General features: G+C 41.6%; 1 protein-coding gene across 1 annotated transcript; it reads right to left on the bottom strand.

Moving 5' to 3' along the window:
- Positions 1 to 36,978: 36,978 nt before the first annotated feature.
- Positions 36,979 to 43,826, bottom strand: FASLG (Fas ligand; the record flags this gene model as incomplete). The annotated part of the gene is made up of 4 exons (XM_079698179.1): positions 36,979 to 37,373; positions 38,591 to 38,647; positions 42,913 to 42,958; positions 43,536 to 43,826. The coding sequence occupies 4 exons, from the start codon at positions 43,824 to 43,826 to the stop codon at positions 36,979 to 36,981; spliced, it is 789 nt and encodes a 262-aa protein (XP_079554305.1).
- Between the last annotated feature and the right edge of the window lie 28,263 nt (positions 43,827 to 72,089).

Below are 72,089 nucleotides of genomic sequence, written 5' to 3'. Positions count from 1 at the left end.
CAACTTTAAGGGGCATTAGAACCACTTGGAAAGCTAGTTAAAATGCACAGTCCTGGGTCCCACAGGGATTTTGATGGAGTAGGTTGGGAGAGACGCCCAGAAGACCGTGCTTGAAACAAATACCACAGATGGTCCTTGGTCCATACTTTACAATAACCCATTCTAGAAACCCCACCACTCCACAGATATACACAAAACAGCTCCAAGTGGTCAGTGAATGATGGCTTGACAGTGAATGTTCAGCACAAATAGAGATTACTTTGCTTTTTCTCCTCCCACTCTTCCTTCTCACCACCTTTCTGCTTTCCCCTTTGTTTCCTTCCCCTCTGTCTTTGCATTCTCAGCTATGAATCATGGAAAAGCAGAAGAAAGGGTGAAGAAGAAAGGGTAAGCAGAAAAAAGGCCTCACTCCGCCTGATTTTCTGAGCACCAGACTGTCATTTGTTGGTGTCCTTCTTAAATTCAAGAATTGTCCATGAGTCCGGTACTGATGACACAACTTCCTTATCTTTCAGGTCCATGATTTCTCCTTTCTTTTTCCACTGCGAAAAGCTTTGGAATCTCCACAAGCCAATAAATTGAGAGGTAAAAGGAAAGGAAATTCCATCTAATACATTTTATTTATTATAATACTTGTTAGCAGCTCAGAGAAAGATTTACTGAAAGAATTGAAGCTAGAGAACAAAAATATCAGGAACAAATTTGTTCACTCATTCTTTTATTTATTCTAACATCTATCTTTTGCCAGGGCATAAGAAAATTAAATAAAATAGTTTTCATTGTTGTTAAAGAGCTGTTCAGGAAATAATTAAATATAAAGACATCAAAGAAAATCAAACAGAAGACTGAAAAATGCTTTCATAATATAACATCAACTTTGTTTCTCATTTTCTAAAGCTGATGGATCTCCCTTCATTACAAAGAATAACTTTACTTAAGTCACTCAATCAATCTTGGGTTGACTCATTAAGCTCCTGACAAAAACAAATGAAGATGAATACTTTCCCTATTTTCAATTCTTCTAAATCATTGGTCATTAACATGGTGTCCTTAGATCCCAAGGAGCCCGTAGATAGAATAAAGGGGATTCATGAACTTGGATGAGAAAAAAAATGTATCTTGATTTTCACTAACCTTGAACTGGTATTTAACATATCTTTCATGAATGTAGGAAATAAGCCACAGTAATATTAGCAGTATCTGTGACTATTAATAGAGATCACAGATTTTTCTTATCATATTACAGTTGTACAAATGTTGAAATAGTGTTTACATTCATCACTATATTAAACTACAGTAGTTTGTTGACCTGCTGATATATTGTGTTACTTATTATTAATGCATCACAATTTTTTGAACATATCAACCTGTACTTCAATATAATTGATTTCATTATAATCCTATGTACTTCATTTCATGTATATAAAACAGTATTTTAAAAAGAGGTCTATAGCATAAGAAAGTTAAGAACTCCAGCAATAAACTCTCAATACTCTAATTCTGTGTCAAATTAAATAATCTTTAAACAAAACATATTAGGTTAGGACTCCATACAGATTCCTTAAGTGAGCACAACTTAATAGATTCTGAAGGATCTTGAATGTAAGAGACATTTACGCAGGACATTTCTGCAGACATGCCCATTTCTTTATTCATTATCCTTTATAAAGAAACCCACTAAGTTAATTTCTCTTAGGAATTCAATACCAAAAAAAAAATACTCCAAATGGATTTTTATGATTCCCTTTATCAAATAAAAAGAACTAGGTCTCTGTTTTTTAGTTGTTCTTGTTTTGCTTAGGCTGCTAAGAAGATCAGAACCAAATTTAATATCTGATTTTACCGACAATATCATCCCAGTTTTGGTGTAAAATTACCTCCCTTCACTTAAAATAGTTTGCTATACTGTTTTAGCTGGCCTATGCTATAAGGTGTCTTTTTTTAATTATAAGTTGACATAAAACATTTTTTGAAGCAGGAAAGATGAGAATTATGAAAAATGGCTTCGAAGAAATATTTTAAGTCCTTCCATCTAGATATTTTCCGAGTTCTCTCTTATCCTGGGGAAAGGAAGATTTTTTAATAGGGACTTTACTTCCCTCATTTAACTTCTAGATGCATTCTGAGTCAGTGTTCGTGAGCTCTACAACCCCTAATCAACTGCCAGAAACGAAGGCGCTTATGTACCGGATGATGTAAGTTGTTATGTTATGGGGGCTCAGCAGGCCAGGCCCACCACAGAAAGATTCCACCAGTCTTGATAGAAATAAACTGCCCCCATGACATTCCAGTGATTCAGTTCTCCCAAGCATTAATGAGCTGTTATGCAAATACTCATGAACTGCAGAAAGACTCTGTCTTATAAGGAGTTACTCATGAAAGCAGCATCTGATTTTTTAAATCAATGTTAATTGCCACCCACCCACTATACTATTCCTCCCTCTCCCATCCTCACTCCCATCCCCCCATAGCCCAGGTTCACTCACCTACTCATGTAACCTCCCAGAGACTTCCCAAGCTTCCAGAAAAGTCAAAGGAATAAAGGTTCTGAGAGAGAAGTGTGAACCTATTTGGGTCACTTCAAATCAGGCATGAGATTCCTTGAGACTTCACTCTAAATGAAGCACCCATTCTCTCCACGCAGTAAATGTGGACCTTGGCCTGACTCACTGTTATTGAGAGGAAGAAACGAGTTTTCTTAGTGAGTTCCTGATAAAGAATAGAGAGCTGAGCGCTGTAACTTCAATTCTGCCCTTGACCGTCTGAAGACCCTAAACTATTTTAGGCATCAGTTTCCCAACAGATGCTAAATGACTGAGCTCTCCTTTGAAAGTACCCTGACCTCTTGAGAGGAAAAACCATAATCACAACCCACATAAGGGCTTGACTTATGGTAGCAAAGAGTAGGAATGATTTTCTGCTTAGGGAGTAGTAGTCAACTGAAAAAAAAAAAAAAAAATGGCTCTCAGGCATTCAGAACAGGGAAAAGAACATTAAATCCTTCAACAAAGAGATAATAAACAGCTACTGTGTGTCAAGCCCTAAAATAGAAATCAGGTATATTTCAGTAAATAAAACATGGACAACTTTTTGGTCACTTTTAGAAGGTTAAATATAACATCTACCCTGTGACTCAGTAATTCCCTTTCGAGGTACTTGCCCAAGAGAAACGAATACATATGAGCATAAAAATACTTGTACGAAAATGTTCGTAACAGCCTTATTCCAAAATCTGGAAACAACTCAATGCCATCAACAAGAAAATGGAGAAACAACTTTTAGTATCTTCATACAGTAGAATGTTAGTCAGCAATAGAAGGCGTGAACTGATATCTGCAGCAACATGAATGAATCTCATAGGCGTTATGTTAAAAGAAGGCCAAGAATAGGTAAAACTGAACTAAAATATATTACTAAAAAATAGTAATGTAGATCAGAAAATGGTTACCTTTGGTGAAGAACTAATGAGAGAGGAGCATGGAGGGAACTTTCATGGATAATGAAAAGACACCATCTTATTATGAGTGGTGGTTACATGGGCATACATAATTGTCAAAGTCATCAGACTGAACATTTAAAAGCTTTCCTCCTTGTTTTATGTAAATAAATAATCTATGATGAATTATTTCTTCTAGATCATCTGTCCATCTCAAAAAAAAAAAGAAAGAAGAAAAAAGAATAGGCATAGCCCTTGTGGTACAATAGGGAGAGACTGGCAATGCCTTAGCAAATAAGCAAATTGATAAGTACATGAACAGGATGCAGTAATGGTAAATAATAGAGGGACCTCATTAGTATGGCTGTGGAAGAGAAGACAGCCTAAGAGCCAAAGGGTGAAAAGAAACAGTCGTGTAAAGAGCCCACAAGAGAAGCATTTCAAGTAGAAGAAATGGTGTGTGCAAAGGCCCTGAGGTAAGAGAGGGTGGTGGTTCCAGGAAATGAAGGGGCCAGTTTGGCTGAAACATAGTGGCTGCTGGGGAAGCTAGCATGGGGAGGTAAGCAGGGGTCAGAAGATATCGGTCAGGAAGGCCATGGGCAAGAGTGGATTTTTAACTTTAGAGCATTGGAAAGTTATTGAAGGATTTAATACAGGTGAATGGTGTGATCTAATTTATGTTTTTAATTACCACTCTGATTGCTAGGGTGAAAATGGAGGAGCACATGAACTATGTAAACCAATTTCTCTCTTAAAAGCTATTAACCTGTTTCAGAATGAATTTTGTTCAATTAGATAGAGCAATTTTACTCTATCATATCAGTCTTCAAGGCTTGGGTGTCAAGTGTAAAAGAAGGATAGTTCTCTACTAAATGAAACGGGTTTGCTTTTTTTATCCTTTCATTTTATCCTTCAACCTGAAGGGAAAAGTATTCAAATACTCTTGACTACAGAATGAAGCTTGTCTATTGGGAAAATGCAGCCCCAGCTGTTGAGGTTGAAGCTTCAGGAGGGGGATACAAAGAGCAGCTATAAACAAAGAAGTTACCCCAATCAGCCAGTCCCACCTGCTGAATCAATGAGTCCCAGAATCAGTGAGTGTGCATGTGGGGAGAGGCACAGACTTCAAAGCCAGATTACCCTCTCAGGCATTCTGCAGCTATCTTTTAAAGGCTAGGTTAGCAGAAAATAAAAAAGCAATTTTCTCATCTCTTCTCCCCCGCACCTCGACCTTCAGCCTCATAAAGAGGAGACAGCTGAACCTGCAAAACTAACATGAAAAATACCCATCCTACCTGAAGCTAAGGAGCCCCAGAGACACAGTTATTTTAATCACCAAGGTCTCTGCAAACATTCTCAAGTTATCTGATTATGCACTACTTGGAACAATGAATAAGATTCCACCCCCATGGGGTTGCCTGATTAAACAAAAAGTAAAAGTTGACAAATAGAGGGAAAGAGTGACACACTCAGACACCTTCTATCTGCAGTGGAAATCAAGCTCAGCAAACGAGGTGGGGAAATACTTCATAATGGGAGCGATCAAAAGAAAAAGCTCCAGCAGTTTACTTTGTTTTCAGCCCGTCAGCTGAAGCAGGTGCCTTCTCACTCAGAAATCAGTAGAGCAGGGAATACCCATGGTGACCCCCGCCTCTTCCTCCCACTCGGAGAGACAACTTTTACTTGAGAAGAAACAAATTTCCCCCATATCTTGAAAGCGCTGAATTGTTTTAAAAACAACAAAATAAACACAGGTAAAAAAGAAGATGCAGTCGAATCGAGTTATAAGCAGGAAAATTTAAAAATTGACAAGTCAGAGAGAATGAGCTCTAATTATAGACATATTCGGAACCTGATTCCCATATCTCTGGCCAGGAGTACGTTTTTTTTTTTTTTCCCGATAAGCCACCAAGCAAGGATCTTCATTCACTCGACTATTTTATTGTCTGAGAGTAAATCATTCAGTGAGAATTAAGTCCTAGACACAGTACTTGGCACTCTTTTATCCCGAAAGCCAACTGCTGATTTACTGTTGAGATCTCCCCACCCCGCTTTCTCACCTCATATACAACTCTTTTTTAATGTAAATGTTTTGCCGAAGTAAAGGATCTGTACGTTAACTCTTGGTTCCAACAGACTCTTGGAAGAGCATTAAGTCTCTTCTAACTTAAAACATGACGTTTAAACTCAGTATTCTTAAATTCAAAGTATTTTGAATTTACCTAAAGGAGAAAATAAATGCCAAGTACTGCTTGTTTCGATTTAGAACCTAAGCATCTCCGTATGATTCTAAAACGAACACACCATCGTATTTTAAGTGTCTAGAGCAGCCAAACATTTAGGAAGCCTCCGTACCTCTTTCAGGAAAGGTGAAGCAGGCCAGAGACGGAGAAGGTCACGGAGGGGACTTAACCATCGGCTGATCTGGGAGGTAGATCCGGGCAGTCAAAGGCTTCTCACCCCCTCCCCTGCCCTTGAAACCTATATACTCCCACAGTTCCCACAGCTGGAACCGTTTTCGAGGACTCAGCCTTGAAAGGGTAAGGTGTTATTGAGACCATCTGGATTGAATACGTGACTGCACCTCATTAAGGACTCATAAACTCATAGCACCTGGCAGGGAGGCGCGAGAGCTACTCAGTTGCAGCCGTCCAAGACAAGCCTTGCAAGTTCCCTTGCTTATTAAATTAAACCTACCGCCTACCAACCTGGAGTGGTCTGCCTCTTTCCTCCGTCTCCCCTTTTCCAACGTGTAGGGGGCCTGTTTATAAACGAGCAGTTCATTAATAGCTCTCCTTGAAAAGAGGAGTTTCTCGAAAGTGCTTGAATTTGCATCCTTGGGAAGAATGGGAGCAGCCTGAGGGGCGATTTTGCTGTCACACTCATTTTCTTTCACTTTTAAAAATGTAATTATTTCTATTGAGGTATAATTGACATACAATATTATATTGGTTTCAGGTATACAACACAATGATTTGATACTTGTATGTATTGTGAAATGATCTCCATGAATTATCTATTTTATAACAGGGAATTTTGAACTTTGTGACCCCCTCACCTATTTCATCCATTCCCTATCCCCCCACCCCGCCCCCTCTGGCAACCACAAATCTGTTCTCTGTTTCCATTTGCTTGGGTTTTTTTGTTTTGGGGGGGTTTTTAAAGGAGGCCTGAGAAGTCCTCACTGAACTGAGAAAGTGATGGTCAACACTTTATTTAAAAGATAAAGGACAACATCTAAGTGCTAGTTTTTATGGAATCTTGGCGGGGGTGGCGGGGGGTCTTTGAAACCATAGCTGAATTGGCAGCACAGGAGGCAGGGAGCACCATGGTCAACGTTTGGAGCTATTTCTGCTCTGGAGGTCCCAAGCCTGGGTTCCCTGTAAAGTGTCCATGATTGTGGTCACTTCCTTCTCAGCCTGGCTGAGCAGCGAGGCAGACTCTGGGAAGTATCTGACAACCACACACGGCAAGTGACCCAAGGAGAAGCCCCTCAAGATAGGAAGCAGAGTGGAGAGGTCACTTACGACCCATTTGGACTGCTAAATCAAAACAAGTCTGAAGTCTGCCCTGACTCTGAACTTTCTAATATGTGAAAGAATTACAAACTGTTTTTTTTTTTTTTTTTTTTGCAGTGCGCGGGCCTCTCACTGTTGCGGCCTCTCCCGTTGTGGAGCACAGGCTCCGGACGCGCAGGCTCAGCGGCCATGGCTCACGGGCCCAGCCGCTCCACGGCATGTGGGATCTTCCCGGACCGGAGCATGAACCCGTGTCCCCTGCGTCGGCAGGCGGGCTCTCAACCACTGCGCCACCAGGGAAGCCCTGCAAACTGTATTTTAAAGGGACATTTGAGTCTGGGAATGCTGCTACTTGCTGGCAAACCATCCAGATATAGGGTGTCAGCATTAAGCAGAAGATGTTTTTTTGGTTCCTCCTATGTGTCAGGCACTGGGTCCACAGCAGTGAAAAGAAAAGGAACTCCCCTTTATGGAGTATACAGTCCAGTGGAGAAGACACAGTCTAAATACACAAACACAATTCAGAAAGTTCTAATGTGCAAATACTGGGGACTAGAGGAGCTAATAACTAGGGGGCCTAACAGTCTGAGGAATCAGAGAAGGCCTTCCGGAAGAAAGTGATGTTTAAGCTGAGCCCTAAATAGCAAATGGGAGTTAATTAAGCTGAGAGTGTATGTGTGTGAAGTTGAGGGGGAGGGAGTAACGGTTGATAATTTCCAGGTAAAGGGAGGCCTGGAGGCAGTGAGAAACTATCTGTCATATTTAAGGAATTGATAACCATCAGGTACTGCTTGGAGCAGAGAGCCTGGGAGATTCACCTGGGGCTGGAGGGTGATAGTCAGTGTAGCTACACAGGGAGCTGGAGACCAGAGCAGTAGGTAAGCCGTGTTAAGAATTTGAAGCTAAACTCTAAGTCAGTGAAAAGCCATAGTAAAGGAGTGAGGGGCACAACCAGGTGTGTGATTTTAAAAGAATGTTTCAATAGCAGGGTGATGAATGGCTTGCTGGAGTTCAAGAGTGCAGCAGAAGGACTTCCCTGGTGGCGCAGTGGTTAAGAATCCACCTGCCAATGCAGGGGACAGGGGTTCAAGCCCTGGTCCGGGAAGATCCCACATGCCACGGAGCAACTTAGCCTGTGCACCACAACTACTGAGCCTGTGCTCTAGAGCCCATGAGCCACAACTACTGAGCCCATGAGCCACAACTACTGAAACCTGCATGCCTAGAGCCCATGCTCCGCAACAAGAGAAGCCACTGCAATGAGAAACCCGTGCAACGCAATGAAGAGTAGCCCCCGCTCACCTCAACTAGAGGAAGCCCACGTGCAGCAACGAAGACCCAACTCAGCCAGAATTAAGTAAGTAAGTAAATAAATAAATAAATAAAAGAGTGCAGCAGAAGAGCAGGGGAAAAAGGACCAGGAGGGAAAGTATCTAAAGGGATGGAAAGCATATAGATGGTGGACTTGATAATGGGTTGGATGTAGGGGTGATGGAGAAGTAGTCATCAGAAATGACCCCAAGATCTCTGGCCTGGGCAAGAAGGGAGAGGGCAAGGCCGTCTACTGAAACTCAGGACAGGGAAAGTAGAGCAGGTGACAAGCAGGGGGAGGAGGGCCTGAGCTCAGTTAGAGGTGCATGAGAGACAGTAAAGTTTACTCTCTTTGTAGAAAACTACGTTGATCAAAGATTAAGGGGGCTCAGAAATCTGGGGACCTAATTTACAACAGTGAATCTGGGTACTTGGGTTAGTTAGACACAAACCTGATCCCCAAGATCAACACACCCACCCGACCCTTGTGGATTTCCAGCTGACGCAGCAACTCAGCTGGGTGTAGGGACCCATAGCATGCTGCACATCCTCTTTCCTGAGGATCATCGAAATGACCATAGTACAGGGACTCTGCACTGCTGAGATGACTGCAAGTGATCTTCAATGAGGTCAAAAACTAAAATCGAACCTAAAAAGGACTCTGTCCCACTGCCTGAGCTTCTCATGTTCAATACAGGTTATTTCCCTCCATGAAAGTCACATCATCTTGACAATCATTGTTTATTCTGTTCCAGAGGGCATCGCAGGCCATCTCAGCATGTTACCTTTCATTGGTCCCACTGTTCAGATCCACACAGGAAGACAGAGCAGCCACAGAAAATGGTATGGATACTTCACATTTTCTCTTGGGAGTGTTCACTGGCACAATTAAAGACCATGTCTATTGCATCAAAGAAATTCAGTTTCTAGAAAAAAAAATTTCCCAAATTTAAAATGAAAGTTCATTTATCAAATAAAAGAAGCAAAATTGTAATATTTGACCATGCTAGTTTTTCATTACTCACATAATTATACATACAGTTTTTCAGAAAAATGATTTCTAAGATTAAAATATTTACACCCAATTTCTATAATTAGTTTCTCTAAAGAAATGAAAGCATAAAAGTTACTATTTCAAAGATAAATGTTCAGTTTCTAGTAACTAGAGTTGCCACATCTATTCTGGCTGAGAAAAGGAAGTATAGATTAAACCTCATCTAGTTTTAACAGACTTTGTGTTTTAATAGCAGGTCAGTTCACTGGGATTTATTTAAAATAAAATTATCAAGGCAAATCATTAATTTTATTTGAAAATCAACACTTAGATTTTTTTTCCTGTGTGTTTCCAGAAGTATTATCTTATGCAACTATTCAAAGCATCTTCATGCATAAAACAAAACAAAACAAACAAAAAAACATGTCTATACTCTCAGCTGGGGAAAACCTATGTCATTTATATTTGCTGCTGTATATATTTAATAACTATTGATCACTATACACAAGGCACAGGGACACGCAAATGACCTGAATTATGTTTTCCTTGAGAAGGAAAAAATTGAAAACAATCATCAACCATGTTAAAGTGTTACAAAATTCCTCTAATCTAGCCATCTGAAAGGAGTATACTTATTTATGGCATATGTTACTTGGAATCTAATTGGGTTTTGTTTGTTTGTTTGTTTGTTTGTTTGTTTTTGTGGTACGCGGGCCTCTCACTGTTGTGGCCTCTCCCGTTGCGACGCACAGGCTCCGGACGCGCAGGCTCAGCGGCCATGGCTCACAGGCCCAGCCGCTCCGCGGCATGTGGGATCTTCCGAGACCGGGGCACAAACCCGTGTCCCCTGCATCGGCAGGCGGACTCAACCACTGTGCCAGCAGGGAGGCCCGAGAGATACTTTTAAAACACAAATCAGATCATATCACCCTATGATCAAAAGTCTACAATGGCCCCTATTTCACTCAGAGCATAAGCCAAAGTGCTTACAGAGTCCCACAAGGACCTACCTGAATAGTTCTTCGCCTACTCCCTTACCTCTCTGACCTCACTTCCTATGACTTTCTTTCCTCATCCTTTATTTCACTCTAGACACACTGACCTCCTTGTGGTCCCTGGAGTATTCCAGCCACTCTACTGCCTCAGGTCCTTTACACCAGCTGTTGCCTCTATCTGGCAACATGCATGCCCCCCAGATCTGCCTGGTTTACTCCCTTACTCCTGTCAAGTCTCTCCCCAAATGTCACTTTTTCAATGAGACTTGCTCTGACCACCCTATTTAATATTAAAACCTGCTTCCACCTCATAGTCCCATATTTCCCTGACCTCATTCTACATCTCCTTTTTCCTGAGCCCTTATAAACTTGTAGCATATAATATACTTATTTATTTAATTTACTATTTGTCTCCACCAGCTGCAATAAAAGCTCTATGAGGATAGAGGTCTTCTTTGTTTGTTCACCAATGTATCTCAAGTCTCTGGAATGATGCTCCCTCAAATATGCTGAATGAATGGATGAATGTGTTCAGGAACCCCCTCCATTCTAGAGCAGTAAGGAACTGTCTGCTGCATATGGCCCTAAATGAGAAAAGTCAAACCCAAAATAGACTTGACTGTTAATCAAAGTAAAAGTTCAAGTCTTAGGATTTCATTTTCCCTTTCCTTCTCCCACAGAGGTTGCCTATCACTCTCTTCATGTGGGTAACTATACAGGAAAGAATTTTCACTTTCCTGGAATATGGACTCCATTCACTTACCCTAGAACTGGGAAGGAATGGAAGACTGAAACTATGAATTCTTACCTACTCTCCCAAGCAAGGACCAATTCTCTTCCTTCAATAATCATTGAGCTCAACTCTGTGCCAGGAACTGGAAACATGTTGGTGAGAAGGACAGGAAAGGACCCTAATCTCCTGGACATTAAATTCTAGTGTAATTACATATCCATACCAAGGTCTGTGCCCAGAGGCCAGTTATAGAACTTATTTCCCTTGTTGGGGAGAGAAGAAAAACCTAGGTATTCTACGTTACATTCACCCCTTAGAACACGCAGCTCATAGTGTGGTCCCCAACTAGCAGCATCGGCTCACCTGGGAGCTTGTTAGAAATGCAGACTCACAGACCCCATCCCAGGCCTATGAACCAGAAACTTCATTTGAATAAGAGCCCCAGGTAATTCTTATGCACAGAAATGTTAGAGATGCACTGCCTTGGAGCTCTCCACTGACTTCGAGCCCATTGGTATCACGTGAATTGTGGCCAAGGGAAATTAGAGGCAGAGAAAGGCGAGAATTCAGTTCATTTTCCCTTTCGCTAATAAACAAAGACTATCACTTGATGCCATGGATGATAGTAGGAATTGTAGTAGAAGATTCTAGATTAATGTCCTGGATTATTTTAAAATCCACAGCACACAAAGCTGATCTGAAATAAATACATGGTAATCATTTGCTAACACTGAGCTTTCAAACATGTTCAAGAGGCAGTATTTAAAAGTCTTAAGTAAATATGTTTGAGTAGAGGTTCTGAAGCCAGACACCCTGATCTCTAAGCTGTCACTCTATCATTAGTTGTGTTTCCTGGGCCAATTTGCTTAGCTTCTCTTAAGTTTCAGTTTCCTCTTCTATAAATTAGAAGTAATAATAGTACTTACCTTCTACATTTATTATGAGGACTACATAAGATAATGCACATAACAAAGTAAGCATGCAACATACATACAAACTTTCAGTTATAAGATGAATAATTTCTAGAGATCTAATGTACAGTATGGTAACTATACTTAATAGTGTATTGTATACTTGGAACGAGTAGATCTAAAGTGTTCTCACCACAAAAAAAAAAAGGTAAAGAAGAGAAAAAAGAAAGAAGCATAATGCTAAGCATACAATAAGCACTCAATAAATTTTAGCTTTTATTATTATTTTGTTATTCTGATCAACGTTTATTCATTAAATATTTTAGGAATAAGATACAATAATAGAGACAATCAAAATGGAGTATGAAGAGCCTACTTAGATTAGCTGATCAAACAAGACCTCTCTAGGGAAAGAAGGTTTACATGGAAACCTGGAGGATAAGAAATAGCCAGTCACATTATGAGTCATAGAGTCAAGCCAGGCAAGGGAAGAGCAGTTCAAGATAGGTACAGATCATACGAGACTTCAGAGTCCAGAAGAGGGGGTTGGAACTTATTCATCATCAGTGGAAAGCTACTGAATCCTTTCAGACAAAGGAGTGAATTAAATAAACATAAATGTCTATTGGGGTGCCACTGGGGGCAAAGGTCCGGGAAATGTCCCTGGGACATATGAAGATGAATCAAACATGGGGTCAGCTTCTAAGGAACTGTCATTCTAATAGTCTGACTGGAGACTTAACGCCAAAGACTCCTCCTCTCATGTCCTCCTGCCCTTCCTTTTGCTCCTGAGCCTTCCTCGTTGATCACTTCCAGGGACCTGCTCACACTTAGCTCCTTTCTGGAACTTGTGCTGACCTCTGTCCCCTGCACCCCTGGTTCCTCCGTCTGATCTCTCAGAGCACCTGGCACACACCTGTGGAATAGAGCCGCTATCTCGTGTGGTTGTAATTAGCTGCATTCCTTTCTATATTTATTTAAGGCTAAATCTACGCTTTCCATTTCTGTAGTCTTACTACCTGTTATAATGCCGGCACGTTGGCACATGGTCGGTACGCAATAAATGTTACTGTGAATAAAAGAGCTAACATTTGTCTGCCATTTCTTTCTTTACTGCAAAAAAATGTGTGCCAAATTCAGCTTCTGTGTTTTAATGACAAACCAGAGCCCCCTAGACTGGGGGTTTTCTTGAGGAGAATTACCTCTTTTAGTGGTAATCCCCAGCAAGAGGAAAAATCTCAATTTGAAATGCATTTTACTAACATGTGGATGTATATTTTACTCACCTTGCAGGTTTTTTTTAAATTCAGCAGAGAATTATTGCCATAGAAACCATAGAAGAACATATCCACCACCAGTGTCTTGGTCTATTTTTTTTTAGTTTTTCCTCCCCATAGCCCTTTGGGGTGCTTCTCATCTTACAGAAGGGGAAACTGAAGCACAGGAAGAGCAGGCCACACAATGAATCAGTGATCAAACGCGCTCTTCCTGTGAGTGGGGTGCTTTGGAGGTATCTCTGAGGCGGCTACACTCATCCGTGACATCACTCTCACCTCTCTGCACTGCTTTTTCTCCTGTGTCCCCTCCCAGACTTAGCTTCAACTCTTCCCTTGTCCTGTCAGTCTGGGCCTGTGTCCCTGGTCAACCCCAGAAAACCTAACGACTCCCACTCCAGACTCCTCACCTGGACAAAACGTCCTATGCTGGCCCCCTATCCTGCCTCAGAGCTGCTCACGTCCTCCCTCGCGCCATTCCCTCCCTGCCACCCCTTCCCCTACCTGGTCACAAATACTCATTGGATCTTCCAGCTCTGCCTCCCTTACCCTTGAAGTCCTGCTCTTTGAAACAAATATAGAACCTCAAGTTGACAAAGAACTCAAGGGTCATCCAATCCCGCCTACTAAGGCACCTTCCAAAGTAATAGCAGCTAATCTGATCAACCAGTTTGTGTTCATGGGTGGTTAAAGGAAAAGAAAAAAAGACCAGTGCTGAGAGGAGCTAAAATTAAGTAAGATTTCAAGAATCAGGAGAAGTTAACTGCTGCATCTGCTTGGTCATGACCACCATGCTAGCACATTCACTGGAAGATTGCATCTCTACCAAAACTATTCTTGGGTCTAAAAAGATGACAGAGAAGAAATTCTCTTATTGATGAATCTGTTACATGAACTTTGATCCTTGCTGGAGAAGATCCAAATTTGCGCAACCTGAAGCTTATATAATATACAAAATGACAAATATAAAAGTAGGTCCAAAAGTGAGCATTTCTTTAGAATGAGAAGAGAAATCATAACAAATTGCACATTTTTAAAAGGGTGATAAATATCACAAATATCATAAAATCCAAAGCATCCCAGGGCCAGACCAATGAGGAGCCCTGGAGTTTATTCCACCAGGGTAAGTAACTCTGACTTTAATCCTGGAGTTCTTTTTCTTCTTTGTTTCCTGCCAACATCTTCTGAAAGGTTGTTTGTCTTCCTCTCCTCCATTTCCTCACCAATGAATCCCTTCCTAATCACAGGCACTTCATTCCAGTCCACACCACTCCACTGAAACTATCTTCTCAAATGTCCCCAGTGGCTCCTCGTCACCAAATCAGATGGCTTTTGCTCAGCCTTTGTGCTCCTGGTCTCTTTTTGGTGGTAGACTCTCATAACTGAAACCAAGTCCCCCTAAACCCGAATTCCCTTACTGAGTTTATGATTAATCTTTCTCTCCAAAACTTTATTCCCTTTCTTACACCCTCTGACCTCAATCCTGTGCTAACTGAATGCTAATCAACCGGAGTCAGATGACTAAGATTGCTGTTGTCCCTAACCTTGTTAATGTACTAAAGTTGCTGTTGTAGATTTCATCATTAACGTACAAACTCAAGTTGCTTCTCCAGGACAAGGTGAGCTCACAGACCCCTGAGCCATGGACCGCCTGGCCAGAGAATCATAAACCGGAGACATCCTGACTCCTGAAACTATGATTAAGAAATGTCACAGAAATGTCACAAGAGGATGATTAATCCCAGTTTCTTTGATTCTCCCCTTTAAAACATCCCTAACTCAAAGACCAAGATGGAATGGATCTGAGACTTGTCTTCCACTCCCTTGCTTGGCGCCCTACAAATAAACCCTTACTTTGCTGCAGATACTTGCTATCAGAGTTTGGCTTTCTGCACCGCAGACACACAAGTCCTTGCCCAGTTACACAACCATGCCTACCTCCTCAGAATTCTATCTGCCTTGGCGTGCACAAGGCTATATTGTCACAATTTCCCTACCATATGTGCTCATCTTTTTCTTCACTGGTTTTATTTCCTCCATCCATGCACCAAATTGGGTATAACCCAAGCTCAATCTCAGCCCTTGCTTTTGGCAGTCCACAAGCTCCCCCATAGCCTCTCAAAGCTTCAAACATACAAGTAATGCCCAGATATGTAACTCTGGCCCTGACACCTCTCCTGTGTGTCGGTCCTGCCAATTGGACATCTCCATAGGAAAGTCTCCCTGAACCTCAAACTCAACATGCTCAAAGCCAAACTAATTATACACACTTCAAAACTGGACTCTGTGCCCCCAAAACTCACTAGACTCTGAAATTCAATATTTCTAAAATTAAATACATCATCTTCCCTCATAACTAGCTGTTTATCAGAACTTCCCCCTTTCTGTTAAAAGTCTGAACTAAGTGGATGAGTGTCAAGTCATAATCTCAGCAAAGGAAATGACACTATCTTTCTCCTATCTTGTCTGCATAAAGTAATTCATTCTGGTTTGTTCCTCATGAGAACAGGAAGTTGCTCTGAAATGTTGGTTGGGAGAGAGAGCATCTGCAACCACTTCATGAAGTTTGGTTTACATGCAGTTCTGTGTCTGTCTCTACCTAGACTTAGAGCAGAGGCTCCAGGCCCCAGAAGAATGAAAGCATTTTTGTGGTCAGTGATGCTACTGTGATTCTGGCAGTTAAAAGGAACCATGGCATTTAAAAGATGAACACTGTATCACTATAAAAACAAACAAAGAAGCAAAAAAACACATGTCTTTATACTGTGGAGTTGGGACACAAGAGCAAAAATAACTGTTAACCCTCTTCTTAGTACCTCAAGGAATTAGAAAGTGTCATTAAAAAAAGGAACAGAATGGTGGAGTTCAGGCAGAAGAGTTCAAGGAGAAGAGAGAGGAAGAAGAAGAGGAGAGGAGAGGGAGTGGGGAGGAGGGAGAAGAGGAAAAGAGAGAACGCTAAAATAAAACAGGAACCTCCAACCTTTGCAGAATAAAATTGATTTTTCAGTGCCCTAGAGCAAATAAAATAAAATAAAATAAAATCTTCTCAACTGAATATTGAGGAAAGAGAAATAGAAAGTGACTAATCAATCTCAACGATTGACATACAGAATGGTTTCTAATGGAAATTGACCCGGAAGTCTGGAGAGATGTTTTGTTATAGAGGCAAAATCCAGACAAGCAAAGAAGCTGGAATGTAAAATCAAAAGAAGTAAAAGCGGGGCCTCCCTAGTGACACAGTGGTTAAGAATCTGTCTGCCAATGCAGGGAACACAGGTTCGAGCCCTGGTCCAGGAAGATCCCACATGCCGCAGAGCAACTAAGCCCCTGTGCCACAACTGCCGAGCCTGTGCTCTAGAGCTGACATGCCACAACTACTGAAGCCCACATGCCTAGAGCCCGTGCTCCGCAACAAGAGAAGACACCACAATGAGAAGCCTGTGCGCCACAATGAAAAGTAGCCGCCGCTTGCCACAACTAGAGAAAGCCCGCACACAGCAACAAAGACCCCACACAGCCAAAGATAAATAAATATTTTTTTTAAAAAGCAGCAAGAGCAATTTACCTTAAAAATCAAAATATTAAGACCTACCCTGGGAGAGAAAGTGTCTTATTCAGAAAAAAAAAAAAAATTACAGATTGGTATCTGGACTCTGGATAATCCAGAGTCCATGTGTATATTACAGCTCTAAGTGACTGGGTAGCATATACAGATAATTCTTATAGTAATATATATCCTCATGTATGTTTTAAATTAGATAATATCATCACAGAGCAAAATATCTTCAATACTCAGAACGAAGCATGTCCAAATGACAAATTGTCAGTATGTTAATAATTTCCAGGGTTCTGTCTCTGGTCTTTCTTTTATTTTATTCTTTTTCCCTTTGTGATCTTCTCCTCATTTTGAGAACTGCATATCTACATCCATACTGTGTATTTTCACGTGTGTGTCCCTCAGGGTTTTTGTTTCCATCGTATTGCCACATAACAAACTACCATACATTCAATGGTAAAGAAACATTGATTCTCAGTCTCATGAATCTGCAAATTGACTGCAGTTCAGCTGATCTAGAATGGGCTTGGCTAGGCAGCTCTGCTCCAAGCTGAGGGTTAGGCTCAGATCTGCTCCATACGTGTTTTGTTCTGCGACCCAGAACGAAGGGGGCTTTTATTTTCATGGCAGGCATTAGAAGCTCCTTCTCTGAGTGGAAATATACAATGCCTCTCATGGCTTAGGCTTTGAAAGGGCAGCTATCATTTTCATCCACATTCTGTCCGTCAAAACAAGCCATGCACCCAAGCACACCATCAAAGGCTCAGAGAAGAGCAGTTTTCTCATAGAGGCTGAGAAAGAGGAAGTGAATATTTGCTGAATGATATTTAATCTGCTAAACTTCTCAAACTCAGTGTCTCCAAATCTCTCATCCTCCTTGTTGTTCTCCTTTATCTAATGACTGGCACCATTAACCACCCAGTTAGAAAACCAAGAGTCGGACTTCCCTGGTGGCACAGTGGTTAAGAATCCGCCTGCCGGGCTTCCCTGGTGGCGCAGTGGTTGAGAGTCCGCCTGCCGATGCAGGCGACACGGATTCGTGCCCCGGTCCGGGAAGATCCCACATGCCGCAGAGCGGCTGGGCCTGTGAGCCATGGCCGCTGAGCCTGCGCATCCGGAGCCTGTGCTCCGCAACGGGAGAGGCCACAACAGTGAGAGGCCCGTGTACCGCAAAAAAAAAAAAAAAAAAGAAGAAGAATCCGCCTGCCAATGCAGGGGACAGGGGTTTGAGCCCTGGTCCGGGAAGATCCCACAAGCCGCGGAGCAGCGAAGTTCGTGAGCCACAACTACTGAGCCCACGTGTCACAACTACTGAATCCCGCACACCTAGAGCCCATGCTCCCCAGCAAGGGAAGCCACCACAATGAGAAGCCCACGCACCGCAACGAAGAGTAGCCCCCACTCGCCGCAACTAGAGAAAGCCCGCATGCAGCAACGAAGACCCAACTCAGCCAAAAATAAATAAATAAATAAATTCTTAAAAAAAAAAAAAGAAAACCAAGAGTCATTCTAACTTCTGCCTACCCTCAGTAACTGTTTATCAAATTTATTGATTCTCATTTTTACATTTTAAAATTATCTGTACTTAATTTAGGCCCGTAGTGAAAACTATAATGATTTTTCTGATTATTCCTACTGTCTCATTCCATAGCTGGTTGTTCTATTACCCTAAAATGAAAAATATTAGAGAAAGCAAGTAAACCTAGATGATTATTAAAAGCTCTTTTTTTAGAGAATTCCATCTAAGAAATGTGGAAGAAATGATAAATTTATAAATCCTAATGAGCTATTGACTCAAGGAAAGATCATCAATAGTTAAAGCCATTAGATCAGGGGTTCTCAACCTCAGCACTACTAACATTTCTCATCATCAGACTTCTTATTGTCTTTTTTCAATTAACTGACAGCACTCAGCCATCTAAGTTCATTGTCCTTATAATTTCACATCCCTTGGACTTCTCAAATGCTTGAGATACTGCACCTGCCAGCACATCCCCTTCACCTGTATCCCATCCCAGTTCCCAGCAAAAGTTTTAACAATTCTACTCACCACATGCCAGAGTCTATCAGAACACTAGCGATGGGATCCTTATTGCCAGGTTGTCAGTGGGCTGTCCAGCTCTAAAATCCCATTTTGTAGTCTGCTTTCTCAGACCAACTTCCTTAGGTTGGGTTCTCTGTGAATAGACACCAAGGGAGAGATCTGTGGAAGATCTATTTATTAGGGTTAGCTCTCAGGAACACCACATTTGTGGGATTGAAAGAAGCTGGACTAGACAAAGGGAGAAATCGAACTGCAATGAAGTTGCAACAAAGGCCACTACCTATCCCATGGGAAGCTCTAGAAGTAGGATGGCCCTTCAAAGTTGTTCTAAACTGTGGCAGTGACATTGTACCATCACATCAGCCAGTCACTGGATGCAGGCGCCTACAGGGAGGGTGTGAAACCTTGCACAAGGCAGCTGCCTTCAGCTGAGGGCAGTTTCCTTCAGCTGTGAACCCTCAGTGGCCAACATTCTCACTGTTGGGAAATGAGTGCCTCGGTCCTGAAGGGAAATGTGGGCAGTGCACTGCATTATCCACTACACATGTAAGCGTGCTCTAAGGTTTGGACAGAATCAGATTCAGCATGTTTTGGGGGGCGGGGGTGAAGAGCATATTACATCAGGACAGCTGAGGCACATAATACCTGCTTGTTCCACCCTAAAAACCTTTTATCTCATGCACTGGTTCTCTACAGTCAATTTTGCCCCCACCAGGGAACATTTGACAATGTCTGGAGACATTTTTGGTTGCCACAACTGGGAGGGTGGGAGTCGAGGTTGCTACTGGCCTCTGATACAGTGCTGCTAACCACCCAGTGGTAAACAACACAATACCATCCCCAACAAAGTTTTATCACGTTCAAAATGTCAATAGTGCTAAGGAGTGAGAAAGTCAGAGGACCTCCTGGGCAACATCAAAAAGACTCTAACCCCTGAAGCTGGAGGGCAGAAAAATCTGAGAATTGGGTCCCAGACTTAATTAGTATGTTGAAGAGCAGTTTAAAATCTCTGGCAAGTCCACTATGCCAGAGGAAGGACGCTGGTTAAGAAGGAATTGTACCTTGAGACTGGGAAATGGGACATTTGGGTCAATGCACTCAAAAGCCTTGAAACATCAGATTCCCTTGACCTTTCTGGGCCTGCAGAAGAGGCACACTCCTCTGTATTAAAGATTAACATTCTGCATTGTTTGAAGATGACACAGAAGCCTCTGCCTTGCAAGAAAAAAATACTTTCAAAAATCAAAATTTACTTCCACCTCCACCTCTTAGCCACCATCATCAACAACTAGGGTCATTCACAACATGGCATATTATGATGGGAAGACCAAACTCTACCACCATCACCCTTCAGCCAAGATAGTAAATCAAAACAATCTTGCATGCTAGGGGGTGGAATGGCAGGGGTGGTAGTCCTCATCATGTTTCCACTGAATTCACCAGTCTGACTCATAAAGAAACCATATGGAGCCTAGAGAATGACAATGGACTGCTACAAACTCCAACAATACTACCTCTAAGTGCAGCTGCCATGACAGATATGCTATCCTTGTTAGAGCACATTAGCATTGTCTCAGCTACAAAGTACATAACATTGATATGGTCAATGAATTCTTTTCCATCTTATTGGGACAACAGAGCAGAAACAGTTCACATTCCCATGGAAGAGACAATAGTATGCACTTATGGTTTTCCTCTAAGGCTATATTAACTCTCTCCCTCTGTCATAATATAGTCTAAAGAGACTTGGACCATCTGAACACACATTAGTGTATTCTACAGATGGCACCATATTAATCAGCCAAGATGAGCAAGAAATGGCAAGTATTTTGAAGGCCTTGGTAAGATACATGCACTCCAGAGGGTGGGAGATGTATCCCACGAAGATTCAGAGGCCTGTCTCATCAATAAAAAATTGTAGGGGTCTAGTGGCCTGGGGGATAATTTAAACAACTCCTTTACTAGGATCTTCATCTCCCCTTGCCCTTTTATCCTTCCACCACAATTCATGGAGACTTCCAGTCACCTCTGTTCTTTGTTTCATGAATGACACCAAAAGCTATGTATCCAAAACTGAATTCATAACTTTCCCCAGAGACCCTGGCTCCACTCTTGTACTGTATCTCTTGGTGAATGTCTCTACCACCCATCCAACTACCCTATATGCCCCAGCTTTATCTCTCCCTTTACCCCAAATGCAATAACTCACTGAGTCCTAAACATCTCTCAAGTCAGGCTTCTTATCATCTCCTCCACTGTTATTACTCTAATTCAGGCCTTCAGCATCTCTTTCCTGGTCTGACACTGGAGACAAACATTAGAGTGGAAAGAAAACCAGTTTTGGAAACCTGTTGGTCTATTGACCTAGGTTTTAATATTCATTTTACCCACTCTCTGCCTATATGAACTTGGACAAGTAAATTAACCTAACACTTAGTTTCTTCATCTATAAAAAGAGATAATAAATATCCACCTCATAGGTTGGTATGAGGATAAAATGAAACTAATGTGTAAATTGCCTGCCATAGAGGTCAGCATATTTTCCTAGAAGGGTACACTTCATAGTGTAAAGCAGTCATATTCCTCCCAAAATTAAATTATAATAAATTTTATGTAATTCCAATCAAAAGTCCAGTAGGATTTGGCAGGGAAGTGGGTGGGGGGAGAGGCATTGGAGGAGTTGATTATAAACTCTATATGAAGAGTATATATATATATATATATAAAGTGCCAACACAAAAAGTCATAAAAATGCAGTTATTAAAATACAGTGACTAGTCCAGAACAGAGAAGACTATCAAAGGAACAGAAGAGAAAGTTTAGAACTGTTAAAAAATAAAATTCAACTGAGTAAATTTGCTTTCTAATTAGCTTTATTCAACAACTCATGAATCGGGCAGCATACCATCTAATAAACAGAAGGATTCTCCAAGAAGCTGTACAAAATGGAAGGCTTTTACAGAAACAGCAGTACAAGGAGGTTATTAGCAAACCAAAAGAAAGTTTCAGGCAAGGTTAGCTCACTAGCACTGACCAAAAATTTCCAGAAATTCCACTCCTGGGAGAAGTGGAGACTGCAATTAAGTCTTGGTTTGCTGTTCTGGGGACAAGTGGTTCCACCTTGGGCCTAATGATTCTTTTTTCTTCCTTTTTATTTTTTTTAACAGAAACAAACCCAAGCATAAAGGGAGCTTTGTCTAAGATTGTGCTGTCCTTTCAAATAAGTGTGAAATTAAAAGATGGTATTGCTTATGTTATCCACTATCTATTTTGAAAAAGTTGTTTGCTACTTATCTCACACTATATAAAAGTAGATTTTTAAATACATTATGGAGCTAAAGCACAATGAAAGTTTTATATTCTAAGAAAATAGAGAAATATATACATATAAGCATAGGGTGAGGGAAGTCTAAGTGTGACAAGAGCTATACAGGAAACAATAGATTTGCTTTTAAAAATTAAATATTTCTGCATGGAAAAAGTTAACAGACAGATGACACAATGGGAAGAGATCTTTGTAATACATGTAACTGACAAAGAGTTACATTCATACCACATAAAGAGCTGCTATAAACAAGTACTAAAAAGAAAGCAGCTTAATTTTTAAGAATAAATTATATTAGGTAATTCACTGAAGAAGAACTACAAATGGAAGTAAATAAAACCAAAAATAAAAGAGTTTCAACTTCAAAAAAAATACATATATATATATATATGTTTTTTTTTTTTTTTTTTTGCGGTACGCAGGCCTCTCACTGTTGTGGCCTCTCCCGTTGCGGAGCACAGGCTCCGGACAGGCAGGCTCAGTGGCCATGGCTCACAGGCCCAGCTGCTCTGCGGCATGTGGGAATCTTCCCAGACCAGGGCACGAACCCGTGTCCCCTGCATCGGCAGGCAGACTCTCAACCACTGCGCCACCAGGGAGGCCCCCTTCAAAAATATTTTAATGCAAATTATGGAGACCTTTTTTTGCCTGCTGATGTTGTAAAAATTTTTACAAATTATCATATAAACAGGGCTTATAGTATAGAGAAAAGGCTTTCTCACCTGGTGTGGGTAGGAGTGAAAATCAGTACAACTTTTCACAGAGCAATTTGATAATGCTCATTGAAAGTCATAATATATAGCTTATGTCTAGACCTTCCAATTCTATTTTTCTATCCTAGACAAATACTAGCAGAAATACACAAACGTGTATATAAACATAGTCATTATAGCATTTTTTTTTGAAACAGCAAAACTTTGGGAACAAATTAAATGTTCCTTCATAGAGAAATGACTGAAGATGTGCTGACAGTCTATGCACCCAGCCATTAAAAAGAAAGAGGGGGCTTCCCTGGTGGCGCAGTGGTTGAGAGTCTGCCTGCTAATGCAGGGGACGCGGGTTCGAGCCCTGGTCTGGGAGGATCCCGCATGCCGCGGAGCAACTGGGCCTGTGAGCCACAACTACTGAGCCTGCGCTTCTGGAGCCTGTGCTCCGCAACAGGAGAGGCCGCGATAGTGAGAGGCCCACGCACCGCGATGAAGAGTGGCTCCAGCTTGCCAAAACTGGAGAAAGCCCTCGCACAGAAACGAAGACCCAACACAGCAAAAATAAACAAATAAATTACTAAACTCCTACCCCCAACATCTTCAAAAAAAAAAAAAAGTAGCCTATTTAAAAAAAAAAAAAAAAGAAAGAGGTAGGTCTGTATGTATGGAGGAAGAGATGTTCATATTATTCTATTCAATCATTTTTTCAACACACTTTTATTGAGTGCCAGAAGAAAAGTAGATATGGATCTAATTGGAAAAATACACAAAGGAAAAAAAGTCTAGGAAATCATTACAATAGGTGCTGTAAAGGAAACAGAGTAGAAAATAGTAGGTGTAATCCTTGATTCATCTCTTTTCAATGCACCCAACACCCAATCAACAGACCTGAAAATTCTACTACCAAAAGTAATAGATCAAAATTTTCCACTTCTCTCCAATTCTCCTTCTACTATGCTTTTCAGTGGCTTCCACTAGAACTAACAATAAAATCTAAAGCCCTCACTGCAGTTTAGAAAGCCCTATGTGATCTGAGTCTCTATTAATCTCTCTAGAATTATCTCTTGCTGTCCCCAGACTCCAGCTCTATGGTCTTTCATGCTATTCCTGCTACATGCCAAGCTCACTCCTGTTTTAGAGCCATCGCTTTTGATGGTGGTTTTCAACAAGCAGGGAGGGAGGAGCCACCACAGAAGGAAGTTTGGAAATGTTTGGGGGCTATATTTGGTTGTGTGAAAGGATTTCAATCTAAAATGGAACTGGAGGGTATGCAATGAAGAACCTCACCTATGCGCCCTCAAAGGAATGGAACTTAAGAACCGAGAGACTGATTTCCTATAAATGCCTGGTTTATGGAAGTCTTGTCTCCTGACCAATGAACATCTGCCAAGAATCTCTCTCCATCCTCAAGCCAAAAAACGTATTGCTTGGACTCTGCCTGAACTTCCCCCTCTTTGCACTGCTTGCTCATAAATACAGCCCACCCCAAACCCTCGACAGGCTTGCCTGTAACTTGCTACAGCACGTGTTTCCTGAATAGCAATTCCTCCACTATTCTCAAATAAACCCGATTTCTGGTAACTTGAGCTTGCCTCAGTTTACCTCTTTATTTAGGTTGACAGTCATCACAGTGACTAGTGGACCTACTGGCATTTAAGCTCTTAAGAAAGCTCAGCATATTGCTGGGTGCATTATGGTTTCAAAATACCATAAGCAATCCATAAAAAGTTGTTGCCTCTGCTTGCAATGCTCTTTAGCTTAAGCTCTGCATTCCTGGCTCTTGTTATTTTAAATGGTACCTCCTCAGAAAGGCCTTCCCTTTGATGTAGTTTTCTAGTCTCTCTTTACCTTATCACTTTATTTTAATTCTCTACATGGTGCTTATCTGATAAGTTATATATTTATTTGTTTGCTTGTCTGTTTATTTTCTCTACCACCCACACCCCCAATTAGGATGTAAGTTTAAAAGAAGCAAGGAACTTGTCTGTCGTGTTCACCACTCTATCCCCTAAACAATGCTTGACACCTAGTAGGTGCTTAATAAATGTTTGTTGAATGAATGAAGGGTATTGGTATTATAATGGGGTAGTATGACTTTGCTTTAGGTAAGAGTCCTTGGATCGTAAAAGCCTGGTCTTGAATCCTAGCTCTGTTACCCTGTGACTTTGGGAAAGTGACTTAACCTCTCTGAAACTAAATCAGCTTTTGGTCACTTTCAAAATGGACTTGTGGAGTTGTTGTGGGGATTAGTAAACATAAATGTCGGGGGCTTTGCATAATCCTCACAAAAAGGAGTCAATAAATTACAACTACTATGGCTATTTATGTACTTCATGGTTTGGCTTAGGGCAAGAATAAGTCCTGTGACAAGCATCCCATTATTTTTAAATAAAAAGTTGGGTATTCTTACCCAAGATGGGCATCCACCTTGTGATCCATAAGGTATGACAGTGTGGACTTGGCTGTAGAGCAGAAAAAAACATATTCATCTCCTCTTCAAATGTTCTTCCAGCTACCTGGCCACTGACTGTACTCCCACTTCCTTCCCAGAACAGAGCAGTCTTTCCGTGTTCTTCTGGAAAGTTGGAAAGAGCCAATTTGTCATCCTAAAGGAAGTATCAACCACCTCAGCCCCTGCATGGTGTTCTTCTCTTTGCCACCCTCCCAGACCCCTGCAGAAGCCACCGGAATTTCTTAGAAGCCAGAACACAACCCACCAAATGATGCAAAGAGGATGCTGAGGTTTGAGCTGTCTTCCTTTGTAGCTCACACTTTAGAGTTCTGTTTAAGCTCACACTTTAGAGTTCTGTTTAACACCTTCATGTCTCTTTCTCACCATCTGAGCCAAGGCTGTTTCCTCTTCTCAATGAAGACCCGGGGTGAGGAGAAAAAGATGCATTGCATGTTATCGGAATCCCCAGTTTCTTGAAGCTGCAGTCTTTAATCTATTACGAAGGTCTAGAATCTTAGTTCATTTACTTAAGGCCAGAGACCTTTGTAGCTTCCTGAATCTTCCACCTGCCTTCTCTTCCAATCAGGAACAACTTATAGAAGCTTCCCTTACAGAAAATGTGTACCAAGTTCCCTTCCACAGACTGGAAGTACTGCAGGTGTGCTGCTGCTAGGGTGGGGTGTGTGAGAAAACTGAGACCTAAACCAAGTGAAACTAAAAGATCCTTTGCCCAGAGAAACTTTTGAGACACAATTGATGCCTCTCCAACTCTCCAGTCTCCTTTGCAAAGGTTCCTGTCTTTCATATGGTGTCTTACTTGTGCGGACACTTTCAGAGTTCGATGACATCAAGGGTGCTTCTTACTAGTTCAGTCTTTGAAGTGGTTCACCCACAGAAAGCCAGAGCTACGACAGAAGAACCAAGAGGTTCTATCCCTTCTGTGATGAGCTGCCAGAGTAGGTGGATTTCCTTAGCAGCTCACATCTCCTGAGGCAACCCTGAGTTAAGCAGAGGGTTTTAGCTATAGATAAGTATAGCAAAGAGCTTAAAGTGTTATATCTCACCAGTCAAAAGTTTACACATCACTCTATTTCATTATATTTCAGGATTTAAAAAATAGGCATCATGCCTCTCTTTCGCTTTGTCACAGCTTACCCTTCCCCCTCCCCATATCCTCAAGTCCATTCTCAAGTAGGTCTGTGTCATTATTTCTTACCCCTATGTTCTTCATGACATTTTTTTTTCTTAAATTCCATACATATGTGTCAGCATACAGTATTTGTCTTTCTCTTTCTGACTTACTTCACTCTGTATGACAGACTCTAGGTCCATCCACCTCATTACAAATAGCTCAATTTCATTTCTTTTTATGGCTGAGTAATATTCCATTGTATATATGTGCCACATCTTCTTTACAGATGTATATGTATGACTGATTCACTTTGTTATAAAGCAGAAACTAATTGAAAAAAATAAATTAAAAAAAAAAATAGGCATCAAAATGGATCACACTAGGCTGTGAACATATTGAGCACAGACTATATTAGATATATTCAACTAACTTTTATAATCTGACACATGCCAACTGCTCTTATGTGTATTACGCCATATATTTTTTAAAAACAGTAAAAGCAAGAGGCATGTGAGAAAATGTTTTTATTTATTTATTTATTTTATTTATTTTTTATTTTTTATTTATTTTGCTTTATAACAAATTTAATCAGTTATACATATACATATGTTCCCATATCCCCTCCCTTTTGCGTCTCCCTCCCACCCTCCCTATCCCACCCCTCCAGGCGGTCACAAAGCACCGAGCTGATCTCCCTGTGCTATGCGGCTGCTTCCCACTAGCTATCTACCTTACGTTTGGTAGTGTATATATGTCCATGCCGCTCTTTCACTTTGTCACAGCTTACCCTTCCCCCTCCCCATATCCTCAAGTCCATTCTCTAGTAGGTCTGTGTCTTTATTCCTGTTTTACCCCTATGTTCTTCATGACATTTTTTTTCTTAAATTCCATATATATGTGTCAGCATACAGTATTTGTCTTTCTCTTTCTGACTTACTTCACTCTGTATGACAGACTCTAGGTCCATCCACCTCATTACAAATAGCTCAATTTCATTACTTTTTATGGCTGAGTAATATTCCATTGTATATATGTGCCACATCTTCTTTACCCATTCATCCGATGATGGACACTTAGGTTGTTTCCATCTCTGGGCTACTGTAAATAGGGCTGCTATGAACATTTTGGTACATGTCTCTTTTTGAATTATGGTTTTCTCAGGGTATATGCCCAGTAGTGGGATTGCTGGGTCATATGGTAGTTCTATTTGTAGTTTTTTTTTTTTTTTTTTTTTTTTTTTTTTTTTTTGGCATTACGTGGGCTTCTCACTGCTGTGGCCTCTCCCGTTGTGGAGCACAGGCTCTGGACGCGCAGGCCCAGCAGCCATGGCTCACGGGCCTAGCCGCTCCGCGGCATGTGGGATCTTCCCGGGCCGGGGCACGAACCCGTGTCCCCTGCATCGGCAGGCGGACTCTCAACCACTGCGCCACCAGGGAAGCCCCCTATTTGTAGTTTTTTAAGGAACCTCCATACCGTTCTCCATAGTGGCTGTACCAATTCACATTCCCACCAGCAGTGCAAGAGTGTTCCCTTTTTTCCACACCCTCTCCAGCATTTATTGTTTCTAGATTTTTTGATGATGGCCATTCTGACTGGTGTGAGATGATATCTCATTGTAGTTTTGATTTGCATTTCTCTAATGAGTAAAGATGTCGAGCATCCTTTCATGTGTTTGTTGGCAGTCTGTATATCTTCTGTGGAGAAATGTCTATTTAGGTCTTCTGCCCATTTTTGGATTGGGCTGTTTGTTTTTTTGTTATTGAGCTGCATGAGCTGCTTATAAATTTTGGAGATTAATCCTTTGTCAGTTGCTTCATTTGCAAATATTTTCTCCCATTCTGAGGGTTGTCTTTTGGTCTTGTTTATGGTTTCCTTTGCTGTGCAAAAGCTTTTAAGTTTCATTAGGTCCCATGTGTTTATTTTTGTCTTTATTTCCATTTCTCTAGGAGGTGGGTCAAAAAGGATCTTGCTGTGATTTATGTCATAGAGTGTTCTGCCTATGTTTTCCTCTAAGAGTTTGATAGTGTCTGGCCTTACATTTAGGTCTTTAATCCATTTTGAGCTTATTTTTGTGTATGGTGTTAGGGAGTGATCTAATCTCATACTTTTACATGTCCCTATCCAGTTTTCCCAGCACCACTTATTGAAGAGACTGTCCTTTCTCCACTGTACATTCCTGCCTCCTTTATCAAAGATAAGGTGACCATATGTCCGTGGGTTTATCTCTGGGCTTTCTATCCTGTTCCATTGATCTATCTTTCTGTTTTTGTGCCAGTACCATACTGTCTTGATTACTGTAGCTTTGTAGTATAGTCTGAAGTCAGGGAGCCTGATTCCTCCAGCTCCATTTTTCGTTCTCAAGATTGCTTTGGCTATTCGGGGTCTTTTGTGTTTCCATACAAATTGTGAAATTTTTTGCTCTAGTTCTGTGAAAAATGCCAGTGGTGAGAAAATGTTTTAAAGGCTATGAAAATGTAAGATATTATTTCATTTTTATACCTCAGAATGAGATTTACCTACATGTTGTTCCTTATTGATATTTTTATGTGTGATGGGATTCATACAAAATATAGTAGGATTATGAATAATCGATTTTGTAAGCACGTAAGGATTTTTTTAACAGTGACTTTATCACGAAAGTTGCTGAGAGATATGACAATTCCACTGACTTACCATCAGGAGTGATTTTCCAAGTCACAAAGTAGCCTCACTCTATTTGCCATTAATAATATTCCAAAAAAAATCATAGGAAAAGGAATTGGCATCCTTATTTTAGGGAGGAGACAACTGAATCTCAAGATATTCATGTCACTTACTTAAGGGCCCACATATATCTAGTTGAGCAGCAGAGGCTGTACTCAACCCAGGCTTTCTGACCCTAAGCTCAATCTCTTTCCTTCTCACCTTATTAAAACCAGGATGCTATTTGCTGGTAGAGGGACAATAAGGGCAATTCAGATGGAACACAGTAGAGAGAAGAAACAAAAGAAGAATCTAAGAGAAAGTCTCAACACTGAAAATCTGTGACCGCTATCTATAGAATTACATCAATATATACATATGTTATATATAATATAACAATAAATATAATGCAGAGTATTGGTAATAGGCAAAGTGAGACTCACACTGAAATGCAAGGAGCTAAGGAAACACTGAAAATTAATGGGATGAGGCTCATTTTCAGCGCCATTATATAAGATACAGTTCTAAGAAGTCTCTTTGCATGTGGAAAGAATGTAAGACATAGGGTTAGACAACTAGAGTTAAGTCCCATCCACCATTTCTTAGCCACATCACCTTGAGCAAGGCTCACAACTTTTCAGTGTTTCACTTGTTTTTGTGTATAAAATGAGGATAACAATCTACCTTACAGGGTTTAGTGAAAATTAAACAAGATAAGGTACATGAGAGAGCTTGACAAGCCATAAAATTCTATAGGCGTATTAAGCAGCAAAGACTTATGACAAATGTGTAGAGGATTTCAATTAAATCTAAGAAAGAACTATCTACAATGTAATATAGGCCAGTACAGAAATGGGTTCCCTCACAGTTCAGGGAGCCCTCTCTTCCGAACATTTTCAAATAGAGAATATGTTGGAAATGGGTTCCACTTGTTGGAAATATGGCAAAGAGGACTTCTACCTTAGAAGAGAGGTTGTCTTATATTATTTCTAAGATTACTTATAACCCAAGATCTGTGTTGAGTAATTTTTGGCAATGGGGGCAGTTTCAGGTTTACATATGGCAATCTTAACACACACAGTTTCCTTCCTTCTTAAGGCTGGTATAGAGAACTTCTATCCATGAGAAGAACTCAAGCAGAACTCTAAGGCTGGTTGGTCTCTGTGCCTTTGGCTATTAGTGAAGAGTTGGTCCTTGTTGGTACAAACCCAAGGATGTGCAGCAGGAAACAAGAGTTTTCTTCCTCCATCACAGACTGTGCCTCTTACATGACAGCGGCAAAACTATAATACAGTAAATGGCACCACCAGCCCCCCAATTGCTCAGACCAAAAATGAGAGAATCATCATTTCTCTCATGCCCCACATCCAATCCATCAGCAAATCCGTTTAACTCTAACATCAAAATGACTCTCAATACCCTGGTTAAAGCCATTGCCATCTCTCATCTGGAGTGCTGAAGCAGCCTTCTACTGGTCTCCCAACTCAGAGGCTGGTCTCCATAAACAACTAGAGTGTTCCTTTTAAATTGTAAATGAGGTCACATCACTCTCTGTTCTCTGTTCCCAGCCCTCTAACAACTTTCTATGACACTTAGAAGAAAATCCACACTCCTTTCCAAAGCTTCCAAGGTCCTACATCATCTGGCCTCTGGCTACCTTTCCAACCAGTTTTTATCAAGCTCATTCCACTCTAACCATATACCAAACATACCAACCACATCTTTGCATTTTCATTTCTCTACTTGATGTGCTCTAAGTGGTGTGCCCTCTCCACCTATCAAATAATCCCCTCCTTCTTCACCACTCTCTACCACCTTACCTTGCTTAAATTTTCTTCATTAACACTTACTACCATATGACTAATTAGGTATTTATTTGCTTCTTTTTTGTTGTCTATTTACCATCTCTCCATTAAAATATAACTCCATATGAGGCTTTATTTTTCATTGTATTCACAGTATCTAGGGTAGTTTCTGGTATATGGTGGATATTAAATAAACCATTTTTGAATGAATGAGCTTGTGCTTCCTTTCAAGTACTAGGGTTTTGGGTGGCACACTTAAGGAGGTAATTGTGGCAAATTTGGGGGATGATAGTGATGTCTAACACTCAATTTTAGGTATAACTTACACTGTGTGTGTAATGTAATCTCTATCCATTACCCGCAAACCATCAGTAAAATTTGTCTACACCCAGCAAGTTGTGGTAGTAGTGCCTTGAGGGAAATACAGGTATTCCACAATGGGAGTACCTTAGAGAACATCCACTGCCAGAAAACAGGTGAGAGCCAGGAAACCCGTTATCATGTGGACTGCCCAAAGAATGGAGATATTTCCTGAAATTTTCAGAAAACTTAGACAGAAGACAACTTTCAACAGAATGTGATTGAGGTTCATGTCATTTTACTGAGAAGGAGAAAAAAGGGTGGTTCTGTAGAGCTGAGGGAGCCTCTGAATGAGAGAGGAGAGACATGTGCATTGCACTTTTCTCTAAAGATGTATCAGTCAGAATGGTGAATAAATGTCTCCCAGCAAATGGAAAGCTTTAGCAAAAGGAAGAAAATCATCACTGAGGTGATGCTTTTCTACCCTCTGGGTGAATTGTAAGGAGCAAAAGATACCCACTTAGCTGTCTATATTTCCAAGGCTGGTTGGCTTCTAGATGAATCCCAAAGATTCCTGGCTACTCTCAATAGTTATATAATTTCTAAGTAAGGTCCATTTTTGAGTCTGAAAACCCTAAGGAACTGGCTTTAATTTGGCTCTCCTAGGATCACCTCATTCTGCCTCTGGATGATCCAAAACCTGGGGAAATAAACACACACACACACACACACACACACACAAAGTAAAAAATTTATCTCTACTGACATCACAACTTAACCAAACTCCTATGAAAAAATGTTATTTAACATGTGTAATTTAACATGTAATTTAACAGCACACTTTCTTAGATAAGGACCAGGGAATGTCTATGGCTTAACCTCCTTAAAGAAATCTTATAGTCTGGCTTTGAGGAACCAGGCTTCTCCACCCAGCTCAACCTCTTCCAATGATCTGTTGTTTCAAATTAGTCATCCTCACAGTGATGATTCCAGTAAAGCTTTTTTTCTGTTAAGCTGTGGTAAGTCAAAACCTACTTCAGAGAATACAAAGTCACCACTCTAGAGGAGGAAGGGGGCTAAGAAAAAAACATGGTTTTCTGTGTTTTCAGTTGTTTGAAAAGAAAGAAAACCTCAAACTACTAAACCAGAAGTGACCTTTTTTTTTAAGTGGTCTACTTTGGGTTTAGCATTTCATAAAGGAACAATGATTGACTCTACTTTTGATGAGCACATTCAAAAGGTTTTGGTGTTTTGACATTCCTTGTGTTCCTTCTTAAAGAAAAATAACTAAAGGAACTGTTAATATCTCTTCCCTGAAACCAGTACTTAAAGCTTAGTAAGCTACAACCCTGTCTTCAGAAAATCCTGAAGGCATCCTAGCAGAGCTCACACTTAGATAGATAAAAGTACCAGTAGTACCACAACTAGCTAATGGCGTCAGTCATCTCAGGATGCCCAGCTCCATTCCTACTCCTCTTTGCTCTAATACCATTGTCTAGGAGGGCCCACTGACCCAAAAAAATGGTCCAGCAAACTTCCTGTGACCATTAGAAGTGGTGTACTTGGATGGATGGAGTCATATGAAGAAGAAATGGATGAGGAGAATTTCATTGTGAGGGTTGGGAATACAGAGCATCAGCCAAAAGAAGGGTGACTACCTCTCTGACTTTCTCCAAAAGGTACCTGGTCAGAAACCTGACCACATAGAGAAGATTAATCAACAGAAGAGTTTCAAGGAGAGCAGGTGACACATTCCAACCTGGACTTTTAGTTTTGTTCATTAATTTATTCAACAAATATGTATTATGTATCTTCTAAATGACAGTTTCAGCTTTAATTACCTAGAATTTTTCCTCAACAGTCTCCCAAAAGCTCCTGGTAATGCCAACGACCAAACAGATCTTTCTTGTTTTCGAATTCTATAAATTAGGGTGCACTATTTTTTTTCATCTGTAGCCTCAAACCCCATTGAATAATCTAGTCAAAGCTGGATAAACAAGCACACACGTCCTTGAGGCAACACAACTATAGATTCACTACTCTGAAAAACATACCCATTGAAAAACTTTTGCCTTATAATGAAAGTTATTTAGTCAACAAATATTTATTGAGCACCTAATATGTGCCAGGCACTGGGTTAGGTAATGTGAATACAGTGGCAAACTAGGCAGAAAAGGTCTTGCTTTTGGAATTTTTTTTCTAGCAGAAAAAAAAAAAAAAAAAAAACAGATATTTTTAAGTGGTTAAATAAATAACAGGCAGATTCCTGGCTTAAAAAATGGATCCCATGTGTGTGGAGAAAACCTTCTCAGATGTTTGTCTCTATGGGGAAAATGAGAAATGAAGCCATTTCTGGAGGAAGAAGAAGGCTAAAGAAAGGTTTGGGGTTTTTTTTTTTTTTTGGTTTAGTTTGGTTTGGTTTATCTTTCAGTGACAGGGGATACTTGAATATATGTACATGCTGGTGGAAATTATTTCATAGAGCTAGTTTGAAGATTTAGAAGAAAGAAGAAAATGTTTAAACAGGTAAAGTAGGGAAGAGGAAATTAGTGCACACAGAAGGTCCTCTTCCTCTACTGTATCAGATGGAAGAAAGAGATCATTCAGATACAAGTGGGTTTGTGTTTTGGTGGTAAAAGTGAGGTTCCATGGTGGGAGGAGGGGATGAGGTTGGTTTATAAAAGGAAAAGACATGATGTAGTTGTCTCAAACAGTGAGGAAAAAACATGCTTACCAGGGAACTGAAGAAAAAGTGCTGGGCTGTGTTGAATGCCTACTTGAAATCTGCGATCACTAATGTAAAGCAGTGGTTCTCAGCCAGGAGTGATTTTTGTCTCCCCACCTACAGCCTGGGGACATTTGGCAATATTTGGTGGTATTTTTAGTTATCACACATGGGGGCAGGGGCATGCTACTGGCATCTAGTCGGTAGAGGGCAGGGTTACTGCTAAATATACGACAATGCACGGGCAGGACAGCCCTCACAACGAAGATTTGTCCAGCTCATAACGTCAATAGAACCGAGGTTGGAAAACCCTGATGTAAAGTGATGCCATATTTATGTATAGATCATCTCGGAAAAGCTACAGAAGGAGACAGTGATCCTCCTTGTGGGCAGAGATGGAGCCACAGGACAGGATGAGAAGAGGACTTATTTTCATCCTATATCTTTGTGTACCTTTTAAAATTTGTGCTATGTGCATGTATTACCTATTCAAATCTATCAAAAGACAGAAATAATTCACTGATAAATAGTTGATTTGGCCTTCCCTGGTGGTGCAGTGGTTGAGAGTCTGCCTGGCAATGCAGGGGACATGGGTTTGAGCCCTGGTCTGGGAAGATCCCACATGCCACGGAGCAACTAAGCCCGTGCGCCACAACTACTGAGCCTGCGCTCTAGAGCCCGTGAGCCACAACTACTGAGCCCGTGTGCCACAATTACTGAAGCCCGCGCGCCTAGAGCTCGTGCTCCACAACAAGAGAAGCCACTGCAATGAGAAGCCCACGCACCGCAACGAAGAGTAGCCCCCGCTCGCCGCAACTAGAGAAAGCCCGTGCACAGCAACAAAGACCCAACGCGGACAAAAATAAATAAATAAATTTATAAAAAAAAATTTGATTGGATGACTTAAGCAGATGATAAATAAAAATAAAAATAGTCAATCGGTTTGTGTCATTTTTCTCCAGCAACATCCGGCTGCTAGGATGCCAGCATAAAGAGAATGGGATTTTTACAAGAGGAAAACAGGGACGGTAACTGAGTATTTTGGAATTCAGGGTCTTTCCAAGGTACTGACCGTAATGACAGATTGTGGAACCTAAGCTGGATAGAGAAAAGAGTGAAGATAGAGAAGGAGCTGATGGATATATAAGAAAATGATAGCATTTATTAAGTAGATGTCACAACACAGTAAATATATATATACATATTTTTAGGAGAGAAAGTGTTGGACCAACTGAGTTGGAAAAAGGACATGATGTTGTGAAAATAAGGTGTCTGAAATCAAATTCCAGAGGAGATGTTGTTATTTTTAATGATGACAAAAGTCTAGGGAGAAGTCATGGTAATGAGCATTTGGAGAAAATAGGAAAAGGTTATTGTGAGACCAAGGTGAGAAGGCAAGAAACCAGGTGTTTGAATGGATCCCTCAGATCAGTGGCTTCTTCTGGAGAATGAAGTGCCTCCCATAGAGTGGCTTATTAATAATGGCAGACACTATTATTTGACATTCTATGATGTGTTAGATACTATAAGTACATATCAGTCTTTTTGTCCAAAAATGTCAAGTGATCTACCCAGTGATTGCATAGTTAGTAAGTAGAGGAACAAAGATTCAAATTCAGGTTTTTTAGTCCAAAGTCTGTGCCCTTTCCACTATGCCACATCCCTGCCCCCAGGAAAAGACAAATTGTCATCAGATCTATGGGAAGTTGGGTGAGCTTAACACTGGCAATAATATTGGTAATGGAAACTCTGGATAGTGGGAGATGGAGGGGAAAGAGAATATAGTTAGGAGAGGAGAGCCTGGCGAAGATGCAAAGATGCAAAGATTTGCCTCACAGCTCTTCTCACCCCAGTAAATTCTTCTTAAAGTGGGCTTAAGTCATAATGAATGAGGAGGCCATGGAAGAAAGAAATAATGAGGAAAAACTCCAGATCTTAGTGATTTCCAAAAAGGACACTCATAATGTTTATCTGTATTCTAAAATAGTTTTTGTTACATGTATTCTGTTCATTAAAAATGCACAAAAATATATAAATATTAGTTATATTATGGGAAAACAGCTTTAATAACTGACAAAGAGTTTTGAGGACTATTAGAGTTGGTTGCCCAAAAAGCATTCAAAATCTACCACCAAATGCAACCGATATTTTCCTAACATGTCCTTCCCAATCTCCACGTTCTCTCTACTTACGTAACTCTTCTAGTCACGCGCGCACACGCACACACACACACACACACACACACACACACACCTACAATTGCACTGGAAATATACATGCTGTATAGGGAATGGACTGAGTCCTCAAAAGATCTCCCTTGCTTCTCTGTTAGCATCACCTGATGGCTCAGGCTATGCATTTAGAAGTAAAGATGCTGCCAGTGGGACACTGGCCTTTTAGTCTCTTTAGCTTATGTAAGCCTAGTCTTCTTTTCCCACCCCTTATACATTCATGTTGCATCCATATACATGAAAGACAGCCTCCCCTGAGGTAGATAGTAGACCCACCCCAAGAGGTGAGTTAAAAGGTGTCATCTTCAGTGTACCAAAGTGTGCTAGGCCACTTAAGATGAGTGTAGAACACCCTGATAGCTGCTTTTCCTTGTCTCTGCATGTTTACCTGGCAGCCCAGAGTTTCATGTTCATTGCTACTAGTCCTCCTCCTGTCTGGCTTGTGGACCTTAGGTGAGATGAGGAACTGTAGAACTGCTGAACCCTGTGGTCTCAAGATCCTCTTGGTTCATGTCTTCTCTCTTGACCTCAAGTGGACTTAAGAAGACCCTCGGGCTTCCCTGGTGGCGCAGTGGTTAAGAGTCCGCCTGCCGATGCAGGGGACACAGGTTCATGCCCCGGTCTGGGAGGATCCCACATGCCGCGGAGCGGCTGGGCCCATGAGCCATGGCCGCTGAGCCTGCGCGTCCGGAGCCTGTGCTCCGCAATGGGAGAGACCACAACAGTGAGAGGCCCGTGTACCACAAAAAAAAAAAAAAAAAAAAAAAAAAGAAGACCCTCATTCAAGACAACATTCTCAGTGCCTATAACAAGTAACCATAATGGAGAGAATCCCAAAGTGTTTTTCTTAGAGCTTATATAAGCCAAAAAATGTCTTAGATTCCTCAAAATTGACCAGAGAGAGCTCAGATACATTGACATATAAATGGTCAGCATTGGTGAGATTGAACACAGCTCCCAGGTAGCTGCTGCGGGCCCACATCTGGCCAGTAGTGCAGTAGTTCATCATCTTCCCCTCCATGAGCACCAGGTCCTGGGGGTACCTAAAGTTCCTCGTGTAGACCTTGTGGTTCAGGGGCTGGTTGTTGCAGGACTGACCCCGGAAGTACACTTTGGAATACACAAAATACAGCCCAGTTTCATTGATCACAAGGCTGCCCTTCTTATACTTCACCCCAGAGACCAGGGCAATTCCATAAGTGTCTTCCCATTCCAGAGGGATGGATCTTGAGTTGGACTTGCCTGAAACCAAACCAGAGAGGAGCTTTCAGCCAGGAATGCTCATGTATCAACAAACCAAGCTTCCAAGGCAAAATTGTGGACCATTCCTTGAGCAAATGCTTTTTACCCCAAATGACATAGCCCATATTGAACCAGGTGACGGATCAGGCCTGACCTGTTACTGAATTTCTTCACACATTTATCAAATTGACGTCTTCAATTTTATCATCCACACAACTGGGACAGTAGCATATACCCCTAATCAACTGCAGTGAGAAATGATTGGGATGATTTTAGCTCTCTGGAACAAAGGTTCAGAACTAGTACCAAAACTACTAGGGTTTGAGGTCCCTTCATGAGGTGAAAAGTCAAATCCAAGGAACTCTGAAGTTCTAAAGTTGGGAAGGACCTTAGGGATCATCTAGTCCAATCTTTACCTGAACTAAGGATTCTTCAGTGTGGGTGAAAATCCCCTTTCATTTGTATCCCCACAGCATTATGTACATTCTTAAGCAGAGAATGCTGGAATTATTGCTTATGCACCTGTCTTTCCCTGTTAGATTATAAGTTCCTTGAAGGCAGGAGCCATGTGTGGTTCATCTCCATGTCCCCCAGGCTTGGCACACAGCATGTGCTCAAGAAATGTCTGTTTATCTAAATTGGATCATTGTACAGCCTCTGCTGAAATAATTTCAGGGACAGCAGCATACCACTTTCCATGATACTTATCCACTTTTCAGATATTTGTGGACTTTACACTGGGAATGCCCATACCACCTTGCAATCAAATCATTTCACTCCACTACACGACCACTAGTGCCTGGACTGGGCCTCCCCTCTCCTTTTTCTACTCATGGACAAAGCAGAGTAAAGCTCTTACAGAAAACTGGGGAAACACGTACTAAAATAATTCATCATTCCCCATCTCCCCAGCTCTCACCGCTTGGATCTGTGCCCCAAATTCCCTAAGGGTCACTGGAGTGAGTAAAAAGAGTGAGCTCCTTATGGGCAGGGATCACGTCATAAGCAGCTCCATTTCTCCAGTTTAGAACAGGGCCTTGCCCAGAGTAGGGGCTCAATGTGTGTGTGAGGTTGACCTGACTAGAAAGAAAACCCTTGGGTTTCAAATACTGTCACTGGAAAATATCAACTACTGCAGAGCACAGTCGTCACGGAGACCAACCAGCTCTTCTGCTTTCTGCCAAAGGCTTTCCCAAGCCCATCTTCCAGATACAGACCTGTTAAATGAGCTGCCTTTCTCAGCTCCGTTTTCTCAGAGGATGGATTGGGGTGACCTGTTTCATAGAGAGATGAAAGATATATGTAAAAAATGGCACAACAACTATTCTTTTTGTGGGACTCTAAGCAGGGCATTTAAATAAAAGAGGTTTTATAAGCATAAATGACAACAGTCTAACATAGCCAACTCGAAATTCAAGTCCAAATTGTAGGAATTACAACAGCTTGTATTTCAGAAACAGAGAGGTAAAAAGGAACTAAATTAAAATAGACACATGCATAAATTATAATGTTACAATAAAATAATAGAAAGGTTAGTTTATAAAGATGTGCCATATAAGTTATTGCATTTATAACTGGCCACAACTCTTTGAGGTACAGATTACTGTCCCATCTTATAGATGGCAAAATGAGCTTAAAAGTTGGGTGACTTGTATACGTATAACTGAATCACTTTGCTGTACACCTGAAACTAACACAACGTTGTTAATCAACTATACTCCAATATAAAATAAAAAGTTATTTCCTGGTAAAAAAAAAACAAGTTGGGTGACTTGTACAAGAATTCCAAGAAAAACAAGTTGGGTGACTTGTCCAAGAAGACCTGTTTACTCAGTGTCAGAGTGGGACTGACACTCAGGTCTCCTGAGTCCAGATCCAAGGCTCTTTCCTCTCTGGCTCAGCTGCCCTTAGGACTCTGCAGGACAAAGGCTGAAGAAGACTGCTAATCTCCAGGCCCCTAGGTCTTCCCCAATGGCATTCTACAATCTGCCCCAAATAAATTATCCTAAGATCTCAAACACCTTGAATGCTCCTCATTGAACGTGTAATTGTGTACGTGTCCCCCACCATGTGATCTCTGCCTATCTGTCCAGCCTTTTCTTGCTTACTCACCCACACTAGACATAGCTGCACAACAGTTCTGAACACACCCAGCTTCCCTGCCTCTATGCCTTTGCCCATGCTGTTCCTTCTGCCTGGGATACCCTCCCAAACGGATCTCTGTGCTAAATTCCTATCAACCCTGCAAATACCATCTAAAATACCTCTTTTCTAATACCTCTTCCCAAGCCTTTCTAATCAAATATGCTTGTTCCCGCCTTTGAAACCTAGAAGCACTCTGTCTTCACCTCTCTTGTCAGTTTTGACTCCCCTTTTTCTGTGGTAACTGTATAATTCATCTTACTCCCCAAATAAATGGCAAATTCCTTACTATATGTTTAATCCACCAGAGTAATTAACTCAGTTTCTACCCCAAGGCATGTGATCAGTACATGTTTGCTAAATTAAACTGAAAGATTTAAAATAGACAACAGTTCTCAAAATAGGTACTGTTTCTCTGACTTTAGATATTTCAGTGGAATAGCTCTACCACTTAACTAATGAATTTAGCTAAGACATTCAAGAAATTTTCATAGAAAGGCACTCATCCACATCAGGCTCTTCATGATTAGCCTATAAAACTCTGTATGGCGTGAGAATGCTCCAATCAGCTGAAAATATGATGTAAGCAATTATTACCTCTGTAGCCACCCAAGACCACCCACCATGAATGAGGTGAGGTGTTAGTGAACAGGAAAGGCAAAACTGAGTCTCTTCTATATTCCTACACCACAAACCATCTGTGTAGCTGATCTGGCATTCAGCCATGAACTGACAGGAAATGGAACAGAGAATCACATGTTGTATATCCCTCGCAGTGTTAGTCTCATAGAAGGTACTCAATAAAGATATCTGCCGGATAAATGCTGGAATAAATAAAGTAGAAGTATATCCTTTATTTTGGTGATGACTGTATCCTGCTCCAGGGCCTTTGCACATGCCATTCTCAGGGCTGGAATGATGTTCCCAGCCTCCTACCTACCCACACACATACACATATCCACATTAACAACACCTCCTTAGAGGGGACTTTCCAGACCACTCAATCTTAGGTCACACTTAGTACAACTTAAAAGTATGTTGTCTGTTTGCTTGCTTTTGTTTATCTTCTCTAGCATGCTAAGAGCTCCATGAGGGCAAGCCACTTGTCTCTCGTTCGGTCATCACCCAACACCCAGCCTGGCACACAGGAAACACTCCAAGAACATTTGTGAAGGAATAAAAGATTTAATGAGTTAACTGTGGAAAAATGAAAGTGAACCAAATAAGAAAGTTTAAATAACCTACAATAGTACCTTCCAGAGAAAAATCACAGTTAACCTGTTGGAGTATAAATCCTTCTAGATGTTTACTAAGAATATAAAAATAAGCATATGTCAATATTAAACTAAACACACTGCTTTACTTGTCTTTTATCCAACAATATAGAATGCACAGTCTCTATGGCATTAAATGTCCTTCTAACATATAGCTTTTAGTTGTTGCATATTATGCTCTCATCTGAATACACTGTAATATATTTAACTAATTTCCTATTAAGAAGCATTTAACTTTCTTCTGACTGGTTTATTATAAATCGCCTTATAAGGAAGTGATGAACATCCTTATTATAAATTTTCAGGCACATTTTGATTATTTTCTTAAATAATAAAGCCTTAGTGATGAGATTACAAGGTAAATTAACATTTTTAATCCTGTGATATCTTTTTCCCAACTGCTCTTTAGAAAAAGTGTATCAATTTACATGACCACTGACTCTCAACTGTTGAAGCAGACCCTTTTCTCTCACATTTTTGCCAACATGGATTTATTTTTTTAACTTCACTAATTTGATGGATAAACCTGGGTGTCCCCCTTTTTAAATTTGCATCTCTTAGCTCATTAGTAAAGTTGCTAATTTGATTTCTGTGTGATAATTCACCAATTTCTGGTCCATCTGGGTTGATCTAGGAAAGATACTTGATACTTGTTTAGTGGGACAAGTGGACCTGACTCATCTGTTCACTTGATTTTTAATTACTAAAATGACTCCAGAAAGTGAGTGAAAGATGAGTAATTAGGTACCCATTTTACCAGCTACATTTCACTGATTTTCAAAGCTATCTTATTTTAGAAATCCTCCAGAGGCTTTATTTTTCTAACAAATGTTTTTACTCTGCTTGGGTACATCTGGAATTTCTAACTCTTTAGGGACTCAGACCCAGAACTAGAAACCAGAGGATGCTATGGATGGCTCCTACAAGAGCCTACCTGCTAGGGCAATAGGGTGACTTGGGTTTCTCAGGCATATCCTGAGAAACTGGAACAGGCTCCCCTTACTGGGTAGCCAGTGGTGTCTTCTGTTTTCTTCCCAATTTCTAAGGATGAGATTTAACTATTGTCTTTGCAGAGGCATCTTGCTTGTCATCTTTATTCTCATTCCATGGCCATCAGAAAGAGACAGGAGTTTCCCTATGTCATGAGGCACCAGAGAATGTACTGGGAAGCACTATAAGTGACAAGGCATTAGGAGCCTATGTTCCTTCTCACCCCAGTATCACACCAGTAGTGTTGGGCACATCACCTAATCTATCTGGTGTTTTGTTTCTCTTCTGAAAAATGAGATGACTGGACCAGATGTTCTCTAAGCTCCCTTCCAACTCTTACCAAATCTAAAGTTCAGTGAATCTTAGTTTAATGAGTTGCAGTATTCTAAATCTATCTGTCCACAGTTTCCAAAACTATGTCCTGAAACTTTAGAAGGTCAATGTTCAACATTTTCATCTTCTTCCTGTCCTGGATCTCATACAAAGGTTTTTCCTTTATTATCAAAGGTAGCTCACGATTGCCTTTGTGAGTGAAGTGGGACTACCCTTTGAATAATGGCAAAAGTCTTCCTCCAAGCTTTCCAGTGGCTGCAAAAGAACCATCCTAATGTGGATGATTGGTTGCCCACTTTCTAAAAGCTTAAATATATCCTATGAAAAAATGTAAAATAAGGTCTGACTCTTAAGTAATCTCTTATAGAGATTAAATAGGAGAGCATGGGTCTTTCCCAGCAGCAGCTATCTCTGCCTTTACCTCCTCTTCTCTCCCGAGAAGTTATAGCCACAGCCCTGTGCATGGGAACCAGGAGGCCTGAGGAAGGGGACAGGCCTGGAGCCAACTGCTAAGGGGCAAAGGTCCAGGGTTGTATATATGTGTTGCTCTTTCCAAATTCAAGCAGAAATTATTTTTACTTTTGTGTGATACTCAGCTGCACTAATTTTGAACAATTAAATTCACTTCATATTTTAGGGCAGCTCAAAGAACCAAAATGACCAGATTCAGAATTGGTTAGGATTCCTCTTCCATAGTATACATATGCCCAAGAATGAGATGGAATTCAAGGCATTCCCTCAACATGGTTCAGCGCTAAGGACTATCTTTCTAACTCATGTACACGCATGAAAGGACTCACCTATTTGCTTCCCCAAAGATGATTCTGTATGCCTTTGGCTGGTGGACTGGTGAAACAAGAAGAGAAAAGGTATATAATAAATATGAAGTTCTTTAAGCAAAGGAGGCAGAATTGTCAAATAAACTAAGCACTGGAAAGGGAATCTAAACACCTTAGAACCTCTGCTAACTCAGACTCCGGCCAAGTTGTGCCTCTCCATGCCTCAGTTTTGTGATTTGGAATAGTTCCAATATTTTTAAGGATTTTCAAGGAAATTTAGTTTGTCCATTTGAACAAATTCACTTGTAAGCAAGAGTCCAAGTTCCTTTTCTTTCTTGAATCACTGAGTATAAGGTAGGTAGCAGCCAACTGAGAAAAGAAGAACTCTAGTTACCAGTCCTAATTTGGCTCTGATCCATACCAACATAGATAATATTCCTTTCACTCATTTGAGCCCCCATTTCTCTGCATATAGAACAGGATGGCTAGAGTGATTCATTTCTAAGACAGGAAAAAAGGATTGCAAAGTACTTTGCAAGCAAGACTGTGGTCCACATGGATCACTGTCACCTTCCTCCCTCCACTACAGCAGGGCTGTCTCACACCCATGCCTTCAGGACACAGCAGTCCACAGGGCAGCTTACCTCTCTGAGTTCAGCCAGTTCCTTCTGCAGGTGGAAGAGCTGAAATAGTCCCATCCCCAATCCAACCAGGGCCACCAGAACCATGAAAAACATCACAAGGAGACACAGGCCTGTGTTGTGGTCCCTCCTCTTCTTCAGAGGTGGTGGTAGTGGCGGTGGCCTCCTTTGCCCGGGCCTTCCTGGCACAGAGGGCGGACAGGGGAAGACTGACCCTGGAGAAGCCCAGGGAGAGCTGGCACTGCTGTCCACCCAGAAAATCTGGGGGTACGGGTAATTCAAGGGCTGCTGCATGGCAGCCAGTGCCTCGGGCCAGCCCCCAGCCAAGGGTTTTCCTCCTTCTCAATCCTGGGGAGTCCTGGGTGTCAAGGACGGGACTCCTGTTTCTGACTGCTCGAGAGAAAGGAGCTGGCTCTCTCTTTATAGTTTCCAGAACCCAGGGAAACACCTCTCTTTTGTTCTTTCTTTCCCTCTTTCTGCTTCTCAAAGAGACACCCACTCGCTTTGCATCTGAAGCTGAGAAGCCTCAAGAAGCTCAGAGCAAACCCGGGGCAGTTTCCGCCCACAATCTTCTGATAAAAGCTTTCAAAACCCCAATTGCTGCTGCCTTGCTGACTGAAAGGCTGGTAGGGCGGGTTCGTCTCCTCAGGCCCTGCGAGAGCAGGTAGCAGCAGCACAGCCCTCTCGACTTCGGCCATGGCCCAGCTATGGGGAGAGTGGCCAGTGAGGCACACTCAGGCACTGAGGGGCGAGAGCATGGAGTAGTGGCCAGAGAAGCCGCTTCTATGTCTCACCTTTTGCAGGAGGGAATCGTCCCCAGGCTGCCATCCCTTCCCCACACCCAAATACTATTCACCCCGACATAGCAAAGCAACATAATTTACAGGTTACAAACCTGCTCCACCTACTTTGTAGAGGTCAGATCAGAGGTTACAAACCCGTCGCCCATATGCCTTACGGAGCCCACAGACCTGCTTTGCTTGTGCCTTACAGTGTTCTTTCTTTCTACTGATTGTCCCCTTTAAAAATTGGGATATTCCATATATTTTAAAATTTATGTTATCTTTATATTATGTTTTAAACCGCTAGACTATTGGACCATCTGGAGACCCTCTCTGCACACCCAACCAGCTGGGCAGCAGCTGCTCTTGGGGATGGGACACAGATGTTCCAGGCTGCCCAGCCTGCACACCCTCCACTGTATTTCTCACGCACCTCACTGTGTGAAACGGCTTTCCTGGTCCCTGTAGGCCTTTCTGTTTGCATATCTGTTATGGTTGTCAGATGGCGCCCAGCTTAAATTTGGATCTCAAATAATAACTAGTTTTTAGGATAAGTACATCTTAAACATTGCATGGAATATAGTAAAAATTACTCGTTTTTTACCTGAAGTTCAAATTTCACTGGTTATCCTAATTTTTTTTTTTTTAACTAAAGATGGGACTCTACTTAAACTTATTTCACATTTTCTCTGGCTTCAAATACCATTTACAGTAATTTCCAAGTGCACAGCTCCACATAAATCATATAAACCTCTCATAAATCCCTATTTTCCATTTTATTAAAGGGTTCTGCCTTTGAAGTTTCATCAGTTGTTATATCATGTTTTGGCATTTCTATGGCTATCATTCTGGCTCTCCACCTGAACCAAACCAACACCAAACTTATCTCCCTGCCCCATTCCGCCCACCCCCATTCCCAATACAACCTGTTTCACCTGAGGTCACTCTTTCTGGTGACAAATTCCACTCCACCTCTTCCCCTCCTCCAGCACTGCACTAGTCACCCAGGACTGTCGATTTTACCTGAGCCATGCTTGTCACATGAGCACGCTCCCTCCCTACAGTCATTGCCTGAGGTCAGACTTTTATTATCTCACCTGGGGTGGGATGGGGAGGGTGGGAGGGAGGGAGATGCATGAGGGAGGGGATGTGGGAACAGATGTATATGTATGACTGATTCACTTTGTTATAAAGCAGAAACTAATAAAAAAAAAAAAAAAAGAAATATTGCAGTGATACTCTAACTGGTTTCCAGGCCAACAGCCTTTCCCAAGCCCAAGTCACCCTGCATAATGCTGCAAGAATGATATTTTTAAAAACAAATTCAGTTATCTCACTTCCTCGCCTAAAACCTTCTGTCGGAAAGGCTGATTCTGGGAGTGGCCCAAATGCCTTAGTGTGGCACACAAGGGAGGCTGTTGAAATCAGACTCCAACAGCTGGCACTGCCCCCTCTCCAGGCACTTCTGCCCACATCCCAGTCTCCATGCATGAAACAGGGAGACAGATGAAATCAGAATGACGGCACAATGTTCTCACCCTCTTTTACAGATGGGCAGAGGTAACGTGCTTTAGAGCTCACATACAGCTTTCTTCATAGTCATGAAAAATGATGTTTATGATTAATAATCAGAAAATATAATTTTAAGAATTCCACCATATGTACAACCAAAAACACAACCCTTAAAGTATCCTGAAATAACTCTTAATAACAATTGAATAGAATCTTTTTTTTTTTTTTCGCGGTACGCGGGCCTCTCACTGTTGTGGCCTCTCCTGTTGCGGAGCACAGGCTCCGGATGCGCAGGCTCAGCGGCCATGGCTCACGGGCCTAGATGCTCCGCGGCATGTGGGATCTTCCCAGACCGGGGCACGAACCCATGTCCCCTGCATCGGCAGGCGGACTCTCAACCACTGCACCACCAGGGAAGCCGTAGAATCATATTTTTTAAACTATAAAAATTTTCCTGAAAACGACAAATATTCAGATAAATGGAAAAAATACACCATATCCTGGATGGGGAGGATAGAAAGAAAGTGTCACATGATGGTTAGGGTGTGTGCTTCTGGAGTTAAACTGCCTGGGCTCAAATCCCAGTTCTTCCATTTATTAGCTATGTGAACTGGACAGGTCACTTTCCCTCCTCTGTGCCACAGTTTTCTCATCTATAAAAAAGGTCATGATCACAATAGTACCTGTTTCATAGGGCATTATGAAAATCAAATGAGTCAAAACATTTGACACACTTAAAATAGTCCTCAACATCAAAGTAAGCACTCAAAAAATGTTGCTGTTCTTGTTGTTGTAAATACAGTGTATCTTCCCACAAATGATTCATCTGTAGACTTAATGTAATTTACTTTCTTTCACTAAGGATAAAAGAAGGTAGAGGGGGTGGAGATGGGGGAAAGATGTTGCAGGGAAAAGTACAAGTCAATGTCTGACATCAGTATCTAAGTGGTTGAATCCCTTGACACCATGATGATCTTACCTTATGTCCTCATCTCTACTTGGTATTACCCACTTTTCTAATTTTTACCAAGTGCTATGGATATAAAGTCATATCATACTGACTATTAATTTTTTTTCTGATTTCTTGTGAGGTTGAACATCTTGTCATATTTTTGTTATACAAATGTTTTCTCTTTTGTGTATATTTCCTGTTTTGTACACCATACCCATTTTTCAATTGGGTTTCTTATCTGTTTGTGTTTATTCACAGGATTTCCTTGTACTTTATATTCTAGATATTAATCTATTGTTACTTTTAGACATGGAAAATATCTCACACCATCGCAGATTTCATGTATAGGCTTTAACTTATCTGGAGTTCATCTTTGTTTGTGGTATAAAAGAGTTCATCTTTGTTTTTCTCCATGTATGAACCAGTTTTCCCAACACAATCTATATTTTCCCCAACTGAATTACAGTGGTATATATTTATCATATATGAAGTTTATACATGTAGTCGGGTCTTTTTCTGGGTTCTTATCTCTGTTTCATTGATTTATTTCTCTATTCCAGTACTAGGGTCACACAGTTTTCACAATTACGGCTTTCTAAAATGTCTTGAGAGCTAGAATAGTAAAATTTTCCCTCTTTGATCTTCTTTTTCAAAATTGACATAACTGGGCTTCCCTGGTGGTGCAGTGGTTGAGAGTCCGCCTGCCGATGCAGGGGACACGGGTTCGTGCCCCAGTCCGGGAGGATCCCACATGCCGTGGAGTGGCTGGGCCAGTGAGCCGTGGCCACTGAGCCTGCGCGTCCAGAGCCTGTGCTCCGCCACGGGAGAGGCCACAACAGTGGGAGGCCCGCATAACGCAAAAAAAAAAAAAAATTGACATAACTATTTGAGTATATTTAATCTCTCCTATATGTATTAGGAAAAGAAAAACTATCATGGTCTTAAAATGTTCTACTGGACTATTAACAGTAATTGCACTAATTTAGGGGAAGTGTTTTCTTTACAATGTTTTTGCCCTATCCACAGTTTTCCATGTGTTCTTTATGACTTTTAAAATTTTTCTTCAGGATGGTCTTATCCATCCTTTCTTAGATTAATTGCTTGATACTTTGTAATTTTGTTGTGATTATAAATGTAATTTTCTGTAGCATTTTTAGGTTCTGTGGTAAGTAACCGCTAAGATGACCCCAATGACACCCCACCACTTGGTATTCACGCCCTTTCATAATTCCCTCCTCTTGAGTGTGGGCTGGACCTACTGACTCACTTCTAACTAATAGAATACAGCAGAAGTGTTGGGATAGCACTTCCCAGATTAAGTTATAAAAAGACTGCAGCTTCTGCATTGCAGATGGCTGACTTCTCATTGTATCCTCACGTGGCGGGAAGAGAGAGGAAGCAAGCTCTCTCCTGGCTCTTATAAGGGTAATAATCCCATTCATGAGGGCCCACCTTCGTGATGTCATCTAATCCTAGTTATTTTCAAAAAGCCCCACCTCCTAATACCATCACATTGGGACACAGAATTTTAAGTTATGAATTTGGGAGGGACACAAACATTCAGTTCCATAACACCCACCTAAACCAACCTTGAATTCCTGACCACAGAAATTTTAAGATAAATATTTTTTATTTTAAGCCATTACATTTTGGGGTCATTTTTTATGCAGCAATAGATAACTAATACAGATGACTATAACTGGTTTAAATAAATGTTCTTCACTTTGTAACAAATAATCTTGAATCTTACAAACTTGTGGAACTCTCTTTTTATTTCTGATAGTGTGTCTATTGATTTCTGGGTTTTTTTTCTATATAGATATACATTATCAGTGGACAAAATGAGAAGTTTTAATCTTCCCTTCCAAACCTTATGCCTCATTCTTTTACTTTTGTTTTTGTATTGTCTCAAACCTCGAGAAGAACTATATAAAACAGTAACTGGGATTGTGGGTATCTATGTCTTGTCCCACTAGTCAAGAGGAAAGGTAAGCTATTGGAACCTAAGAAGGAGAGAATTGTGTGGAGAAGACAGCCTAAACAGGAATTGTGACTTCCAGTCAGGAATTGCAGCCAGCCCTAGATGAACCTGGAGAATAAATACCCTGTCCTACCACCTTCCCCCTTCCCTCCTGCTGGGGCTTCACACTAGGCAAACTCAACTCAAAGCCAGAAGGTGAGGATGTCCATTGATGTAGTCCATACAGGGTAAATTCACAGGAGAGAGAGCAAAATATAGTCCCATTCCCCACCATCACCTTCATCATGTTCGTACTGCCTAGAATTTTAATTCTGGCTTGTGATAGAGTCTTATGGTTCCTTTTTACCAATATTTAAATGGTAATTTAGTTGGATATATATTTCCAAATCTGATGTTCTTTATCTCTCTTTTTTTCAAAATTTTGCAAATATTTCTCTTTGTCTTCTCACATCCAGATTAGTGAGAAGTCTATGGTCAAACCAACTCCTATTCTTTTTAGGCATTTTTCTTTTTCCTCTCCAGAAAGTTTCAGAATATTCCCTTTGCATTATTAATTTCACTAAAATGAATATATATCACTTGGTTTATTCCAATATAGCCTATGTGGTACTTTACAAGCCTTTTCAGACTAAGGTCTTTTACATTTCTTTAATTTGGGGAAATTGTTTAAATATTTCTTTCTCTACATTTATTTTGTTTTCTTCTGAAACTCCTATTACAAGGATGCTGACATTTCAATTTCTACTCTCCTCACCTCTAAGCTTTTCTTTCAAAATACTTTTATACTTTTTTGATGCTTTGCAGCATTCAGAAATCTTCCAGCTCAGTAATACATTCTTCAGCTGTATCGTTTCCACAACTTAACATATCCATTAAGATTTTTATTTCAACTATTACATTTTTCAAGCCCAATATTTCCAATTAGTTCTTCTTTGAATTGTTTTTCTTGACTAATGTTATCAGTATTTCACCTTTATATTTTTTGAGGGTATTTCTCCTGCTTATTTTAAACATATTTTCTCTGGTCTGTTCATTTTCTCTGCCTGGTGTATTTTGTTCAGTATGTTGTCTTTCTTGTAGAGCAGTGTGTTCCTGGTGTGTCTGATCACTTTTCCTTGTGAGCTTGTACTCACTCTCCTGGGAATGTCATCTATCATGGAGGATAACGTGCAGCATGTATGTGGGAGTTGGAGGTCGGGAGAGGTGAAGGTGGCTAAAGCCCAGGGATCCAGGAGTACCTTGTGCCCTTCCTGGAGAGCTTAGGGAGTTGGCAGGTGGTCACTCCTTTGGACGAAGAGCCTCTGGCATTGTACTCTGGGGTCAATCATCCCCTATTTGTCACCTACCTACCTTACCAAGTAAAATTACCCGAGTTTCTGCCTGGCATTGCTCTTTTTCAAGAGATTTCTTCCTCAGTTGAAGTCACCTGCCTATACCTGCTGTTAACTCTTCCCCATCTCAGCCAGATTCCAGCACTATCTTGATATTCCACCCCCCTCCCAGTGCTGCTGGGCAATCACTGCTGTTTATCTGCCTCAAAATGACAACCAAGCAAGATAGGAAAGAGAAACACACAGAACCATAAACCTCTGGCCCAACCTATCTTCCTATGCCATCTAACCCTCTTCTCCCGTGTGCTGCTGTAAACATATACCCACATGTACACTGAGAGCCAACCACCACCCTTTTCCCCTCACGAGTTTCTCATGCTTATGTCAGTTTCTCAGGCCCATCAAGACACATCCTCTTTCTTGGAGTTGTTTCAAGGGACAGAGTCAGAAACTCACGTTCATATGTCAACTTGTCAGGCCTGCTATGTTCTTTGCATCCGTTGCCTCTAGCATTACTGTGGGGATTAATTAAATGAGTTAATTCTCGTGAGGCACTTTAGGAGAGTGTTTGGAATATAGTACATGCTCTATACCTGTTAGCTGCAATTATTATTTATCATCATCATTATTAATATATATAATAAATCTATGAAAATGAGTATATTATCTTCATAGATGAGTAATTGGATTCAGAGGAGAAAAGTAACCCTGGTAAGAGTTTGAACCAGGGTTCAGTCACATCCAAGTCCATTGGATCTCCAAAGAGTGTGCTCTTCCTACTGTTCTTTTTATAGATGGCCCTTTTCTACTCCCACCTCACAAGATCTGATTGGCTCAGGAAAATTTGCAAGATGTTGAAGGTTTTTTAATTCACTTTACTAGGTAGATAACCACAACTTTCTTTGTGCTTCAATTTGATCTCTTGTCTCCAAGAGAAAGGCAACTTTGATGTTCTTTTCTAGTATAAAAGAATGGGTTGGGGAATAAGCTATGAAGTGGAACTCTTGTTTCTCCATGCCAGAGCAAATAGAAGGGGGAAAATCAGGAAGCTGTGGATGACAGTAGCAATGGGGCTAAAATTATCCTTCAGCCCTGCCACCCCATGCAACATTATTATTGGATGTCAAGACCACTCTCATTCTTTCCCTGTCCTTTGTGTATCAGTTGGAGTCTGGTCAGGAAAACAGAAGCCACTCTAAGTATGCAAAGTGGGGAAAGGATTAATACAGGAATTAAGACTGGACAAGCAGAGGTCGGGAAGGACACTTTTAGGAAAATTTGAAGTGCAAAACCTATGCTACAACCAATAGTTTCAGCTTCCAGCAACACTGAAGTTGGTGAGTCTTAGGAGGACAGCAGAAAGCTGTAGGAAAACCCCACACTACCTCTGTTGTCCCCACACCACACCACACATCAGTAGCTGCTGTGACAACTAATGGCTTCTCCTTTACCACCTTCCAAATCTCATGCAATTGTTTCTCATTGGTGGAATCTAATTGGGATCCCACTTGCAATGGAGTGTAGGAATTGTAATTTCTAGGCTTTATGCTCCTGGGAACAGAAAAGAGGGTAAAAAGACAAGGATAGTACTGAGTATTAACAACTTACATGTGGTACACTCTGTCTATCTTGTTCAACATCACTGGGTAAAAACTCAACAAACATATACTGGCTGAATTAATCAGTGCAGGAGGGTCCCAGGTGCTCCACCTCCTGATGATACTCTGCACGTGCTATTGGCCTTATGGTAGAAGCATGGCAACATTGTATTTCTTCACCTTCCACTGAGGTGGGCCATGTCACTTCTTCAGTTGTCACTGAAGCAAATGTAAATCTGATCATGTCAATTTGCTGTTTAAAAGTATCACTTCAGTGGCTGCCTATTGCCTTTAGAATAAAATCTGAACTCTTTATCATGACTTCCAAGCCCTTGCATTATCTGGGTTCTTCCTAACTCTCCAACTTAGCTCTTTCTACTTTCTTCTTCTCTCACCACACTAAGGCCACACTGACCTTTCAGTTCATCAAATATGGCCAGTTCTTTCCTACCTCAGGACCTTTGCCTGCGATGCTGCCTGGAAAGTTATTTGCCCAACTTATATTTGACCAGGTGCTAGAACGCTTCAATCCTAAACTAAATATCACTCCTCAAAGAGGCCTTCACTTGTCACTCCATCTAAATTAGATAATTACTATTTTCTTAATAATACTCTGGGGTTTTTTTTCCTCTTCTGGTACTTATAACAATATCATAGGTATAGATATAAAATCCTGTCTATACTTTGCACTTGATTGTATACCCAGCCCAGCACAGTGCCTGACAACTAATATGCACTCAATAAATAAATGTTGAAACTCTTTGTAGACTTCTCATAAAGTAATTTTACAGAACGCTCAAGTTACAATGTACTTCCTCAATTTCTCTTCAATTGTTGGCTTTTAAACCCTGAGACAAGTCAGAAGGCATTTGAAAGGAAACACAGACTTACTCCTAAAGTCATCTACTACCATTAATAATCCAACTGGATCCCAAGCATCCTTTGGTCTTTCCTGCCTCCAGATGACCTTCTTCATACCCAAAGTATGTCCCAAGAAGCCAGGGAGATACTCTGTCCTCCCTCCTGGCTCAAATATTTTAATACCATTCAGTGCATTACTATTTCTCTCAGGAGGTTCATCATGTTCTCCTGCAGTTAGAACCCGGGTGGCTGACCTTGACATGGTAAGTTAGGTATGGCCTTGCAGATTGACCATCTTTTATTCTCAGTCCTTGTATGCGAGCATGATAATACATTGTGCACAACAGGGAACGGTGTCAGGGGTCATACACTGGTTACCTAAATTTTGTCAGTGACTAATTGTTTTAATTTCTCAAAGAGAAATGGCTAAACATGAATTCCAAGCCTAGAATAGTGCCTTGTATTAGAGGCATTCAATAAATATCTATTGATTATATGAATATAGATGGAGAAACTGACACTTAAATAGGTTAAGTGACTTGCCTAAAGTCACACAGACTGTTGGTGTTTGAGCCAAAATTCTAATCCAAAAAGGACACAATGTGAGAGGGATTATGAAACAAGAATGCTCAAGACTACACTGTGAGCAGTGTTCCCAAGTATATAGGGCTGGGAACCCACTGCCTATAGGGCAGTAAGCAGGCAGGATAGAGACAATAACTATTAAGAATGGAAACGTCTGAAGAAATATAAAGATCAGAGCAGAAATAAGTGAAATAGAGACTGAAAAAACAAAAGAAAGATTAATTAAACTAAGAGCTGGTTCTTTGAAAAGATAAATAAAATTTATAAACCTTTAGCCAGACATCAAGAAAAAAAGAGAGAGGGTCCAAATCAATAAAATCAGAAATAATAAAGGAGACGTTACAACCAATACCACAGAAATACAAAGGATCATAAGAGATTACTACAAACAGTTAGACACCAATAAAATGGACAATCTCCCAAGATGGAACCAGGAAGAAATAAAAATATGAACAGATCAACTACCAGTAATAAAACTGAATTAGGAATTTTTAAAAAAAACTGGATGTGATGGCTTCACAGATTAAATTTACCAAACGTTTAGAGAAGAGTTAATGCTGATCCTTCTCAAACTATTCCAAAACGTTGCAGAGGAAGGAATGCTTTTTAACTCATTCTATGAGGCCAACATCACCCTAATACCAAAACTAGACAAACATATCACAAAAAAAAGAATATTACAGGCCAATATCACTGATGAACATAGATGCAAAAATCCTCAACAAAATTCAATACCTCAAAACAAATTCAATAATACATTAAAAGAATCATACACCATGATCAAGTGGGATTAATCCCAGGGATGCAAGGATGGTCCAATATCCACAAACCAATCAATGTGATATACCACATTAACATATTAAACAATAAAAATCACATAACCATCTCAATAGATGCAGATAAAGCTTTTGATAAAATTCAACATCTATTTATGATAAAAACTCTCACAAAGTAGGTATAGAGGGAACATACCTGAACATAATAAAGGCCATGTATGACAAGCCCACGACCAAAATCACACTCAACAGTGAAATGCTGAAAGCATTTCCTTTAAGATTAGGAACAAGACAAGGATGCCCACTCTCACCACTTTTATTCAACATACTACTGGAAGTCCTAGGCACAGCAATCAGACAAGAAAAAGAAATAAAAGGAATCCAAATTGGAAAGGAAGAAGTAAAACTGCTACTGTTTGCAGATGACATGATACTAGATACCACCAAAAAACTACTAGAACTCATCACTGAATTTGGTAAAATTAATATACAGAAATCTGTTGAATTTCTATATACTAACAACAAACTATCAAAAAGAGAAATTAAGAAAACAATCCCGGGCTTCCCTGGTGGCGCAGTGGTTGAGAGTCCGCCTGCCGATGCAGGGGACACGGGTTCGTGCCCCGGTCTGGGAAGATCCCACGTGCCGCGGAGCGGCTGGGCCCGTGAGCCATGGCCGCTGGGCCTGTGCGTCCGGAGCCTGTGCTCCGCAACGGGAGAGGCCACAACAGTGAGAGGCCCACATAACGCAAAAAAAAAAAAAAAAAAAAAAAAAAAAAAAAAAAAGAAAACAATCCCATTTACAACCACATCAAAATAATAAAATAAATCTAAGGAGAAAAAAGAACTGTACTCAGAAAACTATAAGACACTGATAAAAGAAACTGAAGGCAAGACAAACAGATGGAAAGATATCTCATGTTCATAGATTGGAAGAATTAATATTGTTAAAAAGAACATACTACCCAATGCAATCTACAGATTCAGCGCAATTCCTATCAAAATATCAATGGGATTTTTCACAGAACTAGAACAAATAACTCTAAAATTTTTATGGAAACACAAAAGACCCTAAACAGCCAAAATGATCTTAAGAAAGAACAAAGCTGGAGGTATCGTGCTCCCTGATTTCAAACTATACCTCAAAGTTAGAGTAATCAAAACAGAATGTACTGGCACAAAAATAGACACATAATTAAATGGAACAAGATAGAGATCCCAGAAATGAAGCCACACTATTATGGGTAATCAATCTATGACAAAGGAGGCAAGAATATATGATAGAGAAAAGACAGCCTCTTCAATGAATGATGTTGGGAAAACTGTACAGCTACATGCAAAAGAATCAAACTGGACTACTCTCTCACATCATGCACACAAATAAATTCAAAATGGATTAAAGACTTAAAAATAAGACCTGAAACCATAAAACATCTAGAAAAAAACATAAAGCACTAAGCTCTTTGGCATCAGTCTTAGTAATATATTTTTGGATGTGTCCCCTCATGCAAGGGAAAAAAAGCAAAAATAAACAAACAGGACTACACCAAACTAAAAAGCTTTTGCACAGTGAAAGGAACTATTGACAAAACAAAAAGTCAACCTACTAAATGAGAGTGAAGGGGAGAAGATATTTTCAAACAATATATCCAATAAGGGGATAATATGCAAAATATATTATTTAAAAAACTCATACAACTCAACATCAAAAATACAAACAACCCAACTGAAAATGGACAGAGGATCTGAACAAACATTTTTCCAAAGAATACATACAGATGGCCAAGAGACACATGAAAATATGCTCAACATCACTAATCATCAGGGAAATGCAAATCAAAACCACAATGAGATATCATCTCACACTTGTCAAAATGGCTATTATCAAAAAGACAGCAATGGAGAGATATACCATGTTCTTGGATTGGAAGAATCAACATTGTGAAAATGACTATACTACTCACAGCAATCTACAGATTCAATGCAATCCCTATCAAACTACCAATGGCATTTTTCACAGAACTAGAACAAATAATTGCACAATTTGTATGGAAACACAAAAGATCTCAGATAGCCAAAGCAATATTGAGAAAGAAAAACAGCTGGAGAAATCAGGCTCCCAGACTTCAGACTATACTACAAAGCTACAGTAATCAAGACAGTATGAAACTGGCACAAAAGCAGAAATATAAATCAATGAAACAGGATAGAAAGCCCAGAGATAAACCCATGCATATATGGTCACTTTATTTTTGATAAAGGAGGCAAGAATATACAATGGAGAAAAGACAGCCTCTTCAATAAGTGGTGTTGGGAAAACTGGACAGCTACATGTAAAAGAATGAAATTAGAACACTCCCTAACAGCATATACAAAAATAAACTCAAAGTGGATTAAAGACCTAACTGTAAGGCCAGACACTATAAAACTCTTAGAGGAAAACATAGGCAGAACACTCTATGACATACATCACAGCAAGATCCTTTTTTACCCACCTCCTAGAGAAATGGAAATAAAAACAAAAATAAACAAATGGGACCTAATGAAACTTAAAAGCTTTTTACAGCAAAAAGCAAACCATAAACAAGATGAAAAGACAACCCTCAGAATGGGAGAAAATATTTGCAAATGAAGCAACTGACAAAGGATTAATCTCCAAAATTTACAAGCAACTCATGCAGCTCAATATCAAAAAAACAAACAACCCAATCCAAAATGGGCAGAAGACTTAAATAGGCATTTCCCCAAAGAAGATATACAGATTGCCAACAAACACATGAAAGAATGCTCAACATCACTAATCACTAGAGAAATGCAAATCAAAATTACAATAAGGTATCACCTCACACGGGTAGGAATGGCCATCATCAAAAAATTTACAAACAATAAATGCTGGAGAGGGTGTGAAGAAAAGGGAACCCTCTTGCACTGTTGGTGGGAATGTAAATTGATACAGCCACTATGGAGAACAGTATGGAGGTTCCTTAAAAAACTACAAATAGAAGTACCATATGACCCAGCAATCCCACTACTGGGCATATATCCTGAGAAAACCGTAATTCAAAAAGAGTCATGTACCACAATGTTCATTGCAGCTCTGTTTACAATGGCCAGGACATGGAAGCAACCGAAGTGTCCATCAACAGATGAATGGATAAAGAAGATGTGGCACATATATACAATGGAATATTACTCAGCCATAGAGAGGAACGAAATTGAGTTATTTGTAGTGAGGTGGATGGACTTAGAGTCTGTCATACAGAGTGAAGTAAGTCAGAGAAAAACAAATGCTGTATGTTAACACATATATATGAAATCTAAAAAAAAAAAAAAAAGGTTCTGAAGAACCTAGGGGCAGGACAGGAATAAAGATGCAGACATAGAGAATGGACTTGAGGACATGGGGAGGGGGAAGGGTAAGCTGGGACAAAGTGAGAGAGTGGCATGGACATATATACACTACCGAATGTAAAATAGATAGCTAATGGGAAGCAGCCACATAGCACAGGGAGATCAGCTTGGTGCTTTGTGACCACCTAAAGGGGTGGGAAAGGGAGGGTGGGAGGGAGACCCAAGAGGGAGGAGTTATGGGGATATATGTGTATGTATAACTGATTCACTTTGTTATAAAGCAGAAACTAACATACCATTGTAGAGCAATTACACTCCAATAATGATGTTAAAAAAATAAATAAATATTAAAAAATAAAAATAAAGCTTGGAAGAAAAATAAAGCAGATATAATTAAATATGTAAAAAAAAGACAACAAATAACAAGTTCTTGCAAGGATGTGGAGAAAAGGGAACCCCCCACCATGCACTGCGGACAGAAATGTAAATTGGTGCACCTCCTATGGAAACCAGTATGGAGGCTCCTTAAAAAGTTAAAAATAGAACTACCAAATGATCCAGCAATTCCACTCCTGGGTATTTATCTGAAGAAAAGGAAAAGACTAATTTGCAAAGATATATGCACCCCTATGTTCATTGCAGCTTTATTTACAATAGCCAAGATATGGAAACAACCTAAGTGCCCAGCAAGAGATGAATGGATAAAGAAGATGTATATAATGGAATATTACTCAGCCATAAAAAAGAATGAAATCTTGCCATCTGTGACAACATGGATGAACCTGGAGGGTATTGTGATAAGTGAAATAAGTCAGGGAAAGACAAATGCTGTCTGATTTTACTTATTATGTGGAATCTAAAAAACAAAGCAAATGAACAAACATAACAAAACAGAAACAGAGTCATAGATACAGAGAACAAAACAGGTGGTCTCCAGAGAAGAAGTCAGTTGGGGGCTATGGGGGAAGAAATAGGTGAGGGAAATTAAGAAGTACAAACTCAGTTGCAAAATAAATGAGTCACAGGTATGAAATGCACGGTGTGGAGAATATAGTCAAGAATTATGCAATAATTGTATGGTGACATATTGTAACTAGACTTACCATGGCGATCACTTTGGTATGTATAGAAATACTGAATAACAGGCACTATCATAATGTTGTAGGTCAATTATACTTTAAAAACAAACCAACTCATAGAAAAAGAGATCAGATTTCTGGTTACCAGAGGCAGGGGACGTTGGGAGTGGAATTGGATGAAGGCAGTCAAAAGGTACAAACTTCTAGTTATAAATAAGTCTGAGGGATGTGATGTACAACATGATAAATATAATGAACACTGCCATATGTTATATATGAAAGTTAAGAGAGTAAATCCTAAGAGTTCTCATGGCAAGGAAAAGAGCTTTTCTATCTCTTTAATTTTGCATCTATATGAGATGACAGATGTTCACTAAACTTACTGTGATAATCATTTCATGGGGTGTGTAAGTCAAATCATTATGCTGTACACCTTAAACATATAAAGTGCTGTATGTCAATTATAATTCAATAAAACTGGAAGAAAAAACGCCTGGAAAGGCCTGGGCCTTGTGGGCTCTTTTATGAGCCCCTTATTGATGTCTGAAATGCTTCTTTGCAAAAACATGTGTCATGGTGGGTTTGTGGGAAAGTCACATGCACTAAGGACTTACGTAAATGTCAAAGTCGTTGTTTTTGTCACCCACTGTTTCCTTTGAGTGTCTATCAGATGTGAGTCAGGTCTATGCAGCTGGATGCTTCCAAAGCCTTCCATCCTCAGGGTCTCATGAGAAGAAACTTTTGAGCACACAGCCTCTGATCCTGGGATGTGGTTCACTGTCTGTTACTGACCTTGAGAGAGCCCCAGCCCAGTGAGTGAAGAGCCCTAGGCCTTGTACCAGTTCGTTATTTGACAAATGAAGTGCTCCCCGCTGAGCTTTATTTGCAAACTAGCTGCAGTGCTGTCTTACCAACCTAAAACCTTACAGGGTTCTAGAATCTCAGTGCCGGAATAGGGAAGAGATCACGCTGTCGTGTCCCTGATTTTACAGATTCGGACCTGGGCTCCAGAGAGGTGAGAGGATTCTCCCAGGGCCACAGCCAGTGTATGGAAGAGTTGGGAAGAAAACCTGCCCCGTCTCCTAGTGTTTCTCCACCACAACTTTCACATGTGGAAATGAAACACAGTAAACATTTGTTTCTGCTCAATTCCATCCATACATGTCTTGAGCACCTAATAGGTGCCACGCAGCATGGAATGTACAAGGACACAGCCATGGTCACACACAACTCCTTTAGGAGCTCTTAGTTTGGTGGGTCCTGTCCCTGGTGTCGTCTTCACATCCCCTGAAATTCATCCAGTCTTTTCTGTCCCACCCTTGTCAATCACTAACTAATGTTCTGTTGGGATGGGTGGGAAGGAAAGAAACATTTACTTAGCAACTACACTGAGCTAGGAACGCTATACATTACCTTATTTGACTCTCAAGTGGCCTTCCATGATTCTTATCTCCATTTTGCAAGTGATTTGGAGAAGCTGAAGAACCCATGAGGAGGCTGAGCTTGGGTTTGAATTCAGGTCTTCCCACCAGACCACACTGTCCCTCTAGCTTTTACTTCACCTCACAGCTGTCTCCTCGTCCCTGAAAATTCTCATGTGCCTTTAGAACTCCTTCGACAAATAAGTTCCCCTCCCCAAACACATGAAAATCCCTACTTATCATTCTAGGGAAACTGAATCCCACGTGGAAGCTTCTCATTCTCGCTTTCGAACCCCTACGCTCCCAGCCCACACTCTTCCATGCCTCCTGGGTTTATAAGGTCTACCTGCCTCTGAAAGCACACTCTCAACTCCTAGCTCTATTTACCTCCCTAAATGCACTGTATTCTAGAACTGAGACCTGGACTGAGCTACTCAGACTCTACCCTCTACCTTCCCTACCCACCACCACAGGACAGGCAGCCCAGTATTGTCACTTCCTCTATCAACAGAAGAGGTAACGGGAGCCCAGCAAGGCTGTGTCCTTCCACAGCAGGAACCCCTGGACCCCTACACCGCTACTCCTCAGGGTGTCTGCTCCCAGACCTCCCTGCCCCACCCTGTGGGGAGGGGTCCCATGTCATGTTGCATGTGATTTTTTTTCCATCTCCTGGGGATCTCTCTATCATTCCAGCCCATTTCTTCATTCCCTCTATCCACAGTTAACTCTATTTTACCTTAGTCTAGCAGCCTGGGTTAGCCCAATATCCCCGAGTTATGCCTGGTGAACTCTTCCTTCCCAAGTCAGCTCAGACATCACCTCCTCTGTGAAGCCTTCCCAGGTACAGCAAATCCCTCCTTCTTCAAGGCTCCTGTAGCCCATTTATTACAGCACTTCACATACCAAGTCATTAGAAATCTCTTCTATTTCCTAAACTCAAGCATCTTAACTCCTGGGACACTTTCATGTCAACTTCGCAATCTGTAATCTCTAGCCCAGAGGCTGGTACACAGAAATGTTCAATAAATATCCCGAGCATTGCTTGTCTAGATAGACCCTGTGGGGTAGAACTAGAACCAAACAGTGGAAGGTTCTGCTCCACTAGACTCCGAATTCCTCAGAGGCAGGGGGGAAAATCTTCTTCCATCCGTGGGTCCCAACTGCGTTTACAGTCACAGTGCTGCAAACAGAGCACGAGCCACCCTGGGCTGGGGTCAGTTCCCAGTTCAGGAGATGCCTAAGCTCAGGATAATGATACATCGGCAGAGATTTGGGGCAGGGGCTGCACTAAATGTTCTGAGGTCCCTTCGAGCTCCAAAACCATGGCTCCATGATGAGGGAGAGGTTGGTTAAAAGATCAATAAGACAGATAAGAAAAGTGGCGGACAGAGGAAGGTAGAGGTGAAAGAGGCACAAGGCAGAAAATAAGGGTTGGTGAGGAAAGGGAGGCTGAAAACTGGAGAAAGAGAGGGGACTGGAGGGGCTAGGCAAGAAGGAGGACAAAAGGAGGGAGCGGGGCCTCACTAACCGCAGGTAGGTGCTGGCACACGGGGCACGATCAGACTCCTGAAATCCCATCGCCCATAGGCACGAAGTCATAGAGAAAAGCTGAAATGCTGAAAGCTGCTGCACTTGGAAATCAGTCTGAAATGGACTTAATGTCTCTCCCACCCAAACGGGAAGCTAAATCCTAAAAAAATCAGCTTCAACTGACAAAAACCAAGCCACACAGGAACACAGTTAAAGCACTTACTGCCCTGGCCATCTGGCGCCATCTCCATGTGTCGCAGCCTGGCCAGCCCTGAGTCAGCATGCCGGGAGCACCAGTCCTCAAGCAATGAGGCCGCAGGGAGGGCAGCCCACCCCGCCAGCTCTGGTGACCCACTGGCTCCATAACCCATCCACCCCCTTTGCCCAAAACTTATTGCACGTTACAGATGGTGACACTGCAGGCTGAGCTCTGGGACCAGACTGATTTCTGAACAGGAAGTAACAGGTGCCCTGCACTCTGGTCACCTTGGGGCTGAAGGTCCTGCTCTAACTTCATAACCTGGTTCTTATCAACAAGCAACCATCTGGTGCCCCCAGGAATGTTTACCAAGTATCATGAGTGTCAATATTTACAGAATACCCATCCCGTCCAGATACTGAATCAGATCCTTTATGTGGATTATCATGTCAATTCCTCAAAATAACCCAAAATATCCCCATTGGCAGATAAGGACATCAAAGCTCAGAAAGGTAAAATAATTTTTCCAAAGTTATACACACAATTATTAAGTGGCAGAGCCTGGATTCAAACCCAGGCTGTTGAGCTCCTGTGTCCATAACAAACTGCATCCAGCAATAGGATTTGGTTCCTCTATCCCTGAGGCCCTGCCCATGTGCCTGGTCCTCTCATACTCGGGACCTGCTTTGCTCACTACTGTCTTCCCCAGGCCTGCTCCCCTGCCCCAGACTCTCCTCCCTGGGCCATGAGCCTGGCACCTGTGCTTGCGTCCCCTGACGCAGCCCCGTGACAGATGCGCCATCAGCCTACCGAGGCACCTCCCCCGCTATCTCCTGTCCCATGCCTCACTGCAGTGGAGGCCAGCCTGCCTGCCTTTTTATTGCAAGCTTCAGAAACCCGCCCCCATCACCACTACAGAGGTTAACCTCTGCATCTTTCCGTCCACAGCAGGTCTGTCCTTCCTCTGACAGAACTGGTTTTCATATACACTGAGACACCTAAATGCATCCCCAGGACAGTGATTGACAGCCTGCTGAATCAGCTTCCTCTCTGCAGATATCTAACCCACGGGAACCCGGGTCCTACAATGCACATCATCTTTACACATCTCATTGCTCACACATCAAGGTAATTTGACTGTAAGGAAAGGGAGATCTCAGCCCTGGGCCTGGCACTCCTCAGGCTCCAATCCTCTGAGGGCGGGGATTTTGGCTGAACGAGCAAACGTATTGGGGTTTCCTTCATCTCGCAGCTTTGCATCTTCCTTATTCTTGCACAGCAAGTACTGCTCTCACAGCTGCATCCTAACCTGTGTGTGCAACCTACATCCTGACGTGTGTGTGTGTGCACACATGAGTGCGTGCAACAGCTTGCAAAGGCACTGCTCACTCTCCCTGGGCTCATGTAACCCACACCACCACACAGGACAGAGGGAGGGCCCAGAGAGGGTCAGGCAGAGCATAAAGACACGGACAAGGACCCAGTGACTATGGTCACTAAAGCAGTTTCATTTCCACGACTTTCCTGCAGTTGATTCTGTTTCAGCTCCAACTCCATAGAGTGAAGAATGGGGAGCAGTGGGGCGGGTGGGACACTGAGGAAGTGGTCAGAGCGGCAGGAAGCATTTCCTTTCACAGACCTTGGGGGCAGAAACTAAGCATCATGACCTCTTGGTTCAAAAATCTCTTCTGCCCCACAGCCCCTTTCTCCAGCGACACATATTTTCTGTGTTCTCCATTTCTTCACATTTTCCTAGACCTATGTACTGTCTTCCCTCCTGAAGAGAGATCCCTGTGTTCATGGTCACAGAGTTGCAACTGAAATTCATCTCAGCACTCAGCCATCAGTTCATTCATTCATTCTTTCTTTCACTCTGCGTCTACCATGTGCCCCTGTGCCAGGCATGAACCCTGCCTTGGGTTTCAACACAGTGTGATCATCCAGTATAACTTCCTCATTGTCCAGTTGGAAATCTGAGATGAAAGACCTTCCCAAACTGAAATGAGCATCATGGTTAGCAGCATATCATTTACATTAATTAAATATCTCAGAGCGCTTAAATATGATATATGTTGAATTCAGAGGTTTCCTGTACACAGATGTCTCTCTCCTCCCCTGCTTCATGTCCTCCATGCTTCAGGCACAGAGGAGGCACCTGCTTATTTTTGTGGGCAACTTCATGTCACAAGGTCAGTGGAAAATTAAGAGTTGGTTGACTGTGTCCCAAAAACTAAGTCTAGTCCACACTGGATCTGAAGATATCCATGACCTAGTGAGATCTCTTGTCCTGAAAGAAGGGTTGAACATTATTGTCACTCACACTCCTCTTCTTGAATCAAGCAGAAAAGTCTTTTTTAAATTTAATCCTACAGTGCCTAAGTTTTGCCATCTACAAATATGGGGGATGTGCAACCCAGAATATTATGGATTTTGAGTGTCAGCCAAAAATCAAATACTTTAGAAATAAAATGGAGTACACTAGAGAGAAAACATCTAGTTGTCCAAACCTAACATTAAAGATGAGAAAACTGAAACCCAGGAAAAAAGTGAATTACTCAGTCTCACCCAGGTTATGAGTGGCAGAGCCAGGGCCAGAACCTCCAGTCTTCCAACATCCGTCAAGGCCAGGTGCATCCCGCTGCAGGCTCCAAACACTCTGATCGCCCTGGAGACAGGGCTCAAACCACATGACGTATGGGTCCCATTCAGATAAATCTATGATGCTCTTTTGTCTCCAGATAATTCATTTTAGAAACTTTGTGTTTGTCCTCATTAAGGAGCAGAGATTGTGCTTCTTGATTGTTTCAGTGGATTGAAAAAAAAAAAAGAAATGTTATTTTTCCTCTTGATGAATGCCCTCCACAAGAAAATATTCAAATATCTTAAAAACAAAACAAAACAAAACAAAACAAAAAAACCAGCTCCTATATGGAACCAGGAGGGTATTGAGGAGGACGGGGAGACCCAATTTTAGGAGCCCAGCCCTTAAAGCTTAGATGGAGAGAAATGTTTCTATATGAACACTCTTGCTTGTAGGAAGGATGCAGAAATCACTATAGAGTGACTGCGCTTGTTCATTGTAAAGTAAATTTGCCCTGCAACAATCACCCCATATTTGGTAACAATGTTCCAATTTTCTTTGAGAAATTTTCCTCCCTCTCTGTCCATGTGGTTCAGTTGCAACTGATCCCATCTAGATGCCATCCTGCTCCAGGACTCAGACTCGGTCAATAAAACCATGAGTCTTGGGCTTCCCTGGTGGCGCAGTGGTTGAGAGTCCGCCTGCCGATGCAGGGGGCACGGGTTCGTGCCCCAGTCCGGGAAGATCCCACGTGCCGCGGAGCGGCTGGGCCCGTGAGCTATGGCCGCTGAACCTGCGCGTCCGGAGCCTGTGCTCTGCAACGGGAGAGGCCACAACAGTGAGAGGCCCGCGTACCGCAAAAAAACAAACAAACAAAAAAAAAACATGAGTCTCGCTGGCCTCAGTGACTGGGTCAGAGCTGGCCAAGGGCCCCAAGCTGGGCCATTACTGAGCATCGCTGGAAACTTTGCTGGCGCTGCTGGGAAAGAAGCACTCTTGTTCTGTGGGGCTTGTTAATAACGCAGAGGGGAGGCCTGGCCCTGCTTATCTAGTCATCTACATGGGAGCGTCTAAGATAGCTGAGCTGAGAGATGGGCAAAGATAGGTACTTGATGACATCACCTGAGTATCTGATTCCAGCGGGGCCTAAATTTTATAAACTGTGGGGGTCAGAACATTTTCTTTCTTTCTTTTTTTAGTGTAAGCCTATTTGAGTTGGGTTTCTGTCACCTGAAACCAAAAGAGACCTAATAAACCCACAGCAAGGATTCTGAGGGGATGCTTAAAGAGAGTAAGAGTTTTAACGAACAGGCACTGACAATGTTTGGGGCAACTGGCCTGAGTCTGGCCAGCCCCTGAGAAGAGGAAAGGTCAACCCCACTCAAATAATCAGGGCTGCCGGGTGGCCAAGCAGAGCTCACCAGGAGAGAAGAGCTCCTCCTGGGCTGACATCTAGACCTCCACCCACCTAACCTTCCAGTGAGATTCAATGTGAGAATATGAAACTACTCTCGATGAGGTTCACCTCCTCTAACTCCCACAATGCTTTCCAGGTCCCCAGAACATAATTTTTATTTAAGAGGCACCCAAAGATGTCTGATTTATTAGGAAAAAAGCTAAACAGTGGAAAGGGGGAAAGATTGAGAAAGAGCACTCGTGTGTGTGTGTGTGTGTGTGCGTGTCTGTGTAAAATGAGGATGGTGGTGAAGGAATCCCTCCCAACCCTAAGTTCCATGAATAAGAGGCGGGCAAGATGCTGCAGCTCTTGTGACCCTGGTCAGACTGGCAATAAAGGAACCGCTAAACTGAAGACATATGGAGGGCAGGGGTCAGGTGTACCTTATTCACTGCTATATCATCAGCACCTAATTAGAGAGTTTAGCAATCAGGAAATATTTGTTGAAGACAGAAAGGCAGAGCTTGCTATATGCCAGCCAATGGTGGGGGTGTCGGGGGAGGGAAGAGAAAGCCGAGACAAAGGGAAGGAGATAGGAATCTGAGAAAGAAAGAGCACCAAGGGTGGTGGGAAGGAGAAGGCATCTATCTGGTGGGTTAAGGTGTTGAAACATCAACACCTGCAGCTGAGTAGGTGTCAGGGCTGGGACAGTGCTGGGGAAAGATGGCCCAGTCTTTTGAGGCAGCAGGAGTCTAGGAAAGGGCTGAATGAACAATGGAACAGGGCAAACAATGGAACTGCAGCACACAAAATCACCAGCCACAGTTTCTCTATTGCTCAAACCCAAGTACTTGTGGTTGTTTTTTGTTTGTTTGTTTGTTTTTGATCATCTCGATAGATATCCCAATCTCAAAGGCCTTCCTTTTCTGTGACTTCTATCCTTCCCTGTGTTCACCAGGACAAACAAGGTGGACATTAGTCCTTTAACAAAAACACAGCATTAGACCTTCATGATTTATTGCAATCCTACTTCTTGAGCAGTTGCCTTGATTTCTCGTTGCCTTTCCTGGTTGATTTCCTGCTAATCATCAGTCCCTTTTCCCCCACACTCCAGCACCTGGAGTCAGAGAGAAGAGGTAAATTACAGACTGAGGCGCCACCACAAAGCCAGGAGCTGATCAGTCATTCCACCAACACCCCTGAGCACCAGGCACCACATACCACTGTGGGCATACAGTGGAAGACAGGATATCCCCTGTCCTCAGGGAATTTACACAGCAAGCCACCAGTGGGGATCTTGTTTGTAGCTCTCAGATTATAAAATGGCTATGAAAGTTATGAGCAGTCAAAAGACATAACACGTTTCTGAAGCTCATGCCATGCTGTCTGTTCTACCAACCTGATTTATTTGAACCACATTTAGAGCATCTCCTGGCCATCTCCTTCCCAGAATGTGGCCAATGCTGGTAGTCAGTCACCAGGAGTGGACAAGGGACAGGAGCGAGTCTAGGAGTCCCTGCGTTCTGCCACCGATCACTGAGCTCCTGTGTGCTACGCCCTCACTACCCACCTCTGGGAAGCAAAGAGGAGCAAGCCAGTCCTCAAACTCAGGTGGCCCGCGGTTAGAAAGGCAGAGTTGAAGCAGAGAAGTCCTCATGGAACGGTAACTGCATTACAAGTGTGATAAACACTCTAGACACCTCCAAATCAGTATTGTGTGAAAAAGGAGAGAAATCATACTTGGACTGAGGGTGGAGGAACAGACGGAGGTGGGAGCAGAGGAAACACTTCACTGAAGAGGTTGACTGTCAGATGGGACTTGAAGAATTACCGCCACTCGTTTATTTTAATTTGATGTCTTTAAAAAAAAGTTTGGGTCCATTCAACCGAAAGCTCATATGAAGCAAGTAATCAATTCAAGAGAAATTGCAAATCTGATCTGTGACCTGAATCCTCCTTGCTCCATGTCATCAGAATCCCCCAGGCATCCCTGCCAGCCTGACTCAGCCTGTTTCCTGAGCAGTGAGGTCAGCTGCAGTTGCATCTCTGACCGTCCTGTCCACGACCAGCCCTCCTCCTCCGAGGTGAGGCACACACGAGTGATGCCCGTCGGTGGGCCTTTCCCCACAGCCGCCCTTCCAGGGCACAAGCTTCTCAGACAGCCACCTGTTGCCCAAGGCTTCGCCTCCCTCCTACCGCCACGCACGGTTCAAACCTGGTCACTTTCTTCTAGAGCGGCTCTGACACAGCTTGAAAGTCAGGGTTTCCAGAGATGAGACACATCAGAGGCTGCTCTGCCCACAGCCCTCTGTGGTCTGAACTCTAGATCTCAAGCGTTCCAGAGTGCAGTGGAACAAGTGTGTGCTCCACCCGAGAAACAGAAAATCAGCCCTCATCTTGTTCCAGGGGGTGGCAACACATGGGCAGAGGGAGCCCCAGCTCTGGGTCCTCTAGAAAATGAGCCAGCCTCCAGGCACACGGGCCAGGGTTCTCAGAATGTTAGACAAAGGAGGCTTTAACCACGGAAACTCAGGCGGCAGGAGCCGTATGAAACCACAATGGCACAGCAAGTCAGAGATGCTGGTCAGTGATGGGGCTGGGCCAGGAGCAGCTTTTCGTGTTTGATGCTTGTCAATCATAAATATGCATCCTGTTTACCTAAGTTGTGTAGTGTAAGTTCACATGGTTAAGTCCCAGCCTGTAGGCACAGGAGATATATTCCTCATCTTCTGATGTGTGCATGAATACACGAATATGCAGATAGGATGGGTATATCAGCATCTGTTTCACAACCAGGTAAAGTCAACTTTGGCTCTTTTGACCCACTGATAATACAAGACATATTTTACACTCATTAATAAGCTGTCCCTAAACCAAAGGACACAAACAATGTCCTTTAAGTTGGTTTTCCAAGTAATCACATGTACTGTTCTGTGTTTTGACAACAGAAGAAAGTGCTTTTCTTACTGGGAAAGGGCATGAAGAAAACAGAGCAGGAGAATTCCCCTCCCACCCAGTGGCTCTCTCACTAAAGATCTTCACAAAGATGTTCCTTTGATCATCAAAGATTTATAAAATTTTAAGGAAATACAAAAGCCCTCGATTTACTACACACTATCTGGTGGGAGATATTGAAAATTAAATATAAATTTAAAAAATAGTTATAACCTCATGGTGAGAGTAGGCACAGTGCCATGGAAGCCAGGAGAAGGGTCACCAATCTTCCACAGGCAGGGTGGAGGTCAAAGAAAATATTTCAGAGGTTGCGATGCTCAAGCTAAGTCTCAAGCAGCTAAGCCGCAAGGGAGGGAGCATCATTCCCAGCAGACAAAAGAGCAGGACAGGAAAGCAAGGCATGTCTGCGACCCGCCTCACAAGAGCTCGCCCTGCTTTGTTTTTCTCTATAGTACTTAGTGCCATCTGCCATTTTATACCTTTATTTGTGTATTGTCTGTCACCAGCAACTAGAACATAATTCCCCCGAGGGCAGGGACTTCGTTCTGTTCTCTGCGATAATCCCTGCACCTAAACATGTTTAGCATGTAGTAGGAATCAAATACTTGCTGAATGCATGGATGTTGGCAGGAGTGAGAAATGAAGCTGGACAGTCAGGCAGGGTAGCCTCGCCATCATGAGGGTCTTGCGTGCTCTGCTAGCGAGTGTGGACATGAACTTGGAGACTTAGTACAATATTTATAAACTGGCAGCCCATAATTTACAAACAGCTCAGGCAGCTGAATATCAAAAAAACAAACAACCCAATCAAAAAATGGGCAGAAGACCTAAATAGACATTTCTCCAATGAAGACATACAGATGGCCAAGAGGCACATGAAAAGATGCTCAACATTGCTAATTATTAGAGAAATGCAAGTCAAAACTACAAAGAGATATCACCTCACACCAGTCAGAATGGCTATCATCAAAAAGTCTACAAACAATACATTCTGGAGAGGGTGTGGAGAAAAGAAAACCCTCTTACACTCTTCTCGAGAATGTAAATTGGTGCAGCTACTATGGAGAACAGTATGGAAGTTCCTTAAAAAACTAAAAATAGAGCTACCATATGATCCAGCAATCCCACTCCTGGGCATATATCCTGAGAAAACCATGGTTCAAAAGGATCCATGCACCCCAATGTTCACTGCAGCACTGTTTACAATAACCAAGACATGGAAGCGGGCTTCCCTGGTGGCACAGTGGTTGAGAGTTCTCCTGCCGATGCAGCGGACGCAGGTTCGTGCCCCAGTCCGGAAGGATCCCACATGCCGTGGAGCGGCTGGGCCCGTGAGCCATGGCCACTGGGCCTGCGCGTCCGGAGCCTGTGCTCCACAACGGGAGGGGCCACAACAGTGAGAGGCCCGTGTACCGCAAAAAAAAAAAAAACACACAAAAAAAAGACATGGAAGCAACGTAAAAAAATGCCCATTGACAGATTAATGAATACAGAAGGTGTGGTATATATATATATATATATATATATATATATATATAATGGAATATTACTCAGCCACTAAAAAGAATGAAATAATGCCATTTGCAGCAACATAGATAGACATGGAGATTATCATACTAAGTGAAGTAAGTCAGCAGAGAAAGATAAATATCATATGATATTGCTTATATGTGAAATCTTAAAACATGAAAAAAATGAACTTATTACAAAACAGAAACAGAGTCATGGACTTAGAAAACAAACTTATGGTTACCAAAGGAGAAAGATCGGGGGGGAGGGATAAATTGGGAGCTTGAGATTGACATATACACACTACTATATTTAAAATAGATAACCAACAAAGACCTACTGTATGCCAGTTTTAAAAAAACTGGCAGCCCTTGGGCCAAACACAGGAGTGTTTTGCTTGATCTATACTGTGCTTTTTATTTTTATTTTTTTTATTTTTTTTGCGGTATGCTGGCCTCTCACCGTCGTGGCCTCTCCCGCTGCGGAGCACAGGCTCCAGACGCGCAGGCTCAGCGGCCGTGGCTCACGGGCCCAGCCACTCCGCGGCACATGGGATCCTCCCAGACCGGGGCATGAACCCGCGTCCCCTGCATCAGCAGGCGGACTCTCAACCACTGCGCCACCAGGGAAGCCCCTATACTGTGCTTTTTAAATTAGGGTATTTTAAAAAATTTTTATTGGAGTATAGTTGATTTACAATGTTGTGTTAGTTTCAGGTGTACAGCAAAGTGAATCAGTTATACACATACACATATCTACTCTTGGGCATATACATACTACTATATATAAAATAGATAACTAATAAGGACCTACTGTATAGCATAGGGAACTCTACTCAATACTCTGTAATGGCCTATATGGGAAAAGTATCTAAATTAAGGTATTTTATTTAAAAATAAAACCTAGATTTCTAGCTTCCCTTTAAAAATCAGAGGGTGCAGTAATATGGGCCCTGTAGTCTTTCCAGGCAAAGTCAGCTTGTGCTGATAACAGGTAGCCTCTTAGTAAGACCTATGCTCTGAAGTTCACCGAGGTCTTCTCCAGTCTCAATTGTCTCATGAGGGCTTTCCTTCCTCACATGTCACCTGCTGTTCCATCTAGATAAATGAGTTTGCAGCCTCTAGCCTGAGTTCAGAATGTCTAGTTTAAAAATCCCAACATGATAGCAAGTCTCCAAAATAATCTCCCACTGGCCCATACCTCCCAGTATTTATGACCTCCCACAGTGAATCTGAGCTGGTCCTGTGTAACGAATAGAATGTGATAGAAGCAACACTGTGTGGCTTCTAAGGACAATTCATAAGAAGCTAGTCACCACACTAAAAGTAAGACTACTCTGAGGCTTCAATGCTGTGAGGAAGCCCAAGCTAACAATGGGGAGAGGCCATGTACACAGAGAGAGTCCCCAAGTGTTCTAGATATCCCATCTGAGATGCCAGACATGTGAAAGCCATCTTGACACCCAGGCCAGAACCCATCTAGGTACATGTCCATCGTATGAGAGGCTCAAAGAGAGAACCATCCAGCTGAACCCTTTCAACCCACAGAACCATGATAAATATTAGTAAATTGTTTTAAGCCACTGTGTTTTGGGTGGCTTGTTACAGAACAAAAGGTAACTGAATCACATACACTACCACTTATTCAGAATGTGGTCTTAAGCAGATTATTTAGCATCTTTAAGCCTCAAACTCTTCATCCTTAAAATAAGTAAAATAATAGTACTGACTTCAGAGTTTTTGAAATTCAAATTATAATATGAATGGGATGTACTCAGCCTTGAAGCTAGCACATCAGAAGCGCTCAATGAATACTAACCATTATTTAATTTTACTTCTCATTATTACTGTTGTTGAAGTCTGCCTAGTGGGTAGCATATTTCAAAACCAGAATACTGAAAAGGGAGGAGACAGGGAAGGTAAAGATGGGCGGATCAGAGTCAAGGAGATTGTCATGGGGAAGACATTTCTCAGTGTGGTATGTATGTCTTGCTCTCCCAAAGTCTAGAGTACCAGGAAATTGGCTATTTTCCCCATTTGGGTATCTGCAGTAAGGATTCTGGAAATTCCTATCAAGTCAATTTATTAATTCATAACTCATCAAAAAGTTTATTGAGCACTGACTCTATATGTCAAGCTAGGTACTGAGCATACAGCAG

The sequence above is a fragment of the Hyperoodon ampullatus genome (genome assembly GCF_949752795.1).
Source record: "Hyperoodon ampullatus genome assembly, chromosome: 2".
Taxonomy (NCBI): domain Eukaryota; kingdom Metazoa; phylum Chordata; class Mammalia; order Artiodactyla; family Ziphiidae; genus Hyperoodon; species Hyperoodon ampullatus.
Note: the sequence above shows the minus strand (reverse complement) of the source record. Positions and strands in the feature narration are given on the sequence as shown.